Here is a 72,089-nt window from a genome sequence, read left to right as displayed (position 1 = left end):
GATGCCTACATATATAAAGACTATTCCTGTTTGGCCAACGTTAAACATGGGCAACAGGTAGCCTAGCAGTTAAGAGCATTGGGTCAGTAACTGAAGGTCGCTGGTTCAAGTCCCTGAGCTGACTATGTGAACATTCTTTTGATGTGCCCTTGATCAAGGCACATAACCCTAATTGCTCCAGTGACCCCACTCTCTGAGGGTGGCTCCGGGGGTATATGATATGCAAAAATAATATACAATTCACATGCTTATAATACACACTTGTATATGTGTGAAATAGGACAAATGCACCTATCTTATATTCATTTACAGGGACATGTTCTAGTCTAGAGACATGTTCTAGCCTAGAGACATGTTCTAGCCTAGAGACATGTTCTAGTCTAGAGACATGTTCTAGTCTAGAGACATGTTCTAGTCTAGAGACATGTTCTAGTCTAGAGACATGTTCTAGTCTAGAGACATGTTCTAGTCTACAGTGGTCTGTTATTTGGCAGATAGGGTGTCATTCTGCCTCAGCTTTTGATATTCTCAGCTCTCATTGTGACATCATCACCTCTTGGTCATTCCGCCTTGCATCCGCTTGTGCTGCCTGTATGCATGCTGCTGGGTTGCTATGGAAACGATTGGTCTGCTTTTACAGCAGCTGTTTACCGAAAAGCATGCGAGCGAGAGAGCACATTTACTCACACACAGACAGCACACAAAGACACACACACATACACAAACACACGTGCGATGCCAGGAGGGCGAGACAGACAGAGCGAGATAAGATACATTGTAAAAACAAATATCCTGTTGTGTTTACTGGCAGCCAGTTACCTGTAAGTAACTGTAAGAAAAAGGTATATTAAGTTACCATACATTTTTTACAGTAACTTACAGTTAACTGGCTGCCAGTAAGTTACTGTATAAACAGCAGAGAGAGCGAGAGAGAGAGACAGAGATAGAGAGAGCTGACTTGGCCTCCTCTCATCATTGCCATTGTGTATTGACCCAAGGCTCATCAGGTCAAACCCCCTGGGTGAGAGAGAGAAAATGAGCTGTTAGATATAATTAGTCATGTGGATAATCACTTAGTGGCCTGGCCTCAGCCAATAGCCTTACATCAGCTGGTCCAACCTTGGTCCTTTAATCTAGCACCACTAACACGCCTGATTCTACTAATCAACTGCAGGGCCTTGATTAGCTGAATTGCTGTGTGTTAGTGATGGGCTGTAACAAAAGCCTGCACACCCAGTAGGTGTCCAGGAACAGGGTTGGGGACCACTGCCCTTCACTGGCTACAGTAGCTCCAAGAGATGCATTTGTCATTCTTATTGATTTGCTGTTTGTGTGTCAGTTGCTGATAGAAATGGGAAGATGTAAGTCAGTGGCTGTCAAAGTAAGTCAGTGTGTTTCTGTGTGTGAACATACATACTGTACAACAACAAGTATTGAAAGAAAGGTATTGCTTCAAGCTAACAGTGGAGACATTTAAACCAAACGTCCAGGTTGTTGTTCTTGTCGTCATCGTTTTCATTGAAAACACATGTTCTATTATCAGAAAGCAGGAGAGCATTGCGGATACTAATGAATGCAGGCAGAACCGAGTGACAGGGAATAGACAAACACTGAAATTCCTTGATACAACTTTTGTAGTGATGAAAGATGAGGATGAGATTTTCTAATTCCTCTATTTGGCCCTGTCGAGAGAATGTTCTAAGCAGTAATGGTAGCCTGCAGGGTGGTGTGACGCTGTGATAGACTACCTTCTTGCACTGTACTGTGCTGTAACTCTGTAGACAAAGAATAATAGCGTAAGCAGTATACTGCTGTATAGCACGTCCCCAGGCTGGTAAAATACTAGTGTAGAACTGCAGTCAGGAGTAGTGTATTAAAGGTACTACATGAACAGTTCTACGGTAGGTTTGATATCTGGATCTCGTCTCTGTCTGGGACTGGGTCTCATGGGGCCAGCACCGTTAAGGTACTGTGTTGGAAGTCAGTGAATTATCCACCTTAGTGTGGACAGCCTTGTATGAGTGGAATAAAGCCGTGTTGGACTGGGTTTGTACTGCATTGAATTGGATTTGATGACAACGTTAGAGCAGAAGTTTTATGGCCCTAGCATTGAGTGGCTCTCCTGGGTGTCCGTTTATTTAAACCCAACCCAGCATGAACACTGTTGTTGGAACTGCTGTACCTGCTGTAAGCACTGCTGTACGAGGGGCCAATTTGTGGATATAAAGGGGACGAGCCGAGGGAGACTAACTCATTAAAAGTTTGGAAAGAGATGCATGCTGATTGTGAACGACTTACGTGGGTGCTGGTGGAACTTCTGTTGATCTCAAAATGTTCAAGCAGTTAATTAAAGAAAGATGTGGTGAAGCAAAATCGGTTACAGATTGCAATTAATATGCTCTGCAAGGCACAACAGGAGAAAGCAATCCTGCCTCGCTAACAAGACTCTGCCTGCCTGGGTCAGAGTGGAGAAAAACACCACAGCTTTTATTTGCTGTTATGCTTTTCTTTAATCCATTATTAAAACCAAACCAAACAATATACTGACTGGGTGGAACTCTGTACCCTCACAACAAAACATGTCACTGTTTCTATGGTAACCCGTCCCTGCACTCAAATGTTCCAAAGAGAATAAGAAAATATTCTAAAGAAGTGTCTCTCTCTTCATTCTCTCTCTTCCTTTTATTTGTCTGTTTGCGATTGGAAGAAAGGTATGACAGCCTGACAAGACAGTGAGAGAGAGAGATAGAGAGAGGGCGTGAGCAGACAAAGACAGAAGGAGGGATGAGGGAGAGACAGAGAGACAAAGAATCTGTCTACTGCATATACACACTTTGACAGTAGTGGGAACTCTTTAGGGAATATAGTGCATTGTGGTCAAACAATGAAAATGGATGGAGAGACGAACTAAACTTCCGTTGTTGAATGTGCCAAACCCACACAAATTCCCTCGCAGAATTTTTTTTATTTGTACTGAAGTAAGCCAATTATGTTTGAGTGACCAATTATGTTTGAGTGAACATCCAATCTATTCAAAATTAAATAGCTGTAGGCAGTGGCAATTTTAGCATGGAAATGTTGGTGGGTCCAAAAAAATAACAAGTGGGATGCATGCCAGCAAAGCCACTGCACAACACTAAACAATACATGAATTAATTGCACTATAACGGTGATAAACGGTGCCCACAAACTGTTAGGGCCTACATAAAGCTGTCCCAACAGCAGCCTTGTCTGGCAGCGAAACGGTTCATTCAGCCTCATTTACTTCCTTTTAAAAAAACATAGCGGATATGGCTGACTTGCTTAAACAAATGTGGTTTAATGACAACTGAGATGTACAAACTATGGCATAAAGACACGACAAGCGGATAATAGGAAACCCGTAATTTCGATGAAGACATTAATGAGCGAGCTAGGACGGACGTAGTCAATATAACTATTTGTTCAGCACTTTTGAAATGTACAGCAACAGAATTCAGAACATGGGCCGTTCTTACAGTGTTCTCCCTGTACACCAAGTCAGAACCTTAGGATAAATAAAGGGGGCATATAAGCAGACATTTAAAGCTCTTACAATATTCAATGATTACATTTCTCTAAAACAGGTTATAGGCTACATGTGCACCACCAAGTTAGAACAGCAGGCGAAATTAAGAGGTGAAAATAGACCAAATGATTAGGGTGAGGCACATGGGCTACTAACATCTTACTACACAACATACACTTAGTATTACTTTCTTAGCTACAGTATACATATCTCCCTGGCATATTACATCATTTATGCAGCTGCTTACAATACATTTTTGGACTCACCTTGTTGTGCTGTGCTCACTTGAACAGGAAGGTGGCGCAGCGGTCCTTTGTGGGCAAATTTTGTCATTAGAGTCTGGCATTCTTTGGATTTATGGTGCTTTCAAAACAACTGGGAACTCTGAAAAAAACAATGCGAATCATGATGACGTCATTGATCTTCAGGTCGTAGCTCTAGAAAGAGGCCGGATTTACAATTCCGAGTTGGATGACCATTCAAAATGTATTTTCCCAGTCGGTGCTTGTTTATTCCCGACTTCCCAGTTGTCTTGAACTCACCGAAGTCAAGTTTTTGCAGTTCCGAGTTAACAGTTGTTTTGAGCGCGGCACAAATCATGCTTCATTGAAAGCATGGCCAATGTTGAATGTTTATCATTTTAAACTTGGAAAAGAGCCCCTTAATCCCAGATTTGGGACCACACAGCCACTCCACTGAATAGCAGGCTAGTGATTGCTTTGCAATGCTTGCAGTTAGCCACTGTCACTGATTCCTTCCAAACCACTCATTGTTGAATTTGCGATTTCCAACTTGTGTAATGTTTATGTCCAATGGCCGATGAGCACCGATACGTTTTATCTATAATTTCTCTTCATTATTTCTCGTCATATGACAAGGATTAGAAAGGATTTGCCAGTAGATTGTCGACTTGATTCATGATGATGACTGCTAAGATTTTGAAAGTATGATGACATGATCAGTCCAATCAAAGCTACTGTACATATAACGTGATTTGGCATCATTTTATCTGTTGCCAATGACCTTGAGCCTTCTTGGATGGGCACTTCTAATGTAACTCTATGGCAGCACCCAAGGGGCTAGAATTGTATATTTCTACCCTTAGAGTTGGCGGTGACATAGTGTCCCCATGAGTGACAGAACACTGAGCCAATCACGGCGCAACGCTCCGTATTTTCTGCTGGCTTGCTCCACCACCACAGAAAGCACAGAGCTAGTCTGAAACACCTGCATTTTGGAGCTGCCTTACACAAGAAAACAACAAAGAGACCATGTTTGTATGCGGCTTTATTAACTCAATGATATATATATTTTTTTACATTGTTTGCAAACTGATATGTGACTCATATTAATGCCAAAATAACATGCAAACCAGGCAAGCCAAAAAACAAGTGAATGACGGGTCGCCACTGGCTGTAGGTTGCTTTGATTAGAAGCATCTGCTCAATGACCATATTATGACTCAGTGGGAAATTAGATGAGGACTCTTTATGTCCTTCCTGTTCCATACTAACCATCCTTCTCTCTCATTTCCTGCAGGACCCAGTCTGAGCCGGTAGTCAACTCCAGTGGAAGAGCCTCTGCCTGGGCTTTGCGGACCTTGCTTTACCCCCTATCTTTCCACCTGGGTCACTGGATCTCCTGACAACACCACTTTCTTAGCTCTTCCCTAAGACACGGCTCTATACCCCGGGGTGCTAACCCTGTCCATCTCCCTCTGGTTCCCTGGGCCCACTTCACCCTCACCTCTCCCCCAGCAACCCTTCCCTGGGCTGAGATAGAGATGTCTGTGCCTTCGGCCCATGAGTTTCACTGGCAGAGCCTGGCACGGCTGCCCAGCGGGCGTGTCTACCACTCCCTGGCGGAGGTGGGGGGGCAGATGTACATGCTGGGGGGCTGTGATGCTGCAGGGAGGCCCTCCCCAGCCCTAGAACTCTACTCTCCAGAGGTAGGTTGGCGCACACACACACACACACACACACACACACACATACACAGGATTAAACAAAGAACACACACAGTTCAAACATAACAGGACTAAACAACCATGTAATTACACTTTATTGATTGTTGTTATCAGGGGGACCGGTGGCTGAGCCTTCCCCCCATGCCCACCCCTCGGGCGGGTACAGCCGTGGCGGTGCTGGGCAAGCAGATCCTGGTGGTGGGCGGTGTAGGGGATGACCAGCGCCCTCTGAAGGTGGTAGAGGTGTACAACACAGAGGAGGGGAGGTGGAGGAAGAGGAGCGCCCTCAGAGAAGCACTGATGGGGGTGGCCATCATTGTGAAAGGTGTGTAGGGTGGGGGTTACTCACTGTTCATAGTTAGTTGCACATTCTATACATGACCAGAAACATGTTTTTGGCTCAGTTTTTACCTCCTCCCCTCCCTCCTCTCTCTCTACCCCCCTCTCTCTGTCTTTGTCTCTCTCTCACCTCTCTGTAGATGGACGTGCATTGGCTGTAGGGGGTATGGGTGCAGACCTGCTCCCCCGTAGTATACTGCAGCAGTATGACATGAGGAAGGACGTGTGGGCACTACTGCCCCCTATGCCCACACCGCGGTATGACGCTACCGCACACCTGCTGGGCAACAAGATCTACGTGGCAGGTAAGGAAAGGGTATGTGTGTGTGTGCATGTTTGCAAGTTTGCATGTGTAATGGGAAGGAGGAAAGGGGATACCTACTCAGTTGCACAACTGAATGCATTCAACTGAAATGTGTCTTCTGCATTTAACCCAACCCTCTGAATCAGAGAGGTGCGGGGGGCTGCCTTTATTGACATCCACATCATCAGCGCCCGCAGAGTACACTAAGTGTGTGTGTTCTCTCTAGGTGGGCGTCAGTGTAAACGCACGTTGAAGGTCTTCGAGGTATACGACTCAGAGACACGTTCCTGGACTACACTACCCAACATGCCGTGCAAACGTTCGTATGGGGGCATGTTCTGGGACAGTTCGGGGAGGCTGTGTCTGCTGGGGGGGCTGAGGAAGGGAGGAGGCCACCAGAGCTCCAAATTCACCAAGAACGTCAACATCTTTGATACTAACCAGGGTATAAATACCACCAAGAACACACACACACAAACACACATGTAAGTGCACTGATTTCCTTCTCCAGGAAGACAATAAAGTCCTATTCTACTACTATTCTACTCTATTCTATTGTAAAAGCCACACTGCAAATCTGAGAGAGTTAGGAGAAAGACATCACTCTGTCAGGGCTTTCAGAAGGATCGGACCAATACGCAGCGTGATCGTAGTTCCATATCATTTATTCAATCGTGAAACTAATACAATATACAATAAACTTTAAATCTCAAAACAAGAAAGCTGTGACGCAGAGCAGGCATACACTACTCACAAAATGAATCACCCACAAAAACCAAGTGGGACAAACATCAACGTAAATATGGCCTCCAATTAGAGACAACAACAACCGGCTGCCTCTAATTGGAGGTCATGCCAAACAAAACCAACCTAGACATACAAAACTAGAAACTAAACATAGAAATACAAAAACGGACAAACACCCCCTGTCACGCCCTGACCTACTCTACCATAGAAAATAACAACTTGCTATGGTCAGGACGTGACATGTAGAATTTAGAACACACATACAAAGACAAAAACATACACAAACAGAATTGTGTGTGTGTGTGTGTGTGTGTGTGTGTGTGTGTGTGTGTGTGTGTGTGTGTGTGTGTGTGTGTTATCATACTGATAGTGTCTCCTATTCATTTTAAAGGTGCCTGTCAGACAGTCATCCTATTGAATTTCTTCCCAAAGAAAATGCATTCTCTAAATGTAAAAAGCTTGTCCCTGCTGGCTGCACACACACATCTCATATTCCTGGAAAAAATGACTTATTTTTCGTCTCACAGAAAGAAATCTCTGAATAACAAAATATCAAATTGAGAAGAGACCAGGAAGAAAAAATCGAGATCCATACCCAGTTAAAAAAATCGATAAGTCATTTCAGACAGTAGGGTATATTGTCACGCATTTGTATTTTTGTATTTTTCCCAAACAAAGCCAAATGAAAGGAGCAGTAGGAGTCTGAATACTAATCTAACACCTCAGTGAGAATGTCGGTGTGGCCGTCTGCCTGTCTGTCTGTGTTTTACTCCAGATATATTATACATTCATTTACTCTACCCTCCTCAGACACACACACACACACACACACACACACACACAGTAAACAATAAGACCCGTTCACACCCCCTCCCAATCTAATCTAAGTGGAGATGAGATGGGGGACGAGCTATAGCTAGGAGGGAGGTGTTTAAATTACAGGATTCAGAAACAGATTGCTTTATTATCTTTCTTTCCCCACAGAGTCTACAACTGGCACACAGGGATATTATACCCTGTATCGCAATCATTGCTATACTTATCCATTCTTTAATGTCTTTAGAGGATGTTGACTGAAAACCAGTGTGCAAAATAGCAAAAAAAATCTGCATCCCCTGGGGTGCCCAGGTCTAAGTTTGGGAAACGCTGTACTACGGGGAAATATAATTACGTACCAAGCTGACCCCAAAGGATACTAAATTAAACGGCACATGGCAGAACTGAACTGTCCCCGCCAGATGCATCAGTCTGGGTGTTGAGCACATGGCGCGCTGCCTAGTGACTTTCCCCTGTCCCAGCCGTAAGAACAGCTATACTGGGAGAAGTGACATCCAAGAGATAAAATCTCACAAAAGATATCCATAATCCAGTGGGAGAGACGCTGTTTAGAGAGCGCCCTGCCGCAAGCTGGATTAGCAGAACAGACAAAACGTTGATCACATAACCGGATATCCTGGGTCCGTTCAATGTACGTGCGTAAAGCTCTCACCGAACACAGGGCATGTAGCCTCTGTTGCTCTTCAGACCCCTACACTTTTTCCACATTTTGTTACGTTACAGCCTTATTTTAAAATTGATTAATTCGATTTTTTTCCTCATCAATCTACACACAATACCGAGACGACGTACACCTTTCAGGAACCGCACCACCAGGGGGTGAGCCCCCGGTGAGGTTCCATCAATTCCCACATGACACGCCGATACAGCGGACATGTACACTTTTAAAGTGGAGAATGCTTGTAAAGCCCCTATAAGAACATAAGTATGCCCCTCACAGAGCAGTGAAAAGTCCTTTATCTTGGCACCAGAGCTCAAACGCGTGTCACTTATACGCATACGGCCCTCTCGTGGAGATCTCTCTCGTGGAGGTCTCTCTCGTGGAGGTCTCTCTCGTGGAGGTCTCTCTCGTGGAGGTCCCTCTCGTGGAGGTCCCTCTCGTGGAGGTCTCTCTCGTGGAGGTCTCTCTCGTGGAGGTCCCTCTCGTGGAGGTCCCTCTCGTGGAGGTCTCTCTCGTGGAGGTCTCTCTCGTGGAGGGCGCCCTTGCAGACTGAATGGTAGCAATAACATTCAGAGGTAAACCTCTAGCCATCAGATTGGTCCTCTTAGGGGCCAGGCCCATAGGAACCAAATCTGTAGCCTCGCTTGACAAACCTGCCCTACCTGGGACAACAGGTCCCTGTGCAACAGGAGTCTCCACGGGTCCCCACCTAAAAGGCGAATGATCTCCGTGAACCAAGGCTGCCTGGGCCAATGGAGAGCCACAAGAAGCAATGGTAAGCTCTCCCGGCGCACCCACTCAGGAAACAAATAAAGGAGGGTCTGAGGCCACTGGTGTGCCAGAGCGTCCGTTCCCAACGGGGCACTCGTGCCCTCATCAAGAAAAACAGACAACACTACGGGTTTTCTTTCAATATGTAAAGATCTACGTCGGTCCTGACAAAAATATTCCATACCTGGGAGAATCTCCACTACTGAGAGAGAGGGTCCCACCTGGATAAAAGATCTGCACCCGAGTTGAGGACACCGTATGTTGAGGACACCGTATGTTGAGGACACCGTATGTTTGCACTTCTCCGCAGCAACAGAGAGCGAACCAAGGTTAGGAGTCTCTCTCCATCTGTTGATGCACGCCACCACTGACATATTATTGGTTCTCACCAGCCCAACAAAAACGGGGAAGTGCCTGAGCGCCAGATACTCCGGATAATTGACATGCTGTGAACTCCGCACCAGTGACCATACCCCCCTGATCGAGTTGTCTTCGTACATCGCACCCCACCCTGACAGGGACACCCGAAGCGACCGGCTTAGGCTGTGAGATGCGGCCAGGTGAGTGGATAGCACTCAGCGCTGGAAGGGCCTTATCAACAAAAGCCTCATGGGAACAACTTCCATCACAGAAGCCACCATCCCCAGCAGGTGTAGGCACTGGTGAAAACGCCCTGTGACCCAGACAAAATTTGGCTAAGCAGAGCCAGAACCCGGACACCGTCCGTGAGTCTAGCTCGAGACCCAGAAACAGATTGCGCTGAGAAAGACAGCTCTTTTTCTAGTTTCTTATGAAGCCTAGAGACTGAATATGGGACAGTAGCTCCCACCAGTCAATCGCTGTAATAGCCGGCGGCTCGTGAACATTCTGTTTGTAGATTCTGGAGATGCTTGTTGAGGGCACATTCTCTAGAATGACACACAAAGTCCCCTTTTCGTAACCAGGAGTACCGGCTGTACCAGCAGTCCCAGATCTTCGACACAGGAACCACTCAGATTGCCTGCTTCTGGAGATGGAGGACATTTCCTCCCTCAAAACAGGCACTGAGGCCTCGGGAACAGTCAACATGATGACACTGCAGAAGTGTGGGAGACGCCTGTACCCTGACATCACTGTTGACATGATCCAGGGCGACACTGCGCATGCCAGCCATTGGTTGAAGCAGACAGTGAGAATCCTGTGAAGTGCCATCTGAAGTGGCTGGGAGAGGTTGGTTCTTCTTCCATTCGCACCACTCTTGACGACCGTGTGTCTGAACTTGGAGAAGGAAGACTTTTCATCTAACTCACATACAGGAGGAAACACTTGTAACAATGGTGAACACTCTGGAACTCCAAAACGGTGTTTGTGCCAAGGTTTGCCTACCGATCGGCCCACTCTGGGTCCGGTGACCAGTGACATACCCTCATTGGTTTAGGTGGTAAGATGCGTTCCGGTAACCGGCTGGCACCCAGCGCTGGACCGCATGCATTAAAAATAGACCCAGAAAAAAAACATTATCATGGAGTGAACTCCGCACTAGTGACCATACCCCCCTGATCGAGTTGTCTTCGTACATCGCACCCCACCCTGACAGGGACACCCGAAGTGACCGGCTTAGGCTGTGAGATGCGGCCAGGTGAGTGGATAGCACTCAGCACTGGAAGGGCCTTATCAACAAAAGCTACTGGCGACAAAGCTCCTTGTAACCTAGCTGGGAATGGGACAGACAGCTCTGAAACAGTGACCCTTTCTATTTTAACAGACAGCTCATTTGGGGGCTCATATGAACCCCAGAGACTGTGTGTGGGATAATAGCACGGTCGTGTCCAACCCTCCTCGTTCCCGCGGCACCGCTACCAACAACTAAACACCTACAGAGCCCATAACCTGTATCACTAGACACCTCATAGGGACTAGTGAGCAACAGACAGGAATCAGCAATGAATCACAGTAATGAGCCACCTATGGGGGAGGGGCGCCCCCTTGTGGACAGTGTCCCATCTTGTCACTCACCCTGGGGAGATTGATATTCCCCTTGAACCCTGTGAATACTGTGGAAGGCGGGGTAACAAAGGGGGCAGCATTAAACATGGACAAGCTTCCAACATACATTGTGCTTCCGTGAGACTGTATAGCCTGCATAAAGCCTGGCCTCTTTACAGGCACAGGGGGCTTTGGCAACGGCTGACGTAGTACCCCATTTGCCCAACGTGGGGGCACTGTTGTCATAGTAATGTTTTTGTGGAGGGGCACACTGGTCACTCAAACCCGTGCCAAGGCCTCTCGCTCTTGGGGTTACCCCAGCCAAGTGCTCGGGAGGCTGCTTTTTCATCTGAGATGTACACAAACCCCGTTTCCTTCACCCCCTCCAACTCAAGGAACTTTGTGTTTCCATAACGCAGAGGGAAAGCTAGTGAGTTTCACTCCTGGAAGTTAAGAATGCTAGCCAAAGGAAGCCAGGAGGCTTTTTAGCATAAGATAGGCTAGCTAACCTTTTTGACCGCAGCACGGCCCGTTTAGAATAACCAAGCGACTTAACACAACATATACTAAACAAGAGAGCTACCCCAGCAACTCCATCACGAGGAGGCAGGAATAGCTGGTAATAGCTAGCTTGCCTATGCAGTACTTGTTTATCTAGCCAGTTCTCGAAAGTCCACGTAGCACCAGATCTGGCCGCCCTCTCTCTTCGAGTAGCCTCCCGTAACCGATGACAGAGCACACAGGAGATGGGTTGGGCTCAGGCAGCCACCGCATACTCCATTCCAATGTAGACAAGACATTTGCTCCGTCCAGCCAATCCATCTCCTGCTTTCTGCACCTTGGTCCCAGCCAAGGTACCGGCATCCAGGAAAGGAAAGTTGCCATCTGTAATTCCAAGCTTCCTCAAGGGAGTTTGTACGCAGTACGTGGCAATGTGCCCACAGACTGGTTTGAGCGAGGGGCCACCTGAGCGTGCTACAATCCGAGACAAACTACACATAGATTGTTTGTTTGTATCTTTCAGAGAAATGCTGTAACCGCATGACTGGGGACTTGAAGTAATGAATCCGAGCCTCGTGATTATCACCTGTGAAAGGCGGGCCTTCCAGCGAGGTGCAGATTTCATTGGTCTTGTCAGGCGTGATTGTAGATCCTTCAACCGAAGTCGCAAGAGTGCGACTCCCCATAGAATGTTGTACCCGAAGTTGACTGACTGAAAGTGAACCCCTGACTACCAAAGACTCTCTACAGAACTGTAAAACACACATCACACCCATACACACTCCCATATGGCCCAGCACATACAGTACCAGTCAAATGTTTGGACACACCTGCTCATTCCATGGTTTTTCTTTATTTTTACTATTTTCTACATTGTAGAATAATACTTAAGACATCAAAACTATGAAATAACATATGGAATCATGTAGTAACAAAAAAAGTGTTAAACAATTCAAAATATATTTTAAATTTGAGATTCTTCAAAATAGCCACACTTTGCCTTGATTACAGCTTTGCACACTCTTGGCATTCTCTCAACCAGCTTCACCTGGAATGCTTTTCCCACATATGCTGAGCACTTGTTGGCTGATTTTCCTTCACTCTACGGTCGAACTCATCGCAAACATTTCAATTGGGTTGAGGTCAGGTGATTGTGGAGGTCAGGTCATCTGATGCAGCACTCCATCACCCTCCTTCTTGATCCAATAGCCCTTACACAGCCTGGAGGTGTGTTGGGTCATTGTCCTGTTGAAAAACAAATGATAGTCCCACTAAGGGCATACCAGATGGGATGGTATATCGCTCCAGAATGCTGTGGTAGCCATGCTGGTTAAGTGTGCCTTGAATTCTAAATAAATAACAGACATTGTAACCAGCAAAGCACCTCCACACCATCACACCTCCTCCTTCATGCTTCACGGTGGAAACCACACATGCAGAGATCATCTGTTCACCTACTCTGCGTCTCACAAAGACACGGCGGTTGGAACCAAAAATCTCAAATTTGGACTCATCAGACCAAAGGACAGATTTCCATTGGTCTAATGTCCATTGCTTGTGTTTCTTGGCCCAAGCAAGTCTCTTCTTCTTATTGGTGTCCTTTAGTAGTGGTTTCTTGCAGCAATTTGACCATGAAGGCCTGATTCACGCAGTCTCCTCTGAACAGTTGATGATGCGGTGTGTCTGTTACTTGAACTCTGTGAAGCATTTATTTGGGCTGCAATCTGAAATGCAGTTAACTCTAATGAACTTATCCTCTGCAGCAGAGGTAACTCTGGGTCTTCCTTTCCTGTGGCGGTCCTCATGAGCCAGTTTCATCATAGCGCTTGATGGTTTTTGCGACTGCACTTGAAGAAACGTTCAAAGTTCTTGGCATTTTCCAGATTGACTGACCTTCATGTCTTAAAGTAATGATGGACTGCCGTTTCCCTTTGCTTATTTGAGCTGTTCTTTCCATAATATGGACTTGGTCTTTTACCAAATAGGGCTATCTGCTGTATACCATCCCTACCTTGTCACAACACAACTGATTGGCTCAAATGCATTAAGAAGGGAAGAAATTCCACTATTTTACTTTTAACAAGAAACACCTGTTATTGAAATGCATTCTAGGTGACTACCTCATGAAGCTGGTTGAGAGAATGAGTGTGCAAAGTTGTCATCAAGGCAAAGACTGGCAACCTTGAAGAATCTTATTTAACACTTTTTTGGTTACTACATGATTCCATATGTGTTATTTCATAGTTTTGATGTCTTCACTATTATTCTACAATGTAGAAGATAGTAAAAATAAAGAAAACCCTTGAATAAGTAGGTGTGTCCAAAGGTTTGACTGGTACTGTACATTAACTACACCACTTACTATAATATTTCCAGTCCCTGCTAGTTTAGCTATCTGCAGTAGAGCAACTAAACTCTCTGATCTGTCTTCCTGCTAGTTTAGCTATCTATAGTAGAGCAACTAAACTCTCTCATCTGTCTTCCTGTTAGTGTGTTAGTGTGTTCCCCTCACTCTGAATCTGAAGGGAACTTACTTACTGCTGAATATGATATGTTTTAAAAAAGTTATTTTGAGAAAGCCCCTGAGAGTGCCAGCCAGCCACCACTTCAACAACAAAGGCCTTGGCAGAGGAGTGTGCCCGTCGCCAGCTGTGCTCTGCCTTATTCCCTTTCAAGTTCAAGTCTGGGCTGGCATCAAAACACTTTATTAACACAGTGCTTTTATCTGCTGGTTCAGTTTCTCTCTCTTGCAGTCTCTCAATCTCTCTCTGTCTCTGTCTCTCTCTGTGGAGCTGTGGAGCTGATTGTGATGCCAGAAATACTTAACTTCCTACAGACAGATGAGGCACAACATAAAAGCTTAAAAAGAGTACTTGAAAAACTTACTGTGTATTCTCCCTAATTGCTGTTTCTCTGAAATAGTTTCACTGTCTTTAGCCGCACAAGTGTTTGCCTAAGTAGAAGTGTAAATAATATGCAATTTTACTCCAAAGGTCATCTCCTGCCAGATTGCAGGAGGGAAATATCTTGTTTTTCTCCTTTGAAGCAATTAAAATGTTCTGACTGGGTGGTTTCATAGAGAAATTGTCTCTATCTTCTTATTTCCAATATCTTGGGCCATGACCTGATAGGTTGGTGTGTGTGTGCGTGCATTGTGCACAGGTATGAGTGTGAGGACATTTGTATTCATGGTGCGCACAGTATTACTGAGTTGTGATGCCACCAGTATTCAAGAACACCAAATTGTAGCTTGCAGAATTGGCAGAACATGGAAAAATGTTTTATGCAGTGGTCAAAGTAGATTTTACAACACTTCAATGCCTCCACTAAAAAGTGGTTGACACTTGCACACAAAAATGTTAACATCATCGTCTCCTGTCCCCCCAGGGTCATGGCTGAAGTCAGAGGACACGGTGGCCATGAAGACTAAGAGGGCTGACTTCGCCTCAGCTTTCCTCAGGGGCAGGATGGTTGTAGCAGGAGGACTTGGTGAGGGAGGGAGTGTGAATGTGTGTGTATATGTGTGTGTATATGTGCCTGTATATGTGTGTTTTTGTTGGCACCTAGTTGGTCTTGACAACGTGTGATGGCCGGGTGTGATCCCCAGGTCACCAACCCTCAGTTCTCGACACGGTGGAAGCCTTCCACCCTCAGAAGAGGAAGTGGGAGAGATTGGTTCCTATGGCAATGCCACGATGCTCCGCCTCCTCCATCGTCATCAGGGACCGCCTGCTGGTGGTTGGAGGAGTTAACCAGGTGCTGGAATACTGCTCTGCATGTTGTCACACACGTTAACTAACTCACTTTTGTACATCGCGATGGTCTGTACAATTGACCTTATTTTAGCGCCCAAAAAATGTAATACTTCCAGATCAACTGTAATATCAATACCATTGTAATGCACAATTTCTCCCCTTTCCAACAAAATCAATGACGAGACCTTCATGATGCCCATCGCTGCATGATTCCATATGGCAATGAGCTCCGTCGGGTCTTTTTAAAAATGGCGGGTGGGGAAGTGAAACCTCTTGCGTGATAGTGAAAAGGACAGAAAGGACACAAACCTATTTGAAGGTTTGTGTCGAATTTGAATCTGGTTTTTAGGGCGCCGCTAAAGTGATCTTCAGAAGTAAACAGCGGCTTTTGAGAGTCATGATGGCTTGTAGTGATGAAGCAAAAAATGACTAGATATCCCCCCTTACCGTGTCCCTTTCTTGTTTTTAATCTGCGAGAGAAGCGCTACACCTGGTGGAGAGAGGCTGTAAGACACAGAATGAGTTGCATTGTGCAGTGCATTACGTCATGACACGTCACAATTTAACATACAGCGTCAGAGAGGTCCATTTTTTCAGCTTTCCTCCGCAAATTTGTACGGAATGGGGTTAGTCACTGTTACACACACTTGTTTTTTTGACTATCTGTCTCTGTCTGTCTATAAGGTCCCTAGTTCAGCCCATGAGATCCTGTACGTGAAAGAGGAGGAGTGTCTGTAGGCTCAAGGACATGCCCCTTACATGATGATTGACAGCAGGATGACAGCAAGAAGATTCCTGGAACATTCTATTCAAGATCAGTGGCTCCAGTGCTTTCAGAACGGCTGCTGGTCTTGGACAAGTGCAATATTTTCCAAAGATCTACAGCAGAATAGTAAGGAAGGGGAAGTCATGCCACAAACACAGAACATTGCTCTCTGCTGGGTTGTCTATACACACTCAAACAAACACAGATTAGATCCCACACACAGAATTGATCCCAATAATAACCATGCTGACTCACAGCATCTAAATATACTCTACACAGACGAGGAGCTGGCTTTCTCTGTAAATAAGTTATATATACGAGTTTTAGTAATGAGAATATTCCTCTGCACTGTGTGTGTGATATCTCTTTAGGGCAAGGCTCTCCAACCCTGTTCTTGGAGAGCTACCGTCCTGTAGGTTCACTCCAACCCTGTTCCTGGAGAGCTACCGTCCTGTAGGTTCACTCCAACCCTGTTCCTGGAGAGCTACCGTCCTGTAGGTTCACTCCAACCCTGTTCCTGGAGAGCTACCGTCCTGTAGGTTTTCACTCCAACCCTGTTCCTGGAGAGCTACCGTCCTGTAGGTTCACCCTAACCCTGTTCCTGGAGAGCTACCGTCCTGTAGGTTCACTCCAACCCTGTTCCTGGAGAGCTACCGTCCTGTAGGTTCACCCTAACCCTGTTCCTGGAGAGCTACCGTCCTGTAGGTTCACTCCAACCCTGTTCCTGGAGAGCTACCGTCCTGTAGGTTCACTCCAACCCTGTTCCTGGAGAGCTACCGTCCTGTAGGTTTTCACTCCAACCCTGTTCCTGGAGAGCTACCATCCTGTAGGTTCACTCCAACCCTGTTCCTGGAGAGCTACCATCCTGTAGGTTCACTCCAACCCTGTTCCTGGAGAGCTACCGTCCTGTAGGTTCACTCCAACCCTGTTCCTGGAGAGCTACCGTCCTGTAGGTTCACTCCAACCCTGTTCCTGGAGAGCTACCGTCCTGTAGGTTCACTCCAACCCTAATCTAGCGCACCTGATTCTAATAATAAGCTGAATCAGGTAAGTTAGAACTGGGGTTGGAGTGAAAAACTACAGGAGGGTATCTCTCCAGGAACAGGGTTGGAGTGAACCTACAGGATGGTAGCTCTCCAGGAACAGGGTTGGAGAACCCTGCTTTAGAATTATCTTAGAAAGCTTAGAAAGGTCTTCAATGTTTTTTAACTTTTACATATATTGTTGTAGACTTACTGATTGCCTTGCATTAAATGTTTTCGACAGGAAATATAGATGGGATCTTAACAGTAAGTAAAGGCTAAAGTAGGGTAGAACAGTTTGTTTTGTTACTTAGAGTTCTATGTATATATTAGTTGTATATGAAATGTGTGCAGATTGTCAACAGTTTGCTATTCATACTGTAGATGCAAATGACCTCATGTTAGTGTCCACCCATTTCTAGGGCCTAAAGTACAGTCAACTCCTGACGTACAATATGCAGTTGCTTGGACTGGCATGAATACAAGCACTGTTTCCAGCTCCACTTAACTGGAGCACATAGCATGCAGATATCCTGAGCCGGTCCAAATCATGTATCTGAAAAACTACACTGTACGGAAACAGAGTGCAATTATCCAAAGTTGACTGTTCCCACACATTTGATAGTGTAGCCTTTGTATTGGCTATGGCAATATGAATTATTTTGGTCATATATTAGTCAATGAGTATGTAGTGTATATATCAAATGGTGTAAATTCAGTTGTGTTATTCAATCTTATTTAAGTTTTGTTTGGGAGAAAGTGCTCTTTAACATCCCAATATTAGAAAATGTGTTATACTCATAGCTGCAATAATACTCTTTGGTTCATACGTTAGGGTTTGTCATTAGTGCACTGTGTATTGGCAATTGATTGATGTGAAATATCATTCATGAATAGCTTCATTCTCAGGATGTGATTTAATAAGCACAAGCCAGTAGATGGATACTTCTACAGTCAGTATGGGTTCAATGAGATATTCTTCTTGTTTAGAAAATAAAACAACAGAAGTTTAAAAAAAAAAATCCATAGAGTGCATCCAGTTCCTACCTGTATCTAGTGTGCTTATATATATATATCATTTGTGTTCAATTGTTATCAATTCTCTGCATCTGGTTGGTGTAAATGTAAATGTGTTGAAAATGACCTTGCAATCTCACTATTCACCACTAGATGGCAATTAAACAACATATAAACTGTGGGAGATAGATGAACTATCTCTAGCACAGAATTGACCCAAACATTCTAAACAGCCTTACAATCCTCACAGTGTTGGCACCATATACATAGTCACCTTTTATGGTGTACGTATCCTTTTGTTCAACAGTCTTTTTGGTTTGACAGTCTATCAATAGGCAGTGGCGGATTTACCATTAGGCAGAAGAGGCAATTGCCTCAGGCCTCACATCATCAAGGGGTCTCATGAAATAATACTAGTAATGTTTGTTTTATCTCCACCGTGCTCCGTCTCAAGGCCCCACCATGCTCCGTCTTGAGGCCCCGCCATGCTCCGTCTTGAGGCCCCGCCATGCTCCGTCTCGAGGCCCCGCCATGCTCCGTCTCGAGACCCCGTCATGCTCCGTCTCGAGGCCCCGCCATGCTCCGTCTCGAGGCCCCGCCATGCTCCGTCTCGAGGCCCCGCCATGCGCCGTCTCGAGGCCCCGCCATGCTCCGTCTCGAGGCCCCGCCATGCTCCGTCTCGAGGCCCCGCCATGCTCCGTCTCGAGGCCCCGCCATGCTCCGTCTCCAGGCCCCGCCATGCTCCGTCTCCTGGCCCCGCCATGCTCCGTCTCAAGGCCCCGCCATGCTCCGTCTCAAGGCCCCACCATCTGCTGCATCCCCCCCTGACAGAGTTCCCGTGCATTGTTTCACATGATATTGCAAATGGGACTTTCATTGAAATTAACATGCAACAATGAGGTGTTTTCAGAGCGGGGCCAAGAAAAGTAAAAGAAAGATTTCATTTGAACAGAAGAATGACCTAAGTTAATGCATTTCTTTAGTAAAAAGACAGGTGCTGCTGATAGAACATGTGCTGTATGTGCAGCCCATGTATCTGATGCTGTCAGGTCAAAAAGAGTATGGCATGTCATGGGCTTCATACAGTAAGACAGGCGGTGCTGTTTTGCTCACTCGGATGTTTGGATACTGGAATTATTGTGTATGAATGTGAGAAGTAGCCTACTTTTGAAGTGATTTGTTTGACAATCAGATGAAAACCTCATGATTGTGTTCATGGCACATTAAGAGGGGGGAGGGGAGGGGAGGGGGGGGCTGGGCTCAGGCTGGCCTTTGCCTGGGGCCCCTGGCAATAGGTCAAAGCATGATAAAACAAATGATCCAAGTTCACACTAACTATGCAAACACACGCTCAGTTTTGTACCTTCTCCCTCAAACTCAATGACCCAGTGAATTTATAACTGCACCCTGAAACACTTGTCTTTAGAAAATACTAATTCCTCACCAAGGTGAGAAAAATAGGCAGGTTGACATATACTCGGATTAGTTTTGTCCTGTAGGCAGAACTGAGCGATTTCTGCTAGATGGGTCAGCTGCAACGTCACAATTGGCTATATTGTAAAAATTCTAAAAAACTCAAATGTGCTTTTTGTTCTATTTAAGGCTAGTGTTAAGATTAGGCTTAAGGTTATGTTTAGGTTTAAAATCAGATTTTCTGACTTTATGGCTGTGCCAGCTAGTAACCATTCTGCAGAACTGCCTCCTGAATAAGATTCATGACGAAAAATGCTAACCTGCGAAAAATAGGTGAAACGTAAGCATTACTCTTACATATTCAAGCCACTGATTTATAAGCCCTGTTTGACACACCATCGATTCAAAAGCAAGAGTTCTAGAATGTTGGAGTGAACCATTGTAGAATGTTGGAGTGAAGTGGAGTTTTAGAATGTATTGTGAACAGTTGAAATAAACATGTTATAAGCATCAATTACATGAATATTCTTCCAAATAGTATTCCTCCTGTTCATCCACCACAGAGGAGATTTGTTGTGAATGGAAACGTCCGTTCTTTTAATTCTAATGCTGTAACTTAGACTTCCTGTGTGTGATGACTGCTGGTGTCCATTTTTGGTTTAAATTCACCCCATGACCCCTCTTTGCCCCTACACACACACACTGAGTTACCACTGCCTAATGGTTTGTTTGCTTTCAGAGGAGAGAGGTTGCGTGTCCCGAGCTTCACTGTTTTCTGTGACCACTGTATTCTCCCCTGTGCTTTTTCCACATTATTAACTCAGGGTAATTGGCCTGCCTCTATGGCCTTGCCCTGCAGCAGAGAGAGAGAAAGAGACATTATGATGGACAGAGGGACAGTTTCAGTTCAGACTAGCAGCATGTTTAACTGTTCATTCGTGAGTGCTGCCAACAGGCCATGATATGGGTAGGATCCATAACTGCTGTATCCTTTCAATTGATCCCAGTCAGATTCAGTCAGCCCTTAATGGCTATGATATTGTCTTATGTCAGATAGTGAAATTCTCAGTCAATGGACTAGTATCTCATAGGAGTGATGCCACCTGTCGAAAGACAATGTGGCTACTGAGGATAGAGGGAGAAAAGTAGGGAAGGAAGGAAGTCATGGCTTCACCTTCAGCTCTTCTGTGTCAGAATATGATTGGTTGAGACCATGTGACCAAGGCAGGAAGTGTTTCCCTGGCAGCAGGAAGTAACAATATGGTCAGAACATCACAGCCATCCCGCCATGAGGATTTCAATGTAACGTTACTAACAATGGTGCCCAGGGCCGGCCCGCCCACTAGGCAGGAGTAGACCGCCACCTAGAGCGGCAGGTTGACGAGGGTTAGCATTTTCTGAGCTAAACTGACCAAGATGCACCTCCAACAACACCTGACATAATTCAGTCCCAAAACAATGAGAACGTCTCTCACCCAGTGGCATATGGGCTATTAAGGTGAGCGCTGATGCCGGCCAATGATAAGCAGTGCCCACTTTGCCAAAGGCAGGGGCACAAAATATGTATCTTGTCCATGCCCAGTATGCCTCTTCAAGGTGATGTGGGAGAGACACAGCATTGCGGCGCTCAACCAACACTCCATCAAAGTCATCTAACATACACTGACTGGCCAGTTTATTAGGTACCACCCCATTCACGAAAATGGATCGTTCCTACAGACAGTGAGTTAAGAGGCCGTGGCTTGCTATATACTGTAAATCAAGCAGACAGGCATCGAAGCATTCAGTTACTGTTCGATTGAACGTTGGAATGGGCAAAACAAGTGACCTAAGCGACTTTGAGCGTGGTATGATCATCGATGCCAGGCGCGCCAGATCCACTATCTCAGAATCCGCTGCCCTCCTGGGCTTTTCAAGCACAACAGTCTCTAGGGTTTCCCGAGAATGGTGCAACAAACAAAATACATCCAGTCAGTGGGAATCCTGTGAGTGAAAACAGCTCATTGATGAGAGAGGTCGAAGGTGAATTGCAAGAATTGTGCAAGCTAACAGACAAATAACGGCGCAGTACAACAGTAGTGTGCAGAACAGCATTTTGGAGCGCACAACTCATAGATCCTTGTCATGGATGGGCTATTGCAGCAGACGACCACACCAGATTCCACTCCTATCAGCTAAAAACTAGAAGAAGCGGCTCCAGTGGGCTGGCGATCACCAACACTGGACAACAGAGGAGTGGAAAAACATTGCCTGGTCCAACGAATCCCAGTTCTTGTTTCATCATGCTGATGGCAGAGTCAAGATTTGCCATAAGCAGCATGAGTCCATGGACTCATGCTGCTGGTGGCAGTGGTGTACTGCCATCCAATCTGCAGCAACTGTGTGATGCCATCACATCAGCATGGACCAACATCCCTGTGGAACGTTTCCGACTTGTAGAATCCATGCCCCGGAGAATTCAGTCTGTTCTGGAGGCAAAGGGAGGTCCGGCCTGGTAGTAGATGAGTGTCCTAATAAACTGGCCGGTGAATGTAAATCATATAGCAGATATAACTTATGGTAGAAAGAGAAGGCCTATGTGGCCTTTTCTGTAGCCCACAGGGCAACCGAATTTATGACATTGTCATGAGACATACACTTTTTACAACATGTGTGTTTCCAATCAAATAGCCTAAATGGTGCCATAGCAAATAAACATTTGCATCATTGTGAATATGAATGAACATGTTAACAAACACACCATATCCTAAAAACAGGACAAAGTAAAATGGACAATAGCCTACGGAATGAAATTAGACTAATCATGACTGCTGTCCCGGAGTTTCACTCACTGGGCTAAATTGTCATGATTATTAGCTATTTCAAGTTTGTAGGCTTATTCATCAATTTCTTAGCTGATCATGGCGAAGAAGAAAATACGAACTGCATTTTCCAAGACAATGTGATGCCTGATAAACTTGGGTAGGCCAATAGCTGACATACAGTAGGCACCGTGACACGTGAGTTTTTGGGGAAGCTAAGAATGTATTCTACCATTTCCACCATCTGTGTGACAGTTATGATTTTAATATTAGCATTTTCATGGAAGTTTCATTTCAAATATAAGGTTTTCTTTCTCAAAATCGTTGTTATGTGGTTAATAAAACAAATCTGAATTAAAATGATAAAAAATCTTAAAGTTCAAATTCAACTAATGCGAGAGCACCAGCCTCTGCCTTATGGACACACTGATAGGTCTAAACCACGAGCCACTGGAAATGAGCGCATGGAACTCAGAGATAGCCTATTGGCCAAATTGGCCAATGCAGCAGTAGGCCAATAGCTTCCATTGTCAACTAAGTAAAAATACATAAAACTGACAAATAAAAACAGTAGAAAATATCCTGATGAAAATGCAGGTTCTTTCAATCACATTCATCTATCTACTCCGCCTGTCTGCCTCCCTTTCTATATGTCTTGACTTGAGCTATTGCTAGTGAAGTGCAACATTGCATCACATCAATCAACTGGCTAGCAAGCTTAAAACATTGTATCAACTATTATGGGCCCTCAGAGTCTCCACACCAGTGAGCTCAGGACAGACAGCTGTTTTTACACAAGGGAAAAGTGTTCAGGCATTTTATGATGTTTTAACTGGATATATGACATTTTGCTCTTTCACACTGAGGCTTGGTGATTATTGAGGGGGAGTGTGTTGGAAAGATTTTTCAAATACTGTGAGGAACTGTTAGCTTATCGTTCGCAGTGGATGTAAAAAAGAGGACTTTGTTGACTTACTGTGTGAGGTGAAGAAAATGACTGACAAGCTCAGCTTATTATTAGTGGTGGTCAGATATCAGACAACACCAAATGGGCACTTTCTAACATTTGCGCACAGCAGGCCAGGTAGCCTACTTTATGCTTGCTCAGGCGTGCACACTGTTGAAATTAACAGGACAGAGAATCAAACCAGACACAAAACTCATAGGGCCTAAATGATGCTATGAAATAAACCAAAACTCGTTTCTCACAAGTGTAGCAGGTTGTGAGTTCTGCAAACAATGTTTCCACTCTGAGAATGAACATGGTAAATGACTGTGATTAATACATGCATTTACAGAAATACATGCATTTTTTTAAAGAAGCTAATTATCCTCTGGGGCTAAGTCATGCTCTCTGGGGAAGTATTTTAAGGATCCTCTGGGGCTAAGTCATGCTCTCTGGGGAAGTATTTTAAGGATCCTCTGGGGCTAAGTCATGCTCTCTGGGGAAGTATTTTAAGGATCCTCTGGGGCTAAGTCATGCTCTCTGGGGAAGTATTTTCAGGGTTCTCTGGGGCTAAGTCATGCTCTCTGGGGAAGTATTTTAAGGGTCCTCTGGGGCTAAGTCATGCTCTCTGGGGAAGTATTTTAAGGATCCTCTGGGGCTAAGTCATGCTCTCTGGTGAAGTATTTTAAGGATCCTCTGGGGCTAAGTCATGCTCTCTGGGGAAGTATTTTAAGGATCCTCTGGGGCTAAGTCATGCTCTCTGGGGAAGTATTTTAAGGATCCTCTGGGGCTAAGTCATGCTCTCTGGGGAAGTATTTTAAGGATCCTCTGGGGCTAAGTCATGCTCTCTGGGGAAGTATTTTAAGGATCCTCTGGGGCTAAGTCATGCTCTCTGGGGAAGTATTTTAAGGATCCTCTGGGGCTAAGTCATGCTCTCTGGTGAAGTATTTTAAGGATCCTCTGGGGCTAAGTCATGCTCTCTGGGGAAGTATTTTAAGGATCCTCTGGGGCTAAGTCATGCTCTCTGGTGAAGTATTTTAAGGATCCTCTGGGGCTAAGTCATGCTCTCTGGGGAAGTATTTTAAGGATCCTCTGGGGCTAAGTCATGCTCTCTGGTGAAGTAGTTTGAATGATTTCATTTATTTCTGTAAAGACAGGAGCAATTATATAATTTTGCCAAATGTATTTCAATTTACTTTAGGACACACTGCCCATGGTAGGCAGCTGATAGTTAGAGTTTGAATAGCCAACATGATTAGTCTTAAGTCTAAAGCCAATGCAACTACCTGTTTTACAAACCACATGGATAGGCATTCATAAAAGAGGATTGACGCCGACACTGTATAGCCTCGGCTACTATTCTACTTTGCAGGAATAGGAGGAAGGCAGCATTTTTTTGTCTCACCTGGGGCGGCATATCGGCCAGGACCGGGATTGCATTGGTGCCCATCCCAGATCTTCAGCGAAGTGAGAAGAATTATTTTGTTTCACTTGTTTGTTGTTTTTCATCAAATCAAATTTCATTTGTCACATGCGGTGAATACAACAGGTGTAGACCTTTCCGTGTAATGCTTACTTTCTGTGCTGTCTGTGGATATCTGAATATTTTGATCTCGTCTGTTCCTGGGTCTTTAAACTTTCATCTTAACCTTGTCTTCTGCCTGACAAAGGATTTCTGACTGAAATGGCCTTTAGTAATACTCTATTTAGTAATACTGTCTACAGTACATGCACTTTTATTGAATTCTCATTGTCCTCTGGGAGTGGTTGAACATTTTTAGTAGTCAGTTTGCTCCTGGCTCTTTGAAAAGGTCATATTTGACCAGAATGTCAAATAGTCATGTTACATCATTATTTTAAAAGTGAAATTATAAACCCATCCCTGGGGCATTTCCTGATAGAATTCTGAGACAGAGTGAGCTGTGTGTGTGTGTTTGTCTTGCTTCCAACACACTGACAGAGTCATTGCGCAAAATAGTCGCAGCATCATCTGGATATGTGTGGAACAGAAGCTCAACATTCATCTTCTGATACCATTTCTGTCAAGCCGTCAACGCAGACAGTTTGACGCATACATTCGATAAATCCAACATATGCACCTCACCGAACTTACTGCAACTGCCTCTGCAATGCAATGCTGCAAGGAAAACCCAGCGTTTCATTGGAAATGAATGTAATGCTGGTGTACCAATATGCAATGACGCTGTCGGTGTGATCTAAGCATCTGGGTAAAGTACAGACTACTGTCTACAGACTGCAGGGACAAACAATCCCCTTCACAAACATACTATCATAAACTCAGCAAAAAAAGAAACGTCCCCTCACTATCAACTGCATTTATTTTCAGCAAACTTAACATGTGTAAATATTTGTATGAACATAACAAGATTCAACAACTGAGACAAACTGAACAAGTTCCAGAGACATGTGACTAACAGAAATGGAATAATGTGTCCCTGAACAAAGTGTGGTGTGGCCACCAGCTGCATTAGGTCCTGCAGTGCATCTCCTCCTCATGGACTGCACCAGATTTGCCAGTTCTTGCTGTGAGATGTTACCCCACTCTTCCATCAAGGCACCTGCAAGTTCCCGGACATTTCTGGGGGGAATGGCCCTAGCCCTCACCCTCTGATCCAACAGGTCCCAGACGTGCTCAATGGGATTGAGATCCAGGCTCTTCACTGGCCATGGCAGAACACTGACATTCCTGTCTTGCAGGAAATCACGCACAAAATGAGCAGAATGGCTGGTGGCATTGTCATGCTGGAGGGTCATGTCAGGATGAGCCTGCAGGAAGGGTACCACATGAGGGAGGAGGATGTCTTCCCTGTAACGCACAGCGCTGAGATTGCCTGCAATGACAACAAGCTCAGTCCGATGATGCTGTGACACACCGCCCCAGACCATGACGGACTCTCCTCCTCCAAATCGATCCCGCTCCAGAGTACAGGCCTCGGTGTAACGCTCATTCCTTTGACGATAAACGCAAATCCGACCATCACCAGTGGTGAGACAGAACCGTGACTCGTCAGTGAAGAGCACTTTTTGCCTGTCCTGTCTGGTCCAGCGACGGTGGGTTTGTGTCCATAGGCACAAGGTGTTTTTCAGAGTCAGTAGAAAGGCCTCTTTAGTGTCCTAAGTTTTCATAACTGTGACCATAATTGCCTACCGTCTGTAAGCTGTTAGTGTCTTAACGACTGTTCCACAGGTGCATGTTCATTAATTGTTTATGGTTCATTGAACAAGCTTGGGAAACAGTGTTTAAACCCTTTACAATGAAGATCTGTGAAGTTATTTGGATTTTTACGAATTATCTTTCAAAGACAGTGTCCTGAAAAAGGGAGGTTTCTTTTTTTGCTGAGTTTATATATATGCATAACTATTTAATCACAATTTGCACCGTACAACATCCCACCTTAGCTGGCTATGGAACATACAGTATGAGATCTTCTTGATCAGATCAACCTTTACCGTAGGTTCCATCTCTGTGGTCTCAACTGTCTAACAGGAAAAGCTAAAGCAGCATCTCCCCTCCTCCCTCTGTGTCCTGTACCTGCCCTGGGTTTACATCTGCCAGGTACATGGCAGCCCACGCCTGACCCTGAAACATGGGTCAGATACAGAAATAAGGGCCAGTCCCTGAGGTTATACAGAAGAGAGGACATTCATTCTTGAGTGAGGAAAGAGTGTGTCCTCATCCACTAAGGTTAAGGATCACATCCCTCCACCCCCTAGGACCAACCCCCTATCGGTCATCTATGATTCTGCTTCCTTGACAATATAAAGAAGATGAATGGTTATGAGAGGCATAAATTAAGTTATTCACTCACACACACACACACACACACACACACACACACACACACACACACACAGAGGTCTGGTGGTTAATGGGTGAGGTTCCTTGTTAATCTCTAACATGCTACATGATGCAGGTTTCTGCATAATTTCTTGTCAGTGAGTTTGGTGTGAATGAGTGATGTCGTCCACTGTAAATGTTTCATTGCTGACATAACCCTAACGTACATTATAGACATAACCACTTTCCAAGTTTCCATCTTGACTAACTGACTGGCTGACTGATTTGTAGACCCATCAGTTACTGTACTGTGCTCTGTATGTGGTTGGTGATGAAGTGGCCTGGGTTGCTTGAAATTGTGATGTTTTATGCTAGCTAGTTTTTAAGTAGTGTTCAGATTTGCATGACTGTACATTTTTACCAGGATAATAAAATAAAATAAATCTATCGTATTAAGTGATTCCTTTTAACGAAGATACAGTGAAGCAGCAGGTAGCCTAGTGGTTAGAGCGTTGGACGGTTAGAGCGTTGGACGGTTAGAGCGTTGGACGGTTAGAGCGTTGGCCGGTTAGAGCATTGGACGGTTAGAGCGTTGGACGGTTAGAGCGTTGGACGGTTTGAGCGTTGGACGGTTAGAGCGTTGGACGGTTAGAGCGTTGGTTAAATAGAGCGTTGGACGGTTAGAGCGTTGGACGGTTAGAGCGTTGGACGGTTAGAGCGTTGGTTAGATAGAGCGTTGGACGGTTAGAGCGTTGGTTAAATAGAGCGTTGGACGGTTAGAGCGTTGGACGGTTAGAGCGTTGGACGGTTAGAGCGTTGGTTAGATAGAGCGTTGGACGGTTAGAGCGTTGGACGGTTTGAGCGTTGGACTAGTAACCGAATGGTTGCAAGATCGAATCCCCGAGCTGAGAAGGTACAAATCTGTGGTTCTGCCCCTGAACAAGGCAGTTAACCCACTGTTCCTAAACCGTCATTGTAAATAAGAATTTGTTCTTAACTGGCTTGCCTATTTAAATAAAGGTAAAAAAAAATTAAAAGCACATCAAAACTTTGAAAGAGCACAAGCAAGTATATTCAGCCAGATTGTGCAGTGTGAGACAAAAAAGATCCACAAAACTGATGGTTGAAGTTGCTTGTTTGGGCCTCTCAACTTTTAAAGGAGGTAGTGAAGGGGAGGGGGGCAGGTCAGCGGACAGCTATTCACCCAGGCCCAAGGGAAGGTTCCAAATCTCCCCTGACATTCTTCTGGGCTCAAAGAAACGCAGGGACAGAACTGGCACAGAACTGGCACAGACTGCCCCACGGTTGCTACGGAGCAGCGCTTTCCTGAAGCGTTGCCAGGGTGAATGCTGTTTTTTGTCCCTTTGCCACCTCACTTCCTGTTGGAGAATAAGGAGGAGACAAAAGAAGGAAGAGAATCATTAACCCTCTGAGTGCCCCTACTGTCCAACCAGAACCCCCCAGCAGTGCCAACACCATCTCTACAGTCTCACCATCCACTTTGGTTACCTATTTCTGTCCTCTGGCAGCAAATGGCATTATTTTTATCCTAAAACAAACATCCATACACCAGTGTAACCGGGCAGACACAGGGATAGCGCAGGTTTATGTGTAATGGAGGATTTCAAGAAAGAAGAAAACCCCTGCATACCTCCAGTAGTTGTACTGACTGGTTAACAGACTGACCCGGGTCAGATGTTTCCATACTCTCTGTGTCTGTTCGGAGAGCTTACACTCTCTAACCATGACCCTGAGGTGTCAAGATATGTCCTCAATCCACCGGGCCTGTGGCTGATAGGCCAGGGAGCAACAGCGATGCAATTACAGGAGGGCCCATAGAAATTGAATCACTAGATAGTAATTAATAGAACAGTAATTATTTTATATTAGAGGCCCACGACTTCACATGCTGGAACTCCAGACAGAGACTAATTTCTAATTTGTTAACATGTTTCATGTACATTTATTTCAGTGCCTTCTTTCTCTTGCTGCCGAACAAATGGCCTATATTTGCCAATACAGTCAGATCTACTCTACTTTACCCTACCTCCCAATTCCTTTAACACTCAGAATTTCAAGAAAGGTGTCTGATGAAAGCTCACAAATGGGAGAATGTGACCATAATTGTAGTATGAAAGAAATGTCATGCTCTAAATCCAAAGCTGAATCCTCTTAAATGTGCAGATTAAAGGAAACCCTGTGAGTTTCCATATTCTCTGCATTCCTGCAAGTACTCAAATGTGTGTCAAGTAGGTCTACCAGGCCCCCATATGCCTGAATACATTCCAAATGGAAATCTACATGACTGAATGAAGTCTACAGACGCACATCCGCCCCGGATACACCCACAACATTGATTGACCCACACGTTGAAGTTTAATTTCTGTATGAGAGACACCCCACTGGGCACACACTGGTTGAATCAACATTGTTTCCACATCATTTCAACAAAATTACGTTCAACCAACGTGGAATAGACGTTGACTTGACGTATGTGCCCAGTGGGACACCAATTTTACAATAATGTTACAAGTCAGAACTCCCTCGTAACGTGTGTGTGTGTGTGTGTGTGTGTGTGTGTGTGTGTGTGTGTGTGTGTGTGTGTGTGTGTGTGTGTGTGTGTGTGTGTGTGTGTGTGTGTGTGTGTGTGTGTGTGTGTGTCTTGCCGGTCGGGCCGGTCTCTGCTTCCTGTCCCACTGCTCTCAGCTCAGTTCAGCATGTCTAGACTCACTGACCCCCTCCTCTGCACCTCTGCCTTTGTCCCTCTCTCACCTCAGACGCACCATAGATTCTGATTAACCATTGTGGTTTTTCTGGTTTTACAGATATGGGCACGTCTAGTCTTTTTGACAGGGTTGTCTCGTACAGCACTATCATTGTGAGAGAGGTCACACAACCCCCCTTCACAGAGTCATTCATTCAGCCCCAGCTAGCAATTGCACACCACAATAGAACAGGCTCCTTCCAGAGCACAGCACACCTGGACACACATACAACAGACTCACTATGGACAACAGGATCAGCCATTTTCTGAGGACACACACCTGTGTTAACATGTGTGACGTGGAGCAAGTGAGCATGCAACATTTCCGCACAAGTAGACAAAGTATAATATATTCTCTCTCTCTCTCTCAAACACACACACACAATGCACAGAGAGCACATCTAGTCTGGCAGATTTGACAGAGGTAATTGACATGTGATATGATGATATCACATCGATGTGTCCCCAAGCAGCCACCATCCAAACCACAGAGACACCCTGCTCCTGTTTCTCTAGTCCAGGGACGGGCAACTTTGATTTGGGTAGGGCCACAAAAAAATCTGAACTCATCATGAGGGGCTGCAGTTGCTCACGGGTCTGCGTACCTACATTTAGCAGCTCCCCTCTTGACAGCGGAGAGAACATTTTTACATTTTAGAGTACATTTTGTGCAATTCTACACATTTTTACATTAGGCGTAGAGACAATGTTGCAGCTTCAAAGCAAGCTTGCTGTAATTCTACACATTTTGCCATGAGGCTGACAGAAGATTTAGCAATTTCCTAACTAATTTCATGCAATTCTACTCATTTTGCCATGGGGCCGAGAGGAAAATGCGCTGTTTTACAGCTAATTTCCTGCAATTCTAGGTTTTAACACACCTCCAGGCTGTGTTCGGACTATTTGACCAAGAAGGAGAGTAATGGAGTGCTGCATCAGATGATGTGGCCTCCCCAATCACCAAACCTCAACCCAACTGAGATGGTTTGTAATGAGTTGGACCACAGAGTGAAGAAAAAGCAGCCAACAAGTGTTCAGCATACGTGGGAACTCCTTCAAGACTGTTGGAAAAGCATTCCAGGTGACTACCTCATGAAGCTGGTTGAGAGAATGCCAAGAGTGTGCAAAGCTGTCATCAAGGCAAAGGGTGGCTACTTTGAAGAATCTAAAATCTAAAATACAGTTGAAGTCGAAGGTTTACATACACCTTAGCCAAATACATTTAAACTCAGTTTTTCACAATTCCTGACATTTAATCCTAGTAAAAATTCCCTGTTTTAGGTCAGTTAGGATCACCACTTTATTTTAAGAATGTGAACTGTCAGAATAATAGCAGAGAGAATGATTTAAATCAGCTTTTATTTCTTTCATCACATTCCCAGTGGGTCAGAAGTTTACATACACTCAATTAGTATTTGGTAGCATTGCCTTTAAATTGTTTAACTTGGGTCAAATGTTTTGGGTAGCCTTCCACAAGCTTCCCACAATAAGTTGGGTGAATTTTGGCCCATTCCTCCTGACAGCTGGTGTAACTGAGTCAGGTTTGCTGGCCTCCTTGCTCGCACACACTTTTTCACTTTTTCTTCACAGTTGGGATGGTGTTCTTCAGCTTGCAAGCCTCCCCCTTTTTCTTCCAAACATAACGATGGTCATTATGGCCAAACAGTCCTATTTTTGTTTCATCAGAGCAGAGGACATTTCTCCAAAAAGTACGATCTTTGTCCCCATGTGCAGTTGCAAACCGTAGTCTGGCTTTTTTATGGAGGTTTTGGAGCAGTGGCTTCTTCCTTGCTGAGCGGCCTTTCAGGTTATGTTGATATAGGACTCGTTTTACTGTGGATATAGATACTTTTGTACCTGTTTTCTCCAGCATCTTCACAAGGTCCTTTGCTGTTGTTCTGGGATTGATTTGCACTTTTCGCACCAAAGTACGTTCATCTCTAGGAGACAGAACGCGTCTCCTTCCTGAGCGGTATGACGGCTGCGTGGTCCCATGGTGTTTATACTTGCGTACTATTGTTTGTACAGATGAACGTGGTACCTTCAGGTCTACCATTTTTTTCTGATGTCTTTGCTGATTTCTTTTCATTTCTCCATTATGTCAAGCAAAGAGGCACTGAGTTTGAAGGTAGGCCTTGAAATACAACCACCTCCAACTGACTGAAATGATGGCAATTAGCCTATCAGAAGCTGCTAAAGCTATGACATAATTTTCTACTTTTCCAAGCTGTTTAAAGGCACAGTCAACTTAGTGTATGTAAACTTCTGACCCACTGGAATTGTGATACAGTGAATTATAAGTGAAATAATCTGTCTGTAAACAATTGTTGAAAAAATTACTTGTGTCATGCACAAAGTAGATGCCCTAACAGACTTGCCAAGTGATTGAAAAAAAAATAGTTTTAATGACTCCAACCTAAGTGTATGTAAACTATCAACTTCAACTGTATATTTTGATTTGTTTAAAAAAAATGTGGTTACTATATGTGTTATTTCATAGTTTGGATGTCTTCACTACTAAAAAATTAAGAAAAACTCTGGAATGAGTAGGTGTGTCCAAACTTCTGACTTGTGCTGTATATACACACTACATGGCCAAGACACCTCTTTAAAGTAATGGATTCGGCTATTTCAGCCACACCCGATGCTGACAGGTATATAAAAAGGAGCACACAGCCATGCAATTGTCTGGTCCTTGTTTGGGAACAGAATGGCCCGTACTGAAGAGCTCAGTGACTTTCAACATGGCACCCTCATAGGATGCCACCTTTCCAACAAGTCAGTTCGCAATTTTTGACCTGCTAGAGCTGCCCCAGTCAACTGTACGTGCTGTTATTGTGAAGTAGAAATGTCTAGGAGCAACAATGGCTCAGCCAAGAAGTGGTAGGCCACACAAGCTCACAGAACGGGACCGCCGAGTGCTGAAGTGAGCCGCGAGTAAAAATCGTCCTCGGTTGCAACACTCACTACCGAGTTCCAAACTGCCTCTGGAAGCAACGTCAGCACAAGAACTGTTCGTCGGGAGCTTCATGAAATGGGTTTCAATGGCCAAGCAGCCGCACACAAGCCTGAGATCACCATGTGCAATGCCAAGCGTCAGCTGGAGTGGTGTAAAGCTCGCCGCCATTGGACTCAGGAGCAGTAAAAACGCATTCTCTGGACTGATGAATCACACTTCACCATCTGGCAGTCTGACAGACGGATCTGGGTTTGGTCTATGTCAGGAGAACGCTACCTGCCCCAATGCATAGTGCCAACTATAATGTTTGGTGGAGGAGGAATAATGGTCTGGGGATGTTTTAATGTTTAGGCCCCTTAGTTCCAGTGAAGGGAAATGTTAATGCTACAGCATACAATGACATTCTAGATGATTCTGTGCTTCCAACTTTGTGGCATTAGTTTGGGGAAGGCCCTTTCCTGTTGCAGCATGACAATGCCCCCGTGCACAAAGCGAGGACCAACTCCATATTATGCTATTTACTTTTTGGGGGAAATTGATCTGAGGGCCTTCGAAAGGGGCCTTATCTAGTCTTTATAAATGCATGCACACAACGCAGAGGAGTGGTGGTTAATCCTGTGCATGCACGTGTACACACACACTCCCCAAACAGGCTCTCCATGTGAGCTAAACAACTCATTAGCCTTGTTGTCCTTGTGTTATTTGGTGCCAGTCACCGTCATTCCAGGAGATGGTTTGATGTGGTGTGTGTACACTGAGGCGTACAGGCTGCCTGGCAGCACCAGCAGCACCAGAGGCCTGAGATGTGGTGATAAACAGTAAGCCTTCCTCCATCATTCCTGCTGTTGCTAAGCCCCCTGATCCCTGTGGTGCTACTAGTTTGGGGAACTCATTAGCTGGGCTCCCCTAGGGATGGAGAGAGGGAGGGAAGAAGGGGGGAAGGTGGGAAGGGGAGGCAGGTACAGTATGTCTGCCTCTCTCTCTCTCTCTCTCTCTCTCTCTCTCTCTCATTTGGTTTCCCCTCCTCAACTTGTTTATACAGCACTCAAACCCTACCCATGGGATTACACACTGTCTACTACACAGATCTTGAATCAGAAAAATGTAAGCACTGTCTTCAATCAGTTTGGGGAAACTCTTACCTGTGCTTTCCAAAGGTTTTAGCACTATGCTTCACTAACTTAAATGAAAACTCCACCCCAAAACTATCTTTTTGTATTTGTTTCAGTAGTCTATTGTTGACATAGTCCCAAAATGTTTTGCTTGTCAGCACTCAAGTTTCCAAGATATGTAACTTTCAAAATACAGAAATCATCCCCGTATGATGCATTTTGCCTCTTCAGATGCAGAAACGCAGCATCACATGATGAAAAATGCATTATAAGGGGATGATTTCTGTATTTTGAAAATCCAACATAATTTACAAAAGAAGCATTCGTGAATTGGACCATTTTCCTGTCCTGCTAAGCATTCAAAATGTAACAAGTACTTTTGGGTGTCAGAGAAAATGTAAAAAATTCATTATTTTATTTAGGAATGTAGTGAAGTAAAAGTTAAAGTTGTCAAAAATATAAATAGTAAAGTAAGGTACAGATAGCCAAAAAACTCGACTTAAGTAGTACTTTAAATAATTTTTACTTAAGTACTTTACGCAATACTGTAGCTAGGGTTGCAAAGGGTCGGAAACTTTCCAGTAAATGTCCCGAATTTTTCCGGATATTTTCCATGGGAAGTTAAGCCCGGGAATTTGGGGAATTTTGCTTAAATTCATCAAAAAAGTTATAACAGTGAACCTTTTTTTGTGGGATACACATAAGGCAATTATAGGTCTTGTGGCATATTTTGGTTAAACTATCCCCAATTCAATGAAATTACAACCTTCACATGTACAGCTGATACTCACGATCTTGCACACTATTGAAAAATTATGTATGTCATATTATTGAGCCCACACTACTACACTGTCTGAGCCAAGGACTACATACTTTCTGGTAAGTTTTGATTACATACTGGGTGGGGTGAATATATTTTATATGACATACATAATTTTTTGTTAACTCATAAATAGTAGCCTAAAGCAAAGTGTGTTTAAATCATTTCTAACTGGTTAACAATTTCTGATAGTTCGTTTTTGCTACCATGTGGGTTTTAGTTTGCTTGAGCCTGCTAACTGAGGAGTGTTAATTCACCTGTTTCCATACATGTTTAAGTTTAAGACATTTATCTTACAAAATAATTGTTTAATCTAACTGCTTGTCTATTTATCTGTACATGGATTTGTATTTGTGTTTGTTTTACTCCTTTTTATCTATTCGTTACAGGAAAATGCCACGGGCGTCATATCATATCTGGTGTGTGGAGACATTTCCCTGCAGCTAACGTAAAAGGAAAAGCTGTGTACAATTGCAAATACTGAGCCAAATCATATGTGAAGAATGCAACAACGATGCAGAATCATCTGGCCAAGTGCATAAAGCTCCCTCAGCGCTCACAACAAGCAACCTCTGACAAAAGTCCCTCTACTTCTATTCGAAAAGAAAATGATGAATCAGACACCTTATCGATAGCAACAGCTCATGGTCCTCCTGGAATACGTTTTTTGACGTAGTCAGAGAAATGCTGTTGAATGTCTTGCTCGAGCTGTGTATACAACTGGTTCACCTCTGATGCTCACAGGCAATGTGTATTGGAAGAGATTTCTGAATGTTCTTCGCCCAGCATACACCCCTCCAACCAGACATGCTTTATCTACTCATTTGCTGGATACAGAGTTCAACAGAGTTCAAGTGAAGGTCAAGAAAATCATAGAGAAAGCAGACTGTATTGCAATCATCTCTGATGGGTGGTCGAATGTTCGTGGGCAAGGAATAATTTACTATGTCATCTCCACCCCTCAACCAGTATTCTACAAGAGCACAGACACAAGGGACAACAGACACACCGGTCTCTACATTGCAGATGAGCTGAAGGCAGTCATCAATGACCTTGGACCATAGAAGATATTTGCACTGGTGACAGACAATGCTGTGAACATGAAGGCTGCTTGGTCTAAAGTGGAGGAGTCCTACCCTCACATCACACCCAATGGCTGTGCAGCTCATGCATTGAATCTGCTGCTCAAGGACATGGCACTGAAAACAATGGATACACTCAACAGAGAGCCAAGGAAATGGTTAGGTATGTGAAGGGTCATCAAGTTATAGCAGCAATCTACCTCACAAGCAAAGTGAGAAGAATAAGAGCACCAAATTGAAGCTGCCCAGCAACACCTGTTGGGGTGGTGTTGTCATCATGTTTGACAGTCTCCTGGAGGGGAAGGCATCTCTCCAAGAAATGGCCATATCACAGTCTGCCGATATGGACAGCCCCATCAAATCAAATCAAATTTTATTTGCCACATGCGCCGAATACAACAAGTGTAGACTTTACCGTGAAATGCTTACTTACAAGCCCTTAACCAACAATGCAGTTCAAGAAGAAGAAAATATTTACCAAGTAGACTAAAATAAAAAGTAAGGATGAAAAGTAACACAATAAGAATAACAATAGCCATCAAGAGGATCCTCCTGGATTATGTATTTTGGGGGAGAGTGGTAAGCAGCCTGAAACTCCTGAAACCTATAGCAGTAGCCATTGCACGGATTGAGGGAGACAATGCCATTCTGTCTGATGTTCAGACTCTGCTTGCAGATGTAAGAGAAGAAATCCGTACTGCCCTGCCCACTACACTGTTGCTCCAAGCAGAGGAAACTGCAGTTCTGAAATACATCAAAAAGCGTGAAGACTTCTGCCTGAAGCCCATACACGCCGCAGCGTACATGTTAGACCCCAAGTATGCTGGCAAGAGCATCCTGTCTGGTGCAGAGATCAACATGGCCTATGGTGTCATCACTACCATGTCTCACCACCTTGGCCTGGATGAGGGCAATGTTCTTGGCAGTCTGGCGAAGTACACTTCCAAGCAAGAGCTTTGGGATGGCGATGCAAAATATGGCAGTTGTGCCAACATATCTCATCAGCCACCTGTTGGAAGGGACTTTGTGGATCTGAGGCTCTTTCCCCTGTTGCCACCATCGTCCTCCAAATCCCAGCAACACATTTACATTTACATTTACATTTAAGTCATTTAGCAGACGCTCTTATCCAGAGCGACTTACAAATTGGTGCATTCACCTTATGATATCCAGTGGAACAACCACTTTACAATAGTGCATCTAAATCTTTTAAGGGGGGGGGGGGTTAGAAGGATTACTTTATCCTATCCCAGGTATTCCTTAAAGAGGTGGGGTTTCAGGTGTCTCCGGAAGGTGGTGATTGACTCCGCTGTCCTGGCGTCGTGAGGGAGCTTGTTCCACCATTGGGGTGCCAGAGCAGCAAACCGTTTTGACTGGGCTGAGCGGGAACTGTGCTTCCTCAGAGGTAGGCAGGCGAGCAGGCCAGAGGTGGATGAACGCAGTGCCCTTGTTTGGGTGTAGGGCCTGATCAGAGCCTGAAGGTACAGAGGTGCCGTTCCCCTCACAGCTCCGTAGGCAAGCACCATGGCCTTGTAGCGGATGCGAGCTTCAACTGGAAGCCAGTGGAGAGAGCGGAGGAGCGGGGTGATGTGAGAGAACACCAGCCGCCTCAGAGCACAACTGGTCCTTGTTTGGGAACACACACACCAAAGCACGCAACCGGCTGACCAATACAAGGGTTGAAAAATTGGTGACCATCCGGGCAAATTTGAGGCTTTTTGAGCCTGATAACGAGCCATCCTCAACAAGGTTGGAAAGTGACAAAGAAGATGAGGTCTCAGAGTCTGATGTTCAAGAGGTGGACATTGAGGAGGTCCAGGGAGTCGACATGGAAGCCTGAGAGAAAGACAACCAAAGCTTTAGTTTCTAGACTACAATTTTACAGATGTATGTTGAAAACGTTTTGGGGAGATGCGATGGATCATTGGGGATCATTCAATATTCCCTTTCCTTTGTTGTTTAGTGAAATCATCCCATGTGAAGAGTCAACTCATTTAATTAGTTCAATCCGTAACTTAATTGTTTTTTTTATTTCTATTGGAAAGATTTAATCATTTGCAATTATGTCTACTTATGATAAGGTGAAAGGTTTATGTTTCTGTCTCCATATGACATGGTAAATATATACAACGCAAAAAACATCTACATTTAAATGGTATTAATATTCATTTGCATATATTTCCGTTAATTCTCATATATTCCCATTAATTCCCATATATTCCCGTTAATTCCCACGAAAAGTTTCCACCTCTGAATATTCCCCAAAATGTGCAACCCTAACTGTAGCTAACACTTTATGTAATTCTTGTTACATCTCCATCCTGGTACAACCCCAACCTCAATAGGAAAACCAGTCAGTTAGCAGACAACAGGAAACAGCACTGGGCCCATGCCTGCCACTGTGAAAACCCTGAGTGTAATCCAGCGCAACACCTATATGGGCTTTAGCTCTGTGGGTAATCGTCCTCTTGAGTGAAACAGATGACCCAAGATCAATACCCAGTCAGTCCACTTCACATTGGTGAAAACAGGTCACATTGGTTTCTTGACCTGAGTCACACAGTTGATATCTAGCATATCAGTTGTTGAGGTCAAATTATAGTTGATTTAATTCTGTGAATGCCTACATTTTAGCTCACTTTCAAGGTGTTGGAAAGTACAGATGACCTGGGCTCAATACCATTTCCCCTGTGCTATAGTCTATGGTCTCTACCAGTGTACTTACTATAAGGATATTAGAATATCATCCTAATCCTGCATTGTTTATGTGTACTTCTGAATGAGCATGGTGGGGTGATGACCAATCCAGTTATATAAGGATGTGTTGGTGAAAGGATTATCTGAAAGTCCACTTCAGTTACAATGAAGAATCCAGTCTATAACCATCCCAACTCTTCGCCCCATGGGTGATATTGGCAGGGATAGATCAAACCACTCGCGTGCTTATCGGACGGAGACGTGGCTCAACCGTTCATGGAGAAAATATAAACATTAATTTAAAACAGGGAGAAACATGAGGGGGCTCTCACGCACACGTGCTCACGTCATCTCTGGTGGACCCGCCTTGTGACTTCCTATGCCAGGATGTGGTTTATACTGTAGATGCGCATGTAGCGGCTCGCATGGTTCTTCTGAATGGAACAATGTGACGGTCGGAAAGTGACAGCCTTAACCAGTCGGGGTTAACGATTAAGCCTGGTACGGGCCGTTACCGTACATAAGGCATGCACACCTGCGCCCACACAGGCTGCAGCACACATTATAACCGAGTGCAGGATATGAGACAACCGTTGTGTGGCGTTCAGCAGTGCCCTCTGTTCTGCTTCTGTTTGGAGTTCTCTCGTCTCCTCTGTGGACCTACGCGTTTTAGGTAAAGAACTGTCTGTTATACCTGATGTGCTGGTACCGATCCAGACCTATTGGATGGGGGATGCTGACCATAGACTATTTTCATGTTTTATTACTCAGTGCACTCTCTATCTCTTTCTCTCTATCTCTCTCTCTATGTGTGTGAATACATGTTTATTACCGGTAAGGGAATATTTTTTGTTGTTGTCATGGCCACTTCAGAGAATATTCCCTGCCTCATGTCAGCGTTATGTTGTGGCTAGTTTATCTGTCCAGCCAGTTGCTTGAATGATTTCATTATACATAACTGGGCTGGCTATACTTGGAGAGAGAAAATACACATGATCTGTCATTTAATACAACGATCGTGTTGGGATTATTACTAAAACAGGAGGGTTCCCCCTTTTCAGCTACGACCAAGCTTGTACTAATTTACGCCTTTGCCATGTTGGGCTGCGGGGTATTGGTCTTGACTACTAAACAGAGCAAAGGATTGTTCCAGGACCAGGGGGGAAACCAAATGCGCACTGACGTTTCAGCGTATCCTCTACGGATGTCATAACATGCTGGGAGAGAATCAGCGTTAGAGGATGTACACCTTGGCTGAAGGCAGATTATTTATAGCCAGTCAGAGGAAATTACATGTTTGGCGCTGTATCCTGTATATATACCCGTTTGTAGGCAACCCCTCTTCATAACCCCAAACAAGAGTGTAAAGCGTGGAGAGTTGTTGGCACAAAACACCACTTTTAACGGTTAGCCGACCCTTAGTAAACTCATCTTGAAGTAGACAGCTGAAAGTAAAGGCTGATTTAGGTGGGCTAGAGCCTAAGTGTCTAAGTGTTCATCCATAGATCATGATCATGTCAAGAAATGATGCCGCTGTGGAATTAGGTAACAATGTAGGCCTATTGATATGGATATCCCCCGTTTGAGGATAACATAGGCAAACAGCCTAAAATTGTATTTTTAAATATCTCACCAGTGCCTACCAAATAAATTCAGTATTGCCATGTCCATTCCATTGTAGACATTTGCGCGCAATAATGCAATTTATAGGCATATGGCAACAAAAGCCAATAAAACAGTTTGAATCAATTTTGTAAAGCTAATATTTCATGTGAAAGAGACAGAACATGTAGCCTATGCATAGACGTTATTCTTAATATCTTCTCTTTCAGGAGAACCGTGGCCAGAGCGCTGGAGGATAAGTTCTTTTCCGCAGTTCAGTAACTCTATCCGTGCTGCAGATCTTTAAATACTCCTCAGAAATAACCACGTGGTGTAAGGTGAGCCCTTCCCAGCCCCGGACACCGACTGGCGCGAGCTAGTCGGAGAGGACTGTCAGAGTGCGTGCAGGACTGGACTGCGCTCTTGGATGACTTTCTGAAAATAACTTCATTTACTTTTTAAGACCAACTTTTCAATACCCTTTGGCTACCAGACGTTATTGACCAGGTTATGCTATCAGAGAACATTGACCAGATAACAATTTGTTTGTTTCTTTGTTTTTGTTATCTTTTTAGAAAATATATGTTTCATTCTTCTATCCATCTGTCTACCTTGAGCACGCAGTGAATGGAGAACATACTCGAGCTTCTCCCGAAGCACCGGCAAGAGGGCACGCACGCCTGGGGGAGAGCGGCGACTCACACCTGCCTTTGCAGACGCAAGAGTAGCCTAGTTGCGCCCTTGAATCGTTTTTTTATTACCACATAATTTCGCGTTCGTGACCACACCTGAGTGCCACTCACCAGCATTTTTTAATGGGATAAATTATGTTGTGAGATCAGGTTATTAAAAACCGATCAAGGGAAATCTAAACTCAATTAAACGTCCCACACCTTTTGGCCATAGCCTGCCTATATTTCTCATTCAGTCTACTGTCCCCAAAAGCTTCCGCATGGTACTTTGGTCGAAAGAGCAAGACAAACCGTCGGACACTGACATGTCATCGGGGGCGATAGAGATGAAGAAGGAGGTGGTGCCACCAGCGTACCTCCACTCCAACGGCTCCGTTCACCCAGCCATCCTCACCGAGGACCCCGAAGAGATGAGACCTGAGGAGAGGGGCGAGTACGAGCTCACCGAGGTGACATCCGTCGCGGACAGGTCTGGTGAACCGGGAGATGAGGACCGGGAGATAGTGGTGATAGACTGTAGGGCGAATGCCAAGGGCCAGCGCGAGGAGGACGCTCTCCTGGAGAACGCCAGCCAGAGCAATGAGAGTGACGACATAAGCACTGACCAGAGCCCAGAGCCACCGGCGCCATTGAAGGAGACCTCGTTCTCTATTGGCCTCCAGGTGGTCTTACCGTTCCTGCTGGCCGGGTTCGGGACGGTGGCGGCGGGTATGGTGCTGGACATCGTTCAGGTGAGGAGAGACTATTTTGATGTTTATTGCTAATTGGGATGCTTGGGACGACCTAACTCCGACGTCACCCTATTGAAGAATACATTTTAAACGGTTAAGGTAAGGGTTTAGGGTAGGGTTGTCCCAAGGATTCTGATTAGTGTCTACCCTGTTTTGATTCACACCAATTTATTTCTGATGTGACAGGTCACATGGTCAGACAAAAACTCCTGAACCTACTGATTCAATCAGCAGCATGGACTAAGAAGCAGAATGTTTAGACATAGTTCTGTTCCACCTGTAGGCTATAGACAACACTAGTCCCTGTGTCTGGAACTGTACTCTAATGTGCTTATGCTACCTCATCCACAATCTAGTACTCATTACAGTCCCAGTCCTATTACGACAGTAAGGGCCCAGTGTTCAGCCCATTGCTACAGTCCTGTTGTTAGTCATGCGTTTCACTTACACAAGGGAGGAAGTGGAATAGACACTGTTGCCTGTCTGATTGATTTAGTCACATATATGATTCTATTAGTATGCATAACTCATTGTGTGATGATGAGTGATGACTACTAAGGGGCTGGTCTTGGGCATGTTTGAATGAACTGGTTGGTTCGAGTCAGATTGGCCCAGCACCTGTCAATCACTTTCCTGCCAGCCAATGTGACAGCTCAGCTCTGATGATGGACAGAATGGGAGGTTATCGGAGACGTAACAGATGACCCCTTCACCCCCCATCTGGCACATGTTGGAACACAGTCTGTTCTTGGAAGGGGGAGGGGAGGTTGAGGAGGTAGAGAGGACAGCTGGGCCGTTTAATAAAGTCTTGTCTGTTGATTTATCTGACATATCTGTGAATACGGCTGAGACAGAGACTCAAACACATAGGTAGATCCTCATGGTTCTGATAAAAAGAGCAGAACAGAATAGAATAACACACAAAGTGGAACAGAGGATAGTATGTGCATGCACCTGTAAAGTATAGTGTTTGTTTCAGCCACTGTAGCTGACTGTAACTACAAAGGAGACCAACAACAGAACCGCTGGGTTCTGAGAGCCACAGGGAAAACAATTAAACTAACTTACAATTACTCTCCTGTTGACTTGCCTGGTGTAAACTGGGTGTGGGTGTTATTGTTGGTACGTGTGTGTGTGTGTGTGTGTGTGTGTGTGTGTGAACACATGGTGTGGATGTTATTGTTGGTATGTGTGTCTGTGTGTCTGTGTGTCTGTGTGTCTGTGTGAACACATGGTGTGGATGTTATTGTTGGTATGTGTGTGTGTGTGTGTGTGTGTGTGTGTGTGTGTGTGTGTGTGTGTGTGTGTGTGTGTGTGTGTGTGTGTGTGTGTCTGTGTCTGTGTCTGTGTGACTGTGTGACTGTGTGTGTGTGTGTGTGAACACATGGTGTGGATATTATTGTTGGTACATGTGTGTGTGAACACTTGCGTACAAGTGTGTACAGTGTAAAAATACAGTCCTGAGCGCCTGACAGGTCAGATATTTCTTTAAGGTCAGCCTCTGCTACAGATAAAGCTGGAGGTGCCTGGTTGCTGAGAGACCAAGCGCTGGCACTGACTGCCCATTTTGATGCCAACATGGTGTACCCCAGGAACTCTGGACAGAGAGAGAGAGGGAAGGCAGAGAGGGGGGAAGGAGGGAGGGAGAAGGAGAGGAGGGGGTAAGTAGGGAGTGGGATGAACACAGAGAGAGAGAGAGAAAGAAGGTGAAGAGAAAGAAAGTGCTTACCTGTGAGGTGGGAGTGGTTCTAGTGTTATAACTGTTGTTATAAGGACAGCTTAGTGCCTTACTGTGGTTTAAAGCCTGCACTCTCATGCTGTTACCCATGTCATGCCCTCTAATCAGGAATTGTTCACTCAGGAATTGTTCAACCAGCGCTCAGGAATTGTTCACTTCAGAAGTTCTCTCTCTCCTTGTCTGTCTACCTCTCTCATTTTCTAATTCGTTCATATCATGCTGATTCATCTAAGCAATTGTTGATCTCAGAGTCAATAACAACAGCTGTGATGATAAAGATAAGAGAAAGTGATATCATACCCTGTGTGAAGAGACAAAATAATGACAATGTTGTCAGTATAGTGAATGGTTCTAGAAGCTTGTCTACTAGATTCTATCACATTCTAATTCCCCTCCCTTGACACTGCTAACTGCTAACTCAGCTAATCCCCTTCTGCCCTTGCAGGAGGCAATTCTCTCTCTCTCTCTCTCTCTCTCTCTCTCTCTCTCTCTCTCTCTCTCTCTCTCTCTCTCTCTCTCTGATTAAGCAAGCTGGCTCTGACTCAGATGTATGGTAGATGCAAAATATCTCAGCCCCTCAGTGTGTGTGTGTGTTGCTCCTGGAGTAAGGTAATGGTTGCCCAGGGTGATGCATGTACAAGTTGTGACCCACCTCTTTAACTTTCCCCCTTTACACACAAACATATGCACACACACACACCCTGTCTCTGGCCCCAATCCGCCAGAGTTGCCCAGGATAGACAACACAGGACAGTATGGAAAAGGAAGGGACTGATTTATATACCCTAGATGATTGGTAGTGGGTGCTGTGTTGAAGCAGCCATGCCTCCATCTTGGCACTCCCCCACCGTTGCAAAAAAGATTTTAGAAGCTATAGAAATGCATTTATTAATGTCTACATTGGTTTTTTCCACATTTACAGTGGGAAGAAAAAGTATGTATGTAAATAATGTTTGAGTGTTGGTGTGCCCAAAAAGAAGGAATATTATTTACGGCATTCACTTCTACTTTTTACTTTGACTCCAGTATCACAATTGAGAAGGTTTTCCACCACTGGTTACTGTCATCGAGAGGACAGGTCACAGATTTGTTCCTACGTTGGATGTGATTTTTGTGTTTACATTCCTAGGAATGTCAAAGGTCAAGACTAGTGCAATGGTTGTTTTTATGTTTGTCTGGAAGGAGGGTGATGCTTCCAGTAGAAAGTAGAACACCCCACCCCAGATAGTGTTAGACACAGTCTATTGACATTCACAGATTAAATAGTGTAAATATGTGTGGTAACTTGTTTGTCTGTTGCTTTGTGGAATTTATCCTAGATATCTGTCTCTCATCCGTCTTTCTGTCTGGTTTACACTGTGGCATCGGATGATGTGCAGATTACCAATATAAAACAGCAAGGCGAGGCATGGGTTCAGCCTCAGTGCCTCAAAAACAGACAAACAATCTAAAAATATAGGAAACTGTAAACAGGAAAACACAATCAACACAAAGGCCTCACAACAGCCAAGCCCTTTCGGCCCAAGGGAGGCCATTTTTGGTCAACCACATCCAGTTGTTGGGTTTCTACAGGAGCCAGTGTGAAACCAGAGTGTGGGCTTGGTCGCCTCTGGATCTGATTTAGCCTCATAATCTGGTAAATCCAGCTCTCTCTCATTTTAATCTGGGAATGTTATCCACAGACGATAATGAATATCATCTCTATGGTGCTAACAGTCATTTAATTGATCTGATAAGCTCTTGTCACACACACGATCATGAATGACAACATGGATGTCTCTTTCATGGCTGCCTCTCATCACCTCCCTCCCTTCATGTGCTTTCAATATTTCAATTAAATATTTGCTTTAAACTTACATTTTCTGCCAGATCAGAGATCATTGAGGAATGGGCACAAAGAAGCTTGTTTAGTTTATTGAGACCAAGCCAGGTTTAGAGAATCATTTGAACTCCTTGCTCCTCTCCAGAATGGATAATCTGATACATACAGTGGGGTCTGAAATTATTGACACCCTGGATAAAGATGAGCAAAAATGACAGTATAAAATAAATAATTCAAACACTGAGCTATATCGTATGTTCAAAAATATTGGTAAATTGTTATTTTATAATAATACAGTTGCTCAGAGAAAGAGATTTTATTTAACAATAAATGTTTTTTTAAAGCTAGGGGTGAAAATTATTGACACCACCGTTTTCAATACCTTTCAAAACCTCACCTTGCGAGGATAGCGGCATTGAGCCTTTTTCTAAAATGTTTTATGAGTTGGAGAACACATTGGGAGGGTTCATAGATCATTCCTCCATACAGAATCTTTCTCGATCCTTGATATGCATCATCTGTGCTTATGGACTGGACTGCCTTCTTTAGTTCAAACCACAGGTTTTCAATGGGGTTCAAGTCTGAAGACTGAGATGACCATTGCAAAATTATGATTTTGTGGCCAATTAACCATTTCTTTGTGGATGTTGATGTGTGCTTGGGGTTATTGTCTTGCTGGAAGATCCACTTGCGGCTAAATTTCAGCCTCCTGGCAGAAGCAACCAGGTTTTTGGCTAAAATGTCCTGGTACTGGGTAAGTTCATGATGTTGTTGACCTTAACAAGGGCACCAGGACAAGTGGAAGCAAAATAGCCCCATAACATCAAAGATCCACCACAATATTGTACAGTAGTTATGTGGTTATTTTCTGCTCGTGTGTTCTCATTTTGACGCCAAACCCACCAGAGCTCTATTTTCATGTCATCCAACAAATGTAAACGCCTGGAGTTTGCTAAACGGCATTGGAACTTGGATTGCTTTGGTCAAATGACATAAAAATAAGATCCTACATATACAGTACCAGTCAAAAGTGTGGACACACCTACTCATTCAAGGGTTTTTCTTTATTGTTACTATTTTCTACATTGTCGAATAATAGTGAAGACATCAAAACTATGAAATAACACATATGGAATCATGTAGTAACCCAAAAAGTGTTAAACAAATCCAAATATATTTTAGATTTTAGATTCTTCAAAGTAGCCACCCTTTTCCTTGATGACAGCTTTCCACACTCTTGGCATTCTCTCAACCAGCTTCACCTGGAATGCTTTTCCAACAGTCTTGAAGGAGTTCCCACATATGCTGAGCACTTGTTGGTTGCTTTTCTTTTACTCTGCGGTCCAACTCATCTCAAACCATCTCAATTGGGTTGAGATTGGGTGATTGTGGAGGCCAGGTCATCTGATGCAGCACTCCATCACTCTCTTTCTTGGTCAAATAGCCCTTACACAGCCTGGAGGTGTGTTGGGTCATTGTCCTGTTGAAAAACAAATAGTAGTCCCACTAAGCGCAAACCAGATGGGATGGCGTATCGCTGCAGAATGCTGTGGTACCAAGCTGGTTAAGTGTGCCTTGAATTCTAAATAAATGACTGACACCAGCAAAGCACCCCCACACCTCCTCCTCAATGCTTCACGGTGTGAAGCACTCACTTACTCTTCGTCTCACAAAGACACGGCGGATGGAACCAAAAATCTCAAATTTGGACTCATCAGACCAAACAACAGATTTCCACAGTGTAATGTCCACGGTGTAATGTCCGTATTTTACCAAATAGGGCTATCTTCTGTATACCACCCCTACCTTGTCACAACACAACTGACTGTCTCAAACAGATTAAGAAGGAAAGAAATTCCACAAATGTACTTTTAACAAGGCACACCTGTTAATTGAAATGCATTACAGGTGACTGCCTCATGAAGCTGGTTGAGAGAATGCCAAGAGTGTTCAAAGCTGTCATCAAGGCAAAGGGTGGCTACTTTGAAGAATCTCAAATATAAAATATATTTAGATTTGTTGAACACTTTTTTGGTTACTACATGATTCCATGTGTGTTATTTCATAGTTTTGATATCTTCACTATTATTCTGCAATGTAGAAAATAGTAAAAAATTAAGAAAAACCCTTGAATGAGTAGGTGGTTCCAAACTTTTGAATGGTACAGTATGCATACGAGATGAGATAGAGGCCAGGTTTCACCGATTAATCAATATGAGTGGTGGCGCGTACCACTTCAGAAATGACAAAACAATTAATACAACTAACCCAAGGTGAGAGGGGTTCATATGGGTACACAACCCAAATCAGGTGTACACAGAACAACACAACCAACACGGTGGATGGGATGTCTCTCTACTCAGCACAGTGGAGATGACTATGTTGTGTTGGTTGTGTTGTTCTGTGTAGTCCTGGTTTGGGTTGTGTACCCATATGAACCCCTCTCACCTTGGGTTAGTTGTATTAATTGTTTTGTCATTTCTGAAGTGGAACGTTTTTCTTTGTGCAACAACACCCTCCCAAATGTAATTCTAGAACATGCTCTGAAGTGACGTGGATTTTCCATCCATCCAAATCCCACATTTATATGTGCAGTAGCCTGCTAACAATGCTATATCCTGTCAATCATTGACTGGCTGATTGTTTGAAGGCTTTAGCAGGTCAGCCTGCTATTGTGTGGCTAAAGGCCCTAGCTAATATTTTACTCAGCATCCATAGGAGGCATTAGAACTTTCAGGAGCATTCTGTTTGCTGTGACGCAATATTGACCTAAACATTTTTATATTTAACCAGGCAAGTCAGTTAAGAACAAATTCTTATTTATAATGACAGCCTGGGTTAACTGCCTTGTTTAGTGGCAGAACAACAGATTTTTACCTTGTCAGCTCAGGGATTCAATCAAGCAACCTTTCAGTTACTTGCCCAATACTCTAACCACTAGGCTACCTGCCGTCTCCATTACTGAGGCGGATACCCTTCCCCTCCAAGCTCAGTGGCTGTCTGCCTAAAAGCATTCAGAATCAATTAGTTTCAATTTAAAATGTTGTTTTTTGCAGCCAGCAATAGGAGAAATAAAATCTAGGAGAAACATTGCTGTGTGCCATCAGAGATACTGCCTGTGATGTCATAGGTGTTCTGACCTTTGGTGTCACTGCACAGTCATCGACGTTGCGTTGGTGTTGTATGCCACTGGGTTCCTGACTGTACATACAGTGCTGTAAAAAGGTATTTGCCCCCTTTCTAATTTTCTCTACTTTTACATATTTTTGATACTGAACATTATCATATTTTCAACCAAAACCTAATATTAGATAAAGGAAACCTGGGTGAACAAATAACACAACAATTACATACTTATTTCATTTATTGAATTAACAAAGTTATGCAACACCCAATGCCCCCGTGTGAAAAAGTAATTGTTCCCTTACACTCAATAACTGGTGGTGCCACATTTAGCTGCAATGACTCCAGCCAGACGCTTCCTGCAGTTGTTGATCAGTCTCTCACGACGCTGTGGAGGGATTTTGTCCCACTCTTCCATGCAGAACTGCTGTAACTAGTGACATTTGTGGGTTGTCAAGCAGGAACTGCTCATTTCAAGTCCTCCCACAACATCTCAATTGGGATTAGGTCTGGACGTTGACTTGGCCATTCCAAAACTTAAAATGTGTTGCTTTTTAGACATTTTCGTGTAGACTTGATTGTGTGTTTTGGATCATTGTCTTGCTGCATGACGCAGCTGCGCTTCAGCTTCAGCTCACAGACGGGCCAGTAGTAATTTAGCCAAGGTAACCTGCCTAAATGACTACCGACCCGTAGCACTCACGTCTGTAGCCATGAAGTGCTTTAAAAGGCTGGTCATGGCTCACATCAACACCATTATCCCAGATACACTAGACCCACTCCAATTTGCATAGCACCCCAGCAGATCCACAGATGATGCGATCTCTATTGCACTCCACACAGCCCTTTCACACCTTGACAAAATTAACACCTACGTGAGAATGCTATTCATTGACCTCAGCTCAGCATTCAACACCATATTGCCTTCAAAGCTCATCACTAAGCTCAGGACCCTGGGACTAAACACCTCCCTCTGCAACTGGATCCTGGACTTCCTGATGGGCTGCCCCCAGGTGGTGAGGGTAGGTAACAACTCATCTGAAACACTGATCCTCAACACAGGGGCCACTCAGGGGTGTGTGCTCAGTCCCCTCCTGTACTCCCTGTTCACCAATGACTGTATGGCCAGGCACGACTCCAACACCATCATTAAGTTTGCTGGATGACACATCAGTGATCACTGACAACGATGAGACAGCCTATAGGGAGGAGGTCAGAGACCTGGCCGTGTAGTGCCAGGACAACAACCTCTCCCTCAACTTGGTCAAGACAAAGGAGATGATAGTGGACTACAGGAGAAGGAGGACCGAGCACGCCCCCATTCTCATCGACGGGGCTGTAGTGGAGCAGGTTGAGAGCTTCAAGTTCCTTGGTGTCCACATCACCAACAAACTATCATGGTCCGAACATACCAAGACAGTCGTGAAGAGGGCATGACAACGCCTATTCCCCCTCAGGATACTGAAAATATTTGGCATGGGTCCTCAGATCCTTAAAGGTTCTACAGCTGCACCATCAAGAGCATCCTGACTGGTTGCATCACCGCCTGGTATGGCAACTGCTCGGCCATTACAGAGGGTAGTGCATACGGCCCAATACATCACTGGGGCCAAGCTTCCTGCCATCCAGGACTCCAGCCACCCTAGTCATAGACTGTTCTCTCTGCTACCGCAAGGCAAGTGGTACCAGAGCTCAAAGTCTAGGTAAAAAAAGGCTCCTTAACAGCTTCTACCCCCAAGCCATAAGACTCATGAAAAGTTAAGCAAATGGCTACCCGGACTAGTTGCATTGTCCACACCCCCCATTTTTACACTGCTGCTAGTCTGTTTATTATCCATCCATAGTCACTTTACCTCTACTTACATGTACATATTACCTCAATTACCCTGACTAACCGGTGCCCCCACACATTAACTCTGTACCAGAACCCCCGTATATAGCCTCCCTACTATTATTTTATTGTTGCTCCCTAATTATTTGTTATTTTTCCATTTAGATTTTTTTCTTAAAACTGCATTGTTGGTTAAGGGCTTATAAGTTAGCATTTCACTGTAAGATCTACACCTGTTGTATTCGGCGCATGTGACAAATAAAATTTGATTTCAGGCCTGACATTCTCCTGTAGAATTCTCTGATACAGAGCAGAATTCATGGTTCCTTCTATTAAGGAAAGTCGTCCAGGTCCTGAGGCAGCAAAGCATCCCCAAACCATCACACTACCACCACTACGCTTGAGTGTTGGTTAGTGTAGAATTCAGTGTTTGGTTTTCGCCAGGCATAATGGGACCCATGACCCCTAACCCCAATTGAGATGTTGTGGCAGGACTTGAAACGAGCAGTTAATGCTTGAAAAGCCACACGTGTTGTTGAGTTAAAGCAGTTCTGCATGGAAGAGTGGGCCAAAATCCCTCCACAGCGTCGTGAGAGACTGAAACAACTACAGGAAGCGTCTGGTTGGAGTCATTGCAGCTAAAGGTGGTACAACCAGTTATTGAGTGTAAGGGAACAGTTACTTTTTCACACGAAGGCATTGGGTGTTGCATAACTTTGTTAATTCAATAAATGAAATAAGTATCAATTTTGTTTATTTGGTAACGTAGGTTCATTTGATATAATATTAGGTTTTGGTTGAAGATCTGATAACAGTCCGTATCAAAAATATGCTAAAATATATCAAATCAGAAAGGGGGGGAAGTACTTTTTCACAGCACTCTATATGCACAGCGATTTCATATAAGCAACAGTGGGCAAACGGGGCTGCGTTACCAAACTCTGCAACCTGACCCCTTGGACGGCATACCACAGCCTGTATGCCTCTGATACATCATGATACTGACTATCCACAGAGTTCGCAGAACTGGGGCTGGTCATTGGGGAGTGAGGGGGTTGTTGGCTGGGCTCCACTGTTCCATTGGAGACAACAACATATATCACAGCTGGAGAAGAGAGTAGAGAGAGGAGGAGAGGGTGAAGGTGGGTAAGGAAAGGAAAAGGGGGTTTGGAAGAGAGGCAGAGAGAGAGAGAGAGAGAAGTGGGTTGGGGAAGATAGAGAGATTGGGGAAAAGATTGGGGGTAGTTAGGAAGGGAACGAGAGAGTGAATTGGGTTAGAGGGTAGAAATTACATGGGTGGGGGGGTCTAGGTGGCAGAGTGCCAGGAGGTAGGGTGGTGGGGTCCCTGCGGAGTCGGCTGCTTTAAAGAGCCCAGGCTGCTGACAGACAGAGAGCAGCAGTGTTAACCTCCCACTGGGCACAAACAGTTCAACAACTATTTTGGATTTACAAAATAGATGTTCAACTAACATGAATTCAATGTGAAATTAACCAAAAATTGCACCGTGTCATTGGATTTAGGTTAAAAGTTGGTTGAAAAACAGATGAAATTCCCTTAGGTTGATGACTTTTGGCAAATTCAATCCGTTTTCACATCAAATTATTTTGTTAATAAATACATGGAAACAACATTGATTCAACCAGTTTTTGCCCAGTAGGCTTTTACCTCTACCCAGAATGAGGCCCTGTTATCTCTCACATACTGTAGGGAGCTGTAGGCAGGATAAAGTCATATAGCTATTTTTCCTCTCCTCTTTTCTCTTCCATTCCCTCTTCTCTTCTTCTCTCCTCTCCTCCTCTCCTCTCTCTGACAGCCTCTCAGTATTGATTAAGCTGTGGGCTGGCTGGGCTGAGCTGTAAGTGCTGGGGGCCAGTGGGACTGGCTCTAAATATCAGCACTTTCTCTGTTGATGGATCAATGTTCAGTCCAACCTTATACCCCAGACTTATACCCCCGTCCCAGCCTTCTAGACTAACCCAGCCCATCCCTAGCTATTTACCCCAAACTCATCCTCATACCCCAGCCCCACTCTGCTGCTCCTCCTATTGCACTGGGCTAATGGAGAAACACCCAAGATGCACTTTACCCCAGTCTTTAAAAAAATATATATATTTAACCTTTATATAACTAGGCAAGTCAGTTAAGAACAAATTCTTATTTACAGTGACTGCCTACACCGGCCAAACCCAGACGACGCTGGGCCAATTGTGCGCCGCCCTATGGGACTCTCAATCACAGCCGGTTGTGATGCAGCCTGGATTCAAACCAGGGTGTCTGTAGTGACGCCTCCAGCACTGAGATGCAGTGCCTTAGACCACTGAACCAGGGTCTGTAGTGACGCCTCTAGCACTGAGATGCAGTGCCTCAGACCACTGAACCAGGGTCTGTAGTGACGCCTCTAGCACTGAGATGCAGTGCCTTAGACCACTGAACTAGGGTCTGTAGTGACGCCTCTAGCACTGAGATGCAGTGCCTCAGACCACTGAACCAGGGTCTGTAGTGACGCCTCTAGCACTGAGATGCAGTGCCTTAGACCACTGAACTAGGGTCTGTAGTGACGCCTCTAGCACTGAGATGCAGTGCCTCAGACCACTGCGCCACTCGGGAGCCCAAAATCATTAGTTCAGGGACTCATAGAGACCATCTCAAGGGCTGGAAAACAGCCAAAGTGGGGGCCAAAGTGGGCCAGTAATCAACTCCAGAACCACAGAGTCATCCACTGTGAATTTCCATTTGATTCTATAACACCTTTGCTGCGTGAGCACATGCATTTGTGTGTATGATTTATTTATTTTCTCAAGCCTAAATTACCTTTCAGATTGACACTGAACAAAAATATAATGCAACATGTAAAGTGTTGGTCCCATGTTTCAGGGTGCTGAGGAGTATTTCTGTCTGCGAAGCCCTTTTGTGGGGGGAAAACTCATTCTGATTGGTAGGGCCTGGCTCCCCAATCGGTGGGCCTGGCCTATGCCCACCAAGGCCCACCCATAGCTGCACCCCTGCCCAGTCATTTGAAATCCATAGATTAGGACCTCATTTATTTATTTCAATTGACTGATTTCCTTATATGAACTGTAACTCAGTAAAATCTTTGAAATTGTTGCATGTTGTGTTTATATTTTTGTTCAGTATAGCTGCTCTTGCTCCTGGCTGACTTTGCCTCAAGTTGTTCGCTGTGTAAAGGTAGGGTAATTGGCACAGAATCAGAGAGTATTTGTGCTGAGGCAGTGAGGTAGCAGGCAGACGGAGGGTTACAGTAAAACACTGTGGGTTGCAAGGTGATAATAAAATGTCCTTTTGTCCACTGTTGTTCAGGACAGAGGAGAGAGAGAGGCTGGAGGAGAGAGAGAGGCTGGAGGAGAGAGAGAGGCTGGAGGAGAGAGAGAGGCTGGAGGAGAGAGAGAGACTGGAGGAGAGAGAGCGAGACAGAGAGAAGGCGCGGGTGGAGGTTGAGAGAAGAGAGGGAGAGAGAAGTGGTAGAAAGAGGGTGGTGAATTGTTGCAGTGGGAGGTCAAAATGACCTTGCTCCTCTTCAGAGTGAATAAGATCATATGATCCCAACACAGTCTCGGCAAATATAATATTAGTAAGATGAGATCAGGTTTCAGATTGAATCAATATCAGCAAGACATTGTCAACCTCAGCAGTGCCCAGTGTGATACGCTGTTGGGTTTGTAATATAATGGGATATTGTATCATGAAAACTCAGTGATAACTGCATCACGATAACTGTTTTATCACTATCGAAATCAGACTTTATACTACTTTCTAGGTCAGTAAAGGTTATTTTGTTGTGTAGGTGACGTTGTGTTGTATTGTGCAGTAGTGGTGCGTGGGTAAATTCACTGGGGAAGCCAAGCCAGGAAAAAAGCCATATTGCAACCTGCTGTGATAACTGCATTGTTTGTGCAATTAACCCATTTGTTCATACGCCACTGTCATATACAGTACAATAAGTACAGTACAATAAGTACAGTACAATAAGTACAGTACAATAAGTACAGTACAATAAGTACAGTACAATAAGTACAGTACAATAAGGCAGAGACAACTAAAAGACAACAGTCACACAGTGGCGGAATAAAATCAACCACACATACGTTTGTTTCATCACAAAACCGGAGAGCAACATCCGTCTGGTGAAGTTCACAATAGCAAGTATTCCATCTAACAAACAGTGGTCAAGCAAGTTCATGTTTCCGACAGTTTACTAAACAGTTACTGATTTAGAACCACGGAGAGTTACAGCAAGTCAGCACAAAGACAACTGGAGCACTTCCTCCTCTATTCCAGAACCATTCCCACTGGGCAAAAACTGTTTGAATGAACATTGTTTCCAATTCATTTATAGAACAAAAAAATCTATGTGATGACGTTGAATCAATGTGGAAAACTGATTTGATTTGCAAAAAGTAATCAACGTAAGGGAATTGCTTCTTTTATTCACCCAACTTTTAAATCCAATTACATTTGTGCCCAGTGGCTTTCAACTTAAACATAATCAAATCAACTAGGCTGTATGTACTTACCCTAATACAGTGAAAACAAACTTAAACACACCCAAGACAATTTAGTCCAATCAACATGACAAAATATCATGTGGCTGTGGTACTGATTTTCTGAATGTGTGGGGAAAAAGCTTAAAGCATGTTGTTGACACACCCTACTTGTAGACTGGATGAACTCCAAAGCAATTGTCCTCTCTTTTATGTTGCCAAAACGGTCTATGACTGTCAGACAATAGTACACACTTTTAGTTTTAGCCAGCTAGACTAGGCTAGCTGGCTAAAATACTTGCCAGGCGCCTAACTTCCTCGATTGGGCATTAATGAACCAGTTAAGTTAGCTGCGCCAGGACCACCCAGAGCTGAGCTCAGCTCAACACTGATTGGCTAATTATTTTATCTATTTTTTATGAATAAAGGTCAAATGCTTGCTGGAGTCAATTAATCAAATGCTACGGTGGCAACATGTCATACTATTTTTGTCCAGACAGCATCATATACATTTTACATTTTAGTCATTAACAGACGCTCTTATCCAGAGCGACTTACAGTAGTGAATGCATACATTTCATCTCCATACTGGTCCCCCGTGGGAATCGAACCCACAACTCTGGCGTTGCAAACACCATGCTCTACCAACTGAGCCACACGGGACCATATACATGGGCGACACATACTGAGACAGGGGGGCGCTGTTTCCCTCGGATGATTTCTCCAGTGAGAATTGAAGGAAAATTATGAAAACACTTTGAGACGAAAGAGAAGTTGTTATATAATAAAAATTGTTGGGGAAGCCTGGCTTCCCTTGGCATCCATGAATACACACCTGGTATTGTGTTGTGTGTAGTTATGTAACTGTGTGTTGTTGTGTTGCAGCACTGGACGGTGTTTACGGAGGTGACCGAGGTCTTCATCCTGGTCCCGGCGCTGCTGGGGTTAAAGGGCAACCTGGAGATGACATTGGCCTCCAGACTGTCAACAGCAGTGAGTGTGTTTTGTTGTGGTCTCTACATTTGGCAACCATTGTGTTGCTATAGTGTTTGGCTTAATGAGGAGCAGCAGAGTGTAACACTAGAAACCATAACATTATCATAATGTTCTTGTCAGATTAATCAGACCCACTGGTTTTAACAATACAGTCATGGCCAAAAGTTCTGAGAATGACACAAATATTAATTTCCACAAAGTTTGCTGCTTCAGTGTCTTTAGATATTTTTGTCAGATGTTACTATGGAATACTGAAGTATAATTACAAGCATTTCATAAGTGTCAAAGGCTTTTATTGACAATTACATGAAGTTGATGCAAAGAGTCAATATTTGCAGTGTTGACCCTTCTTTTTCAAGACCTCTGCAATCCGCCCTGGCCTGCTGTCAATTAACTTCTGGGCCACATCCTGACTGATGGCAGACCATTCTTGCATAATCAATGCTTGGAGTTTGTCAGAATTTGTGGGGTTTTGTTTGTCCACCCGCCTCTTGAGGATTGACCACAAGTTCTCAATGGGATTAAGGTCTGGGGGGTTTCCTGGCCATGGACCCAAAATATTGATGTTTTGTTCCCCGAGCCACTTAGTTATCACTTCTGCCTTATGGCAAGGTGCTCCATCATGCTGGAAAAGGCTTTGTTCGTCACCAAACTGTTCCTGGATGGTTGGGAGAAGTTGCTCTCGGAGGATGTGTTGGTACCATTCTTTTTAGTCATGGCTGTGTTCTTAGGCAAAATTGTGAGTGAGCCCACTCCCTTGGCTGAGAAGCAACCCCACACATGAATGGTCTCAGGATGCTTTACTGTTAGCATGACACAGGACTGATGGTAGCGGTCACCTTGTCTTCTCTGGACAAGCTTTTTTCCGGATGCCCCAACCAATTAGAAAGGGGATTCATTAGAGAAACTGACTTTACCCCAGTCCTCAGCAGTCCAATCCCTGTAGCTTTTGCAGAATATCAGTCTGTCCCTGATGTTTTTCCTGGAGAGAAGTGGCTTCTTTGCTGCCCTTCTTGACACCAGGCCATCCTCCAAAAGTCTTCGCCTCACTGTGCGTGCAGATGCACTCACACCTGCCTGCTGCCATTCCTGAGCAAGCTCGGTACTGGTGGTCAACTTTAGGAGACGGTCCTGGCGCTTGCTGGACTTTCTTGGGCGCCCTGAAGCCTTCTTCATAAGAATTGAACCGCTCTCCTTGAAGTTCTTGATGATCCGATAAATGGTTGATTTAGGTGCAATCTTACTGGCAGCAATATCCTTGCCTGTGAAGCCCTTTTTGTGCAAAGCAATGATGACGGCACGTGTTTCCTTGCAGGTAAACATGGTTGACAGAGGAAGAACAATGATTCCAAGCACCACCCTCCTTTTGAAGCTTCCAGTCTGTTATTCAAACTCAATCAGCATGACAGAGTGATCTCTAGCCTTGTCCTCGTCAACACTCACACCTGTGTTAACGAGAGAATCACTGACATGATGTCAGCTGGTCCTTTTGTGGCAGGGCTGAAATGCAGTGGAAATGTTTTTGGGGGGATTCAGTTCATTTGCATGGCAAAGAGGGACTTTGCAATTAATTTCAATTCATCTGATCACTCTTCATAACATTCTGGAGTATATGCAAATTGCCATCATACAAACTGAGGCAGCAGACTTTGTGAAAATTAATATTTGTGTCATTCTCAAAACTTTTGGCCACGACTGTAGAGTGTTTGACTAACAGGGGCCTGCAGGTGGGCTACAGGTCAACAAGCACTAATCACGTGTCTTAATGAGACAGGGGTTCACGCTCACTTCAGTGTATGAAAGAGCTTTGTCTTTGTTGTCATGGAAACGTAATGAGGAAAAAACATAAATTGTTGCATTCTGTTTGATGTATCTAGAACCCCATAGAAAACAAAATAATGCTCAGTGGTGACTAGATTCCAAAAGGGTTTTTACTCATTCAGGGAAACATTTGTTATTTTTATCACACACATTTTTATCACACATCTCTCAAGTGATTGGTCAACAGTCAAAAGTCAGAGGTCATGACTGCTAAATGTTATTTATCTTGGGTTGTGACCTGACCTCAAGCCAACATTCCACTCCCCTGCTCTACTGATCCAACACAGCTACCTGATCCAGCATCAACTTGCCCTGGGTGTATGGGAGTGCGTTTGAGTTTGGTGTACTTTTCCACTAATCACTTTGGACACCTGTTGACCTGTCTCCTCTCCAGACGTAACAACGTCTGAAGGATTGTGTCAATGGGAAAATATTTTAAGCAAGGCTGAATATCTCACACATACACTTTATCAACAACAACACTTACCAACCTGTCAACCAAGTGTTGTTTGCATTTTCTCGCTAGACTTCAGTCAGTTGAGTTTTGTACTCTATGTGTCTGGTTTTGTAAGACATTTGACTGGTTAACTAACTGTAACAGATCCCAGCTTTCCTGTTATTTCTCTGGTTTAAACTGATCTCTCTGACTTTGCTCAAAGTTTAACCAAAGCCCTGGTCTGTTGTACCTGACACCAGGCAAGTGTTTAAATCTCTATTAGGTTCTTAGCTCATGAGCTAACACTCAGCTAACAACACCATTAGAACAACACAACACTATTGTCCATTGTAGGCAGCAGGCAGAGGGGTCATTGGGACACTGGTGCTGTTATCAGGAGGCGCTAGCTAGCCTAGCCTCCTATCCCTGGAGCTATGTGGTGCTAAATGCGAATTAGTCCACTGCTGCTCTTAAGTACACCAATCCACACATTCCTTCCATTGGCTTGTGGGAAAACAAGCTGACAAACACAGCAGAATGTGATAAGCTTTTCCAGTTCTTTCCTGTCCTGATTATTAAAGACATACTCCAGAACTTTGGCGACTAGTAAGTAATTTTTAAACCTCCCGCTTTGGACTGGATGTGTCAATGTGTAGTTCATACATGCATAATCTATGAGCAGAATTACTGTTTTATGTCAATTAGCCACAAAATCCCTAGTTTGAAAGCGACTGTTTACTGGAAGCTGTACAGCGCCATTTTCCCTACATTTTCCACCACATGGTCCCTTAGCAATTTGAGTTCCAGCCAATGAGGTTCATCCCATCTGCATTTGAGTGACAGCTAGCAAGATGCACAAACAGCTGAGTGAGAGAGCGTGAGCAATGATGTGGTGCACATATCTGCACATATACAGTATGACGTTGTACTCAATTTTGGGGGACCACTTTTAGCTTGTGAACGCTACTCTCAGAACTACTGGCTAGAAAGTACACAAAGTACCAGAGAATCTCTTGTGTTTCAGGTGAATTGAGTATAGAGCTCATTATAGGGTTGCTTAAGAAATCATGTCCCCCCCAAACGTTTATTGATCTTACTGTGGTGGGTATACGTTTCCCGTTCCAGGATGGGAAGCTTCTCCAAAATCCTATTTATCTTGGGTTGTGACCTGACCTCAAGCCAACCTGCCCTGGGTGTATGGGAGTGTGTTTGAGTTTGGTGTACTTTTCCACTAATCACTTTGGACACCTGTTGATCTGTCTCCTCTCCAGACGTAACAACGTCTGAAAGATTGTGTCAATGGGGAAATATTTTAAGCAAGGCTGAATATCTCACACATACACTTTATCAACAACAACACTTACCAACCTGTCAACCAAGTGTTGTTTGCATTTTCTCGCTAGACTTCAGTCAGTTGAGTTTTGTACTCTATGTGTCTGGTTTTCTAAGACATTTGACTGGTTAACTAACTGGAACAGATCCCAGCCTTCCTGTTATTTCTCTGGTTTAAACTGATCTCTCTGACTGCTCAAAGTTTAACCAAAGCCCTGGTCTGTTGTACCTGACACCAGGCAAGTGTTTAAATCTCTATTAGGTTCTTAGCTCATGAGCTAACACTCAGCTAACAACACCATTAGAACAACACAACACTATTGTCCATTGTAGGCAGCAGGCAGAGGGGTCATTGGGACACTGGTGCTGTTATCAGGAGGCGCTAGCTAGCCTAGCCTCCTATCCCTGGAGCTATGTGGTGCTAAATGCGAATTAGTCCACTGCTGCTCTTAAGTACACCAATCCACACATTCCTTCCATTGGCTTGTGGGAAAACAGGCTGACAAACACAGCAGAATGTGATAAGCTTTTCCAGCTCTTTCCTGTCCTGATTATTAAAGACATGCACCGGAACTTTGGCGACTAGTAAGTCATTTTTAAACCTCCCGCTTTGGACTGGATGTGTCAATGTGTAGTTCATACATGCATAATCTATGAGCAGAATTACTGTTTTATGTCAATTAGCCACGAAATCCCTAGTTTGAAAGCGACTGTTTACTGGAAGCTGTACAGCGCCATTTTCCTTAGATTTTCCCCCACGTGGGCCAGCCCCCTAGCAATTGAAGTTCCAGCCAATGAGGTTCAGCCCATCTGCATTTGACAGACAGCTAGCAAAATGCACAAACAGTTGAGTGAGAGAGAGCAATGATGTGGTGCACATATCTGCACATATACAGTATGACGTAGTACGCAATTCATTATAGGGTTGCTAAAGAAATCATGTTTATTGGTATTACTGTGGTGGTATACGTACCCTGTTCCAGGATGGGAAGCTTCTCCATTGTGTTTCCTGGCTGTTTCCTTGTCGAGGCTGTTTCTTTGCTGAGGCTTGATGACAAGGGAGCTTAGAGTGTATTGTGTGGCAGGTGACCTGAGTATGTAATGTGTATAGTATGATATACTCCCCGTCCGCCCAGAGTAATTCTTTTTCTTTGAGGATCTTGGCCCCGGTGGGTTTCTTTCCATGGCATTACTAATTATCAGCAGATTAAACTCTAAGTTTCCTAATGCACTTATCAAATAAAAAACACCTGCCGGGGCTCAGGCAGAATGCCATACACATGACCACGCTTCTCCCTGAATTGCTTGTTGTTTTGGTCTGCTGTAACTTGTCACCTTTGTTTAAAGGATAGGAGAGGAAATGGGGATAGTATAATTCTCTCTCTCTCTTTCTTTCTTTCTTTCTCTCTTTCTGCCCCTCTATCTCTCTCCCTCTCTCTTTTTCCTACTTACAAACATTTGTTTTTGTAACTCTCTATGATCCTTGTTTGTGACCCTAATTGACTATAAGTATTGGAATAATCATATTTAGTGAATGACTGCAGGCAGGCATAATCGCATTAACTACCACATAGTGTTGAGAGCCAGCTTACTGCATCATGTCATCTGTTTGTCTTTTTTTACATAGCTGGGTAATCAATGGAAGGATTAGTGGAAGAGAGGAAGGAAGGAGAGATGGGTTTCAAAAGCAGCTGCTGACTCAGTCTTCCTCTTAACTCTCTGCCACACACACACACACACACACACACTCGGATACTCACAGGCACACACAAATAAAAAGACTGCCATGCTGATACTGAGGCAGAGTTGCTGTAACTGATTCAGGGTCACATCAGTGGCAGTAGTGTTTAGTACTAGTCCCATATGTGTGTTCACATTGGGAACAGAAGCTCAAGCTGAGACCTAGAGGCCAATGTGGTCTGGCTCTGTGCCAACTTCTCCCCCTCTCTCTCTCTTTCATCTCTCGCTCCCTCTCTCATCTCTCTCTCTATACTCACTCTCGCTCTCTGCTCTCTCCTTCAAACATGTTCTTTTCTCTCCTTCCAAAGCATTCTCTCTGTTTTTGGCAGTCATGTGGCTAGTCACTAGAGCTTGATGTAGTGCTGGGGGTGGGGGGGGGAGACTCAGCATTTCACCCTGTTTGAATACTTAGAAAAAGCATCCTTCCTTCTGCCTTTCAGAGAAGTAGGCTAATCACAGATCTAATATGATATTAATTCATTTGCATAGCTCATCCAGTTGTATGTATAGTTGTGTAACAAATCTGTAAAGAGCATCTAAAGTAACGATCACTTTTAAATCATTTACTTCCTACTACATAACTGGGTAGTAGGAAGTAAAGAGAGATGGGTTTCAAACACAGCCACTGACTCAGTCTTCCACTATCAGCTCTCTGCCACACACACACATACACACCTGTCCTGCTAGAACTCTAAGGGCCTTTTCCCCGACACATTAAGCCTAGTCTTGGACGGAGAAGTATTTTCATTTGAGATCCTCCATTGATAATGCTTCTTAGTCCATTCTTAGGAGCTAGGGATAAGGTTAGGTTTTTGGGATAAGGTTAGGGTTAAGGTTAGGATGAGGGTAAGAGTATGGGTTAGGTTAAGGGTTAGGGTTTAGGGAAAATAGGATTTTGAATGGAACCGAATTGTGTGTCCCCACAAGGTTAGCTGTACAAGTGTGTGTGTGTGTGTGTGTGTGTGTGTGTGTGTGTGTGTGTGTGTGTGTGTGTGTGTGTGTGTGTGTGTGTGTGTAGAGAGAGAGATGAGATAATTGGAGTCGGCCACAGGGTGAAGGGGTCAGAACTCCAGAGCTCCTTTGTCCAGAGAACTGACCCCTGATTGTTCTGACAGGAGCCAGGGCCAATGGCACAGCGCACACACACACACACACACACACACACACACACACACACACACACACACACACACACACACACACACACTAAAGCATACACATTCACACACACACATACTCAAACACACACGTGTTCATGTACACGTTCACACTCAGTCTAACACATTGTACGTTTTTGAAACATCATGATTCTGGTTACCTTTCCTGGATTCAAACCGTGGCCAGTCAGATGGTAGTGTGTTGTGGTCGTGGACTCATGGTCTCCTGTGTTATAGTTGTGTTATGGTTGTGTTGTGGTCGTGGACTCATGGTCTCCTGTGTTATAGTTGTGTTATGGTTGTGTTGTGGTCGTGGTCGTGGACTCATGGTCTCCTGTGTTATAGTTGTGTTATGGTTGTGTTGTGGTCGTGGACTCATGGTCTCCTGTGTTATAGTTGTGTTATGGTTGTGTTGTGGTCGTGGACTCATGGTCTCCTGTGTTATAGTTGTGTTATGGTTGTGTTGTGGTCGTGGACTCATGGTCTCCTGTGTTATAGTTGTGTTATGGTTGTGTTGTTGTCGTGGACTCATGGTCTCCTGTGTTATAGTTGTGTTATGGTTGTGTTGTGGTCGTGGACTCATGGTCTCATGGTCTCCTGTGTTATAGTTGTGTTATGGTTGTGTTGTGGTCGTGGACTCATGGTCTCATGGTCTCCTGTGTTATAGTTATGTTATAGTTGTGTTATAGTTGTGTTGTAGTTGTGTTATAGTTGTGTTATGATTGTGTTATAGTTGTGTTATAGTTATGTTATAGTTATGTTATAGTTGTGTTATGGTTGTGTTGTGGTTGTGTTATAGTTGTGTTATAGTTATGTTATAGTTGTGTTATGGTTGTTGTGGTTGTGTTATAGTTGTGTTATAGTTATGTTATAGTTATGTTATAGTTGTGTTATGGTTGTGTTGTGGTTGTGTTATAGTTGTGTTATAGTTATGTTATAGTTGTGTTATGGTTGTGTTATGATTGTGTTATAGTTGTGTTATGATTGTGTTATAGTTGTGTTATAGTTGTGTTATGGTTGTGTTGTGGTTGTGTTCTGGTCGTGTTATAGTTGTGTTATGGTTGTGTTATGGTTGTGTTATAGTTATGTTATAGTTATGTTATAGTTGTGGTATGGTTGTGTTGTGGTCATGTTGTGGTTGTGTTATGGTTGTGTTCTGGTCGTGTTATAGTTATGTTATGATTGTGTTATGGTTGTGTTGTGGTTGTGTTCTGGTCGTGGTCTCTTATGGTCTTCTGTGTGTGTCTCTCTGTGCAGGCCAATGTTGGTCAGATGGACTCAGCCAAGGACATGTGGAAGATGATTGTTGGAAACCTCGCCCTCATCCAGGTACGAAACACTGGAACATCCCACAACACCTGGATGGAACACTGGGGAACACAGAACAACATTCAACATATTCCCAAACAGAACAAGTCACAGATATAAAACTAAATATGTCCAACATTGTGTTACCATACATGGACAGTGTCAGATGTAAAAGTGCTGAATCTGTGGTTCATGGAACCCCTCAACCCCAGACTTTGGATCCCCGACAGTCACATAACCTGCTAGATGGATCACTGTGTGCTGGGTCTGCTCACCAGGGTGTTACAGGAAACTGACACACACACACACACACACACACACACACACACACACACACACACACACACACACACACACACACACACACACACACACACACACTCACAAACACACACTCACACACACACACACACACACACACACACACACACACACACACACACACACACACACACACACACACACACACTCACAAACACACACACACACACACACACACGTGCAGTACAGTTTACAGTAACCCTTCCCTCCCTTTCTCTGCCTCCTAGGTCCAGGCCACGGTAGTAGGGTTCCTGGCATCCATCGCAGCAGTGATCTTTGGCTGGATCCCAGAGGGGAACTTTAGACTGGGACATGCTATCTTGCTGTGTGCCTCCAGTGTGGCTACCGCATTCATCGCCTCTCTGATACTAGGTACCACTAGGAGGATAGGAGACAATAATCAATAATACTGATTCACTTTTTTCAGACTGTAATTATTCATATGCACATGGTAACCCTAGATACGATTTGACAGCGGAAAATGGATAATATCAACTCAGCAAAACAAGAAACGTCCCCTCACTGTCAACTGCATTTATTTTCAGCAAACTTAACATGTGTAAATATTTGTATGAACATAACAAGATTCAACAACTGAGACAAACTGAACAAGTTCCACAGACATGTGACTAACAGAAATGGAATAATGTGTCCCTGAACAAAGGGGGGGTCAAAATCAAAAGTAACAGTCAGTATCTGGTGTGGCCACCAGCTGCATTAAGTACTGCAGTGCATCTCCTCCTCATGGACTGCACCAGATTTGCCAGTTCTTGCTGTGAGATGTTACCCCTATCTTCCACCAAGGCACCTGCAAGTTCCCGGACATTTCTGGGGGGAATGGCCCTAGCCCTCACCCTCCGATCCAACAGGTCCCAGACGTGCTGAATGGGATTGAGATCCGGGCTCTTCGCTGGCCATGGCAGAACACTGACATTCCTGTCTTGCAAGAAATCACGCACAAAACGAGCAGAATGGCTGGTGGCATTGGCATGCTGGAGGGTCATGTCAGGATGAGCCTGCAGGAAGTGTACCACATGAGGGAGGAGGATGTCTTACATTTACATTTTAGTCATTTAGCAGACACTCTTATCCAGAGCGACTTACAGTAGTGAATGCATAAATTTCTTCTCCGTACTGGTCCCCTGTGGGAAACGAACCCACAACCCTGGCGTTGCAAACACCATGCTCTACCAACTGAGCCACACGGGACCGTCTTCCCTGTAACGCACAGCGTTGAGATTACCTGCAATGACAACAAGCTCAGTCCGATGATACTGTGACACACCGCCCGAGACCATGACGGACCCTCCACCTCCAAATCGATCCCTCTCCAGAGTACAGGCCTCGGTGTAACGCTCATTCCTTCGACGATAAATGTGAATCCAACCATCACCCCTGGTGAGACAAAACCACGACTCGTCAGTGAAGAACACTTTTTGCCAGTCCTGTCTGGTCCAGCGATGGTGGGTTTGTACCCATAGGCGACATTGTTGCCGGTGATGTCTGGTGAGGACCTGCCTAACAGCAGGCCTACAAGCCCTCAGTCCAGCCTCTCTCAGCCTTTTGCGGACAGTCTGAGCACTGATGGAGGGATTGTGCATTCCTGGTGTAACTCGGGCAGTTGTTGTTGCCATCCTGTACCTGTCCCGCAGGTGTGATGTTCGGATGTACCGATCCTGTGCAGGTGTTGTTACACATGGTCTGCCACTGCGAGGATGTTCAGCTGTCCGTCCTGTCTCCCTGTAGCGCTGTCTTAAGCATCTCACAGTACGGACATTGCAATTTATTGCCCTGGCCACATCTGCAGGCCTCCTTGCAGCATGCCTATGGCACGTTCACACAGATGAGCAGGGACCCTGGGCATCTTTCTTTTGGTGTTTTTCAGAGTCAGTAGAAAGGCCTCTTTAGTGTCCTACATTTTCATAACTGTGACCTTATTTGCCTACGCCTGTAAGCTGTTAGTGTCTTAACGATTGTTCCACAGGTGCATGTTCATTGTTTATGGTTCATTGAACAAGCATGGGAAACAGAGTTTAAACCCTTTACAATGAAGATCTGTGAAGTTATTTGGATTTTTACTAATTATCTTTGAAAGACAGGGTCCTGAAAAAGGGATGTTTCTTTTTTTGCTGAGTTTATGTTACAAATTCCATAAAACTGATTATGATTGGTGGGTTTAACATTAAGCCCCTCTTTCTGTCTGCAGAGATCATTATGATTGGTGGGTTTAACATTAAGCCCCTCTTTCTGTCTGCAGGGATCATTATTATTGGTGGGTTTAACATTAAGCCCCTCTTTCTGTCTGCAGAGATCATTATGATTGGTGGGTTTAACATTAAGCCCCTCTTTCTGTCTGCAGGGATCATTATGATTGGTGGGTTTAACATTAAGCCCCTCTTTCTGTCTGCAGGGATCATTATGATTGGTGGGTTTAACATTAAGCCCCTCTTTCTGTCTGCAGAGATCATTATGATTGGTGGGTTTAACATTAAGCCCCTCTCTGTCTGCAGAGATCATTATGATTGGTGGGTTTAACATTAAGCCCCTCTTTCTGTCTGCAGGGATCATTATGATTGGTGGGTTTAACATTAAGCCCCTCTTTCTGTCTGCAGGGATCATTATGATTGGTGGGTTTAACATTAAGCCCCTCTTTCTGTCTGCAGGGATCATTATGATTGGTGGGTTTAACATTAAGCCCCTCTTTCTGTCTGCAGAGATCATTATGATTGGTGGGTTTAACATTAAGCCCCTCTTTCTGTCTGCAGAGATCATTATGATTGGTGGGTTTAACATTAAGCCCCTCTTTCTGTCTGCAGGGATCATTATGATTGGTGGGTTTAACGTTAAGACCCTCTTTCTGTCTGCAGGGATCATTATGATTGGTGTGATCATTGCAGCCAGGAAGGTGGGCATCAACCCTGACAACGTGGCCACGCCCATCGCTGCCAGTCTGGGAGACCTGATCACCCTCTCTCTGCTGGCTGGCATCAGCACAGGATTGTACAAGGAGCTAGGTACGACACACACACACAAACACACATACACACACGAAAGATACGGAAACACACACACACACACTTGTGATACAGATACAAACACAAACACACACTTGTGATCTCAGAATTAAATAGAACATGTATATATAGTGCTTGAGATACAGATACACACTCAAACACACACACTCAAACACACTCATCACAAACACCCACTTTACGTTACACCAGGCCTGGGCAATTCCAGTCCTCGAGGGCCTGATTGGTGTCACACTTTTCCCCCAGCTAACACACCTGACTCCAATAATCACCTAATCATGATCTTCAGTTTACAATTCCAATTTGATTCATCAGCTGTGTTTACTAGGGATGGAGAAAAGGTGTGACACCAATCAGGCCCTGGAGGAGTTGCCCACCTCTGTGTTACACCTATCTGTCTCACCCCGGGTGTGAGTGAGGCAGTAAAAGTCCCATTAGAAACACTTTAACTCACCCCTTCACTGCTAGACTCTTAAAGTAAGGATCTTATTTTAACATAGGCCTACTTGAGGTTTGACTCCACCACTAACCTCACAGTGGTAGGGGATGTATGTATGTCTGACTGTGTGATCCCATAGCTATGCCGTCTAGTTTTAGCTCAGTGATTGTGTTTTCACCATCACCACACTCTGCGGCATGTGATTCAGAATAACGTGTTTTTTATTGCCCCCCACGACCACACATAAATACATGGAAACACTCACGATCTCCCATTCACACCCAGTCTGAGTTTCTATATTGAGCTGATGAAGTGTGTGTTATATAGTATAACGATGATGTTAACCCCTGTGTGTGTGTGTGTGTGTGTGTGTGTGTGTGTGTGTGTGTGTGTGTGTGTGTGTGTGTGTGTGTGTGTGTGTGTGTGTGTGTGTGTGTCTGTGTGTGTGTGTGTGTGTTCTCTTATAGAGTTTAACGACTATGCCAACCCGTTGGTGTGTGCTGTGTTTGTGGCGCTGACCCCTCTGTGGGTTCTGATCGCTCGGAGGATCCCGTCCACCAGAGAGGTGCTCTACTCAGGCTGGGAACCTGTCATCATCGCCATGGCAATCAGCAGGTACAAGACCTATGTTGAGCCACTCTCTCACCTGTGTCTCTTATGTGTCTCACCCCTTCTCTCCTCTCTCTGTGCCTAACTTTCCTCTCATCTGTGTCACTGTTCTCTAACCTGTCTCACCCACCTCTCATCTGTGTATCTGTTCTCTAACCTGTCTCACCCACCTCTCATCTGTCTCTATTCTCTAACCTGTCTCACCTACCTCTCATCTGTGTCTGTTCTCTAACTTGTCTCACCTACCTCTGTTCTCTAACCTGTCTCTCCCACCTCTCATCTGTGTATCTGTTCTCTAACCTGTCTCACCTACCTCTCATCTGTGTATCTGTTCTCTAACCTGTCTCACCTACCTCTCATCTGTGTCTGTTCTCTAACGTGTCTCACCTACCTCTCATCTGTGTCTCTGTTCTCTAACCTGTCTCACCTACTGCTCATCTGTGTCTGTTCTCTAACTTGTCTCACCTACCTCTCATCTGTGTCTCTGTTCTCTAACCTGTCTCACCTACCTCTCATCTGTGTCACTGTTCTCTAACCTGTCTCACCCACCTCTCATCTGTGTATCTGTTCTCTAACCTGTCTCACCCACCTCTCATCTGTCTCTATTCTCTAACCTGTCTCACCTACCTCTCATCTGTGTCTGTTCTCTAACTTGTCTCACCTACCTCTGTTCTCTAACCTGTCTCTCCCACCTCTCATCTGTGTATCTGTTCTCTAACCTGTCTCACCTACCTCTCATCTGTGTATCTGTTCTCTAACCTGTCTCACCTACCTCTCATCTGTGTCTGTTCTCTAACGTGTCTCACCTACCTCTCATCTGTGTCTCTGTTCTCTAACCTGTCTCACCTACTGCTCATCTGTGTCTGTTCTCTAACTTGTCTCACCTACCTCTCATCTGTGTCTCTGTTCTCTAACCTGTCTCACCTACCTCTCATCTGTGTCACTGTTCTCTAACTTATCTCACCTACCTCTCATCTGTGTCTCTGTTCTCTAACTTGTCTCACCTACCTCTCATCTGTGTCTCTGTTCTCTAACCTGTCTCACCTACCTCTCATCTGTGTCTCTGTTCTCTAACCTGTCTCACCTACCTCTCATCTGTGTATCTGTTCTCTAACCTGTCTCACCTACCTCTCATCTGTTTCTGTTCTCTAACTTGTCTCACCTACCTCTCATCTGTGTCTCTGTTCTCTAACCTGTCTCACCTACCTCTCATCTGCGTCACTGTTCTCTAACCTGTCTCACCTACTTCTCATCTCTTACTTCTGTCTCACCTGTGTCTGTCCTGTGTCTCACCTCCCCTCCTCTGTGCTCTCCTGTGTCTGTCCTGTGTCTCACCTCCCCTCCTCTGTGCTCTCCTGTGTCTGTCCTGTGTCTCTCCTCCCCTCCTCTGTGCTCTCCTGTGTCTGTCTTGTGTCTCACCTCCCCTCCTCTGTCTCTCCTCAGTGTTGGGGGTCTGATCCTAGATAAGACTGTGTCCAACCCCAACTTTGCTGGTATGGCTGTCTTCACTCCTGTTATCAATGGTGAGACTCCTGGCATTGAAATACCCAGCACATAACCACTCATACACAACCACTGATACGAGACCCCTCATAGACTTTGCCTGTCTGTCTCATACGTGTACTGTGATGTGCTCTGCCAGGTGTGGGAGGTAACCTGGTTGCAGTGCAGGCCAGTAGAATCTCCACCTATCTGCACATGAACGGTATCCCAATGGGAGAGCCTGACCCCAACCCCAGGAAATGCCCCACTCCCTGCACCTCCTTCTTCGGCTCCAGTGAGTATTGATTGGTTTTATGTGAAGGGTAAATGTTTACTGATGCAAGATTGTAATCAAAATGGTGGTTATTATGTAAACACATCTTTCTTGCCCCTCTCTCTCTCTCAGATGTGAACTCTCGTTCGGCACGGGTGCTCTTCCTCCTGGTTGCTCCAGGTCACCTGGTCTTCCTCTACACTATCAACTCCATGCAGGGAGGACACACCACTCTAACATCCACATTCATTGCCTTTTATATGGCAGCTGCTCTACTGCAGGTACACGCACACACACGCACCACTTGCGCACACACACACACACACACACACACACACACACACACACACACACACACACACACACACACACACACACACACACACACACACACACACACACACACACCCTCACCACTCTCCCTCTCTGTCTCTAGGTGTTGATCCTGTTGTACCTGGCTGACTGGATGGTCCACTGGATGTGGAGTAGGGGGATGAACCCTGATAACTTCTCTATTCCTTACCTAACGGCCCTGGGAGATCTGCTGGGGACCGGCTTCCTGGCCCTCTGCTTCCATGTGCTCTGGCTCATTGGAGACAGAGACACTGACGTGGGAGACTGAACACACACACACCTGGACAGCATACATACACGGCATCAACGCCAGAACACCGGAAACAACCTGAACAACGGAACTGTACAGTATCTCCCTCTAGACATCTGAACCACAGAACAGCTGAATGACTTTCAGACCCAGACCTAATCCCTGACCCTTTGACCCCCACCTCCCCCTCCCCTCCCTGGGTCTCAGACTACTCCACTCTTTCTTTATTTGACTAAATAAGAGAGTTCTACTACTATTGTTTTTTATTATTATTACTACAATGATTATGATTATTATTGGTAATAGTGAATTTGATATGAATCGATATTTGTTTTATCATTGGGAAGATTAATCCTCATTATTTTCAATGGGGACATTCTCCCTTGGGCCAGTCACGTTGGCCGCATTTGTAAAGATGAGATATATTTTAAAGACTTGAAATGAAGACAGACAGCAAAAAAACTCACACAAGCCTAGAATGCTTTATCACCAAGTGCTATATATATATATATATATATAAAGAGATGAAATAATGATGAGATATGGGGCCGATTCCGACCCGAGTTAAGCGCTAGTAAATGGAAGGTCATTTTCTCTGCGTATTCTGACCTTGAATTTAAGCATGAGAATAACGTGATATTCACCCGCTATTCGTTCAGGGTGGAGATCTAAGAAATGAAGGTGTGGTGGAGGTGTGTACACCGTATTCTGACCTTGACTTAATTCCCTCATAATTCCACCACCTTTATGTGCGAGGAAACCAGGAGTAAGGTTGGGGGAACCTGCCGGTTCCAAGTGGAAAAAGCGTATACTTTCTTTTTTCCAATAGAAATAACAGCTTTCTCCATGCACTATAATTTATAAATTGATAAAAACTAGATAAATGAGTAATCCATTTGGAGAAGGGGATTGTAAATACACACAGCAATTGTTTTAGATGATTTTTCCTTATGATCCGTGGAGACGAATATGAAACCAGTTGTATGGAAACAAACTGAAAATCATATCAACATGACACAGTGAAGTAGGCTATAAATGAAGTAGGCTATAAATGAAGTAGGCTATAAATAGATGTGCTGTTATTCCAGTTTTATTGTGTGCCCCCATAATTTGCGTAGATGAAATTTGGAGATACAAGCTATAGGCTTCTGTAGGGCTGAACCTGCCCAGTTGATATAAGCGCTTTAAAATGTTTTAATTATATCCCCCGGATTTTCTCCATTTTATTTTACAATTTGTATCATGTTAAATATTAGCCACTATCGGGAGCCACTGTCAATAATACCCACATACATTTATAACGGTCACTTTAGTGTTAGTTGTTCAGTTTGTACCTTACCCTTTGCATCATTCCATTCTGTTGACCTTTCTCTCCTCTGTCACGTCTGTGTAGTTGTTCCTGAGGGTCTCTAGCAGTACTGGATCATATTAGGTTAATGCTGTCCAATAATTAGGGACACGTAGCCTATTAGAATCACTATGGAACTCAGAACACACGTAGCAGTTTAAACCTGGAGCCTTGTTCACGATGACTTGACCATAGTCATACAGTTCCAATATTTGTTATTAAATGTTTTATTTATTTTTATGTTACCCCTTTTGATCCCCAATTTCGTGGTATCCAATTGATAGTTACAGTCTTGTCCCATTGCTGCAACTCCCGTACGGACTTACTCGTTCAAGGGAGAGGCGAAGGTCGAGAGAGGTGCGTCCTCCGAAACACAACCCAACCCTTGACACAATGCCCGCTTAACCCGGAATCCAGCCGCACCAATGTGTCGGAGGAAACACCGTACACCTGGGGACCGTGTCAGCGTGCATTGCGCCCGGCCCACCACAGGAGTCGCTAGAGCGCGATGGGACAAGAACATCCCTGCCAGCCAAACCCTCCCCAAACCCGGACGAAGC

The 72,089-nt window shown here is 44.5% G+C and overlaps 2 protein-coding genes across 4 annotated transcripts in view; both read left to right on the top strand.

The window, feature by feature from the left end:
- The window catches only part of LOC115207753 (kelch domain-containing protein 8A), a 23,439-nt gene extending 7,084 nt beyond the window's left edge, over window positions 1–16,355 (top strand). For 2 of the 3 annotated variants that reach the window (XM_029775210.1, XM_029775209.1), the window contains 7 exons: window positions 5,087–5,495; window positions 5,628–5,838; window positions 5,993–6,157; window positions 6,383–6,601; window positions 15,026–15,127; window positions 15,246–15,394; window positions 16,078–16,355. In XM_029775210.1, coding sequence (XP_029631070.1) covers window positions 5,331–5,495; window positions 5,628–5,838; window positions 5,993–6,157; window positions 6,383–6,601; window positions 15,026–15,127; window positions 15,246–15,394; window positions 16,078–16,131 — 1,065 coding nt within the window. In that variant the 5' untranslated portion in view covers window positions 5,087–5,330 and the 3' untranslated portion in view covers window positions 16,132–16,355. The remainder of the gene's footprint in view (window positions 1–5,086; window positions 5,496–5,627; window positions 5,839–5,992; window positions 6,158–6,382; window positions 6,602–15,025; window positions 15,128–15,245; window positions 15,395–16,077) is intronic. The other variant, XM_029775211.1, reaches the window with a different exon arrangement.
- Window positions 16,356–39,025: 22,670 nt separating this feature from the next.
- LOC115207752 (solute carrier family 41 member 1) lies at window positions 39,026–71,774 on the top strand. The gene is made up of 11 exons (XM_029775208.1): window positions 39,026–39,264; window positions 40,424–41,616; window positions 55,516–55,623; window positions 63,370–63,441; window positions 63,969–64,113; window positions 66,609–66,755; window positions 67,680–67,827; window positions 69,265–69,344; window positions 69,464–69,598; window positions 69,710–69,858; window positions 70,014–71,774. The coding sequence occupies exons 2-11, from the start codon at window positions 41,146–41,148 to the stop codon at window positions 70,197–70,199; spliced, it is 1,641 nt and encodes a 546-aa protein (XP_029631068.1). The 5' UTR covers window positions 39,026–39,264; window positions 40,424–41,145; the 3' UTR covers window positions 70,200–71,774.
- The last annotated feature ends 315 nt before the right edge of the window (window positions 71,775–72,089 follow it).

The sequence above is a fragment of the Salmo trutta genome, chromosome 14, assembly GCF_901001165.1.
Source record: "Salmo trutta chromosome 14, fSalTru1.1, whole genome shotgun sequence".
In the NCBI taxonomy this organism is placed as follows: Eukaryota; Metazoa; Chordata; class Actinopteri; order Salmoniformes; family Salmonidae; genus Salmo; species Salmo trutta.
This window is presented reverse-complemented; position numbering and strand designations above follow the sequence as displayed.

Excerpts from the sequence above, each read along its gene's own strand:
- LOC115207752 (XM_029775208.1), top strand. The coding sequence starts at position 41,146 with ATGGTACTTTGGTCGAAAGAGCAAGACAAACCGTCGGACACTGACATG. Across the intron at positions 64,114-66,608 it reads CATCGCCTCTCTGATACTAG|GGATCATTATGATTGGTGTG; the intron begins GTACCACTAGGA and ends TTCTGTCTGCAG. Across the intron at positions 67,828-69,264 it reads ATCGCCATGGCAATCAGCAG|TGTTGGGGGTCTGATCCTAG; the intron begins GTACAAGACCTA and ends GTCTCTCCTCAG.